The sequence below is a fragment of the Xenopus laevis genome, chromosome 9_10S, assembly GCF_017654675.1.
Source record: "Xenopus laevis strain J_2021 chromosome 9_10S, Xenopus_laevis_v10.1, whole genome shotgun sequence".
Taxonomy (NCBI): domain Eukaryota; kingdom Metazoa; phylum Chordata; class Amphibia; order Anura; family Pipidae; genus Xenopus; species Xenopus laevis.
The window spans coordinates 3,523,790-3,595,878 of NC_054388.1; the positions used below are offsets into that span (position 1 = coordinate 3,523,790).

Consider the following 72,089-nt stretch of genomic DNA (forward strand, 5'->3'; position numbering starts at 1 on the left):
ATTAGTTGTACAGGTTATCCGGAAGCCCTTTATCCAAATTATAGCATGGCCACCCCCCAGAGAGTCCATATTAAGGATATAATTCTAATTTTAGAACATTATTTCCTTTTTCTCTATGATAATTAAACAATACCTTGTACTTGTAATGGGCAAGACTTTTCACCAGGCTTCGACATGAAAAACCACCTAATTTCCCAATTTTTTGCTATTGCACGATTCGCAAAATGGGACGGATTTGCCCATTACTTATTACTTGACCAAAATGAGCTGCATGAATACATATTAGTAGTAAAATAATCCTACTGGGTTTATTTAATGCTGAATATTTTTATAAGCAGACTTAAGGTATGGAGATACAACTTAAGAAAAGATCCAAATTACATTATCTGAGTATTTTGGATAACAGGTTCTATAACCTGCCCTTTGCTCCATGTGTCTCCATATTAAGTCATATGGAGATTACTAATAATAATGGGAAATAGGTTTGTGGTCTTGATTTTAATATACCTTTCCATATTAAAAATACGTTCTGTAAAGGAAATCCATTTATTGACTAAGATGATAATCATAGAATCCTTTCTGAACATTCCAAGCATTCATGCTAGTCAGATACAGACTAGACAGGGTAATTGACTGTAGGAACGAGACTTTATAACAGTTTCTGTTAGACCTGAAAAGGCAAATGCAGCAATTCAGTGGGAAAAGCAAACTGAACATTAAACTTTAAAGAAAGAGGAATTTAGTAGCTGTAAAACAGGGAGGGTATAATGGCAGTTTCTAAGTGGCTATTGAGACCTTATCTGGAACAATAATATCCAGCTCTGGGGGCCTTTATGTAAAGAAAGACATTTAGGCTAATTGCACAATCAATAATTTGGGACACTTTGGTTACTGTTTTTTTCAGCATGCCATACTCCTCAAATACACCCCATGTGATGTCGATAAGAAATGCATGCACATTGTACATATCATAACTTCTCCAAACTCATTGGGGCCCTAACGCCAGGTGCCTGTTCTTGTTCTTCTAAGATATAGGTGGAAAGTCCCTGTTAGGCTATAAGGACATCTTGTCTACAGAACTTTCCCAATAAATCTTGGTCTAGATGAGGCACCAACTCTACTCACCAATGGATGCACCCCATATGAGCCTCCAATATACATAAGAACCAATCTACTTGTGTTTACTAGTACCCTTATTTTTGCAGTTGTTCCTCTAGAGCAGCCCATAGTTTCTTAAACCCTTTAGATTCCCTTTAAATTCAATGTCAAGACATCAACTTCTCGAGCACAAAAGAAAATATAAACACAAGAGAAAAGTATAAAAAAGAGAGAGACAGACTTTAGTATACACAGAAATAAGCTTATCATTTCACTGTTTAAAATATATGCTGGTGGCTGATAAAACAACTCTGACAAAAGGTTATACAAGGCCATGCACTACCAACTATATCTATTTCTTGCTATGACTGGTCATGCCAGTTCTACTCCATTACTTTATAAGCAAGCTGTGTAATTGTAATTCATAAATTCACTTTCTTGGATATAGAAGGCAAAGCAAAAAAGAATACACAGAAGAGAAATGTCCACCAAATGATCCACCAAATCCATGATGTGGTTTTAAAAGCAAAACTATTCAATTGTGTTGTACTGGTATTTGTTTGGAAAACAGGGCCAGACTCTTCAGTGTGCACTTGCAATCTTTCATTCAGTTGTCCGTATAGTGGAATTGTTATCAGAGGCCTATGTGGGTTTCTCTTATTGGATTCACACTCTGATCCATATCCTGCATTCAGACTTGCAGCCTACATATCAACACACCTGAACATGTTACAGGCAACCCAACCTGATGTCCTACCCACACCCCAAAACAAGAAAGTAACATCACTTTTGCAGAATCACCATACTGTCAAGATTAATCACATGTGTAGGACTGGTTGCGAGGAGCCTATTGTTGGGATCAGCTGGGATTCAAGCCAGGAACGTACAGGGTTATGGCCTCTCTCCTTAACCATTAGGCCAGGAGAACAGCTATTGAAGTCTCTCATCCTCATTTATTCTCAGGTTTTTCACTTTGCACTCCCAGCAGCATTATTGATCAGTCAACCTGAGCTGGTCAAGCCCTATTTAAACCCTTCCATGACCTCACTTCTGTGGCCTTTTATAGCTTGAACACTGTAGCTTGTCCCTAGTTCTTGCTCCTGTTCCTGCTCCAGTCCTGTTCTTGCGTTTATGCCACCTAATCTTGTTATTTCACCTGATCCGTCCCCCTTTTGTCAGTTCTGATCTATCCTGTTCCTGACTGGGCACAATACCTAGGCCTTGCTTTAAGGACTCACCACCCAGCTAATCCTTTAACCAGTTAACATCATGTTCAGTGATTCAAGTAAGGCAAAGGAATGAAATATGCTGAGACTTTTCTTGCTTAAAGATTCAGAGCACTAAAGCCAGCCACATACAAACACAAATATAATATTTGTATGATTTAAAGACACGTTGGCTCCAAATTATCATGCTGACAATTTTCATACCATTTTAGTTGATCAGACAGGTTCACAAATTTCTGTCAAATAACAATAATATCTGTACATGTATTGTCTATCTGATGATGTACATGGGCGACTTACAATGTATTTCTGGGACATGACTTTTGTATGAATGTTGTAATGTTGCAACTATATGGCCATAACATTGTCAGATTTTATTATTTCAAGGACTTTAATCCTTCAATTTCAATCTGAATGTTAGTTTTAGTCACTGCATAAAATTGCTCAGTATCTGAATGTTCGTCATAAGACAACTAAAATGACACGGAATGTTTTTGAGGGAAGGTCCATCTGTCAATGCTTTGTATGCTTGACACACAGCTCTTCTGATGTGACATTAGTTTCTGTGACAATAGCTGAGAGGTATTTCCACCAACAGTCTTCTCTGCCGGAGGGAATTGTTTGGATATTAACAATTATTTGGTAAATAATATTCACATGCTGTCAGAATAATAGATTCCCTCGCAAAAATGAATTAAAGTCTGGAATAAAATTCCCTGCAATTTTCTTGATATTTTTTTTTTAAATTAGTCTTTTTTTGGAGAAAAAGAGTCTCTCTATTCAGGAAGCTTGTATTCAGTGATTTGCAAACTGCCGTAGTTAAAGTGTTGTTCCCTGACTGCAACAGCTTCACATTCGTTTGAAAGGAAAATGATCTGACAATGGCAGAAAGTATTTCAAAGATGTCAACTTTGTAAAGTGGTTTCCCAGGGGGATCAGCAGCATGAGCACATCTACCTCATACGGGGAAATTGTAAAAATCGGAGGAATAACATTTAGATATGTGAGGCAGGGTCCAAAACCAAGACAATTTGGGGAGAGCTGACAGGTGGTGCAAATCAGGCGGAGAACACTTGTGAACATTGAAAAGAGTGGTCCCCTTAAGATCTACGCCAATTGTATTCCACATTATATATTACTGTATGTTAAAAAATTTAGCTTGATTCGCTACAACCACACAAGCAGCTTTAAACTGTCATTTAGCCTTCTGAAGTGAATGTGCATTATATATAAGGTATTGGTTTAATTTTTTTGTAGAAGACTATTTTAAAATAAACAAATGGTGGTACAGCCAAATTGAATATGTGGACAACGGACCTTTTTATATCGCTTCTCCTTCTTCATTTCTTATTATTATTTTTACAAACACCCAGATAGTGTACAGCCAGATCAAATACATGGACGATGGGCCTTAATAGATCTGTTGTCCTCCTTCATTTGTTGTTATATTTAGGAATTCCCAAATATTGTACCGCCGGATCAAATAAGTGGACACCAGGCCTTTCTAGATCTGTTGTCCTTGATTTATTTTTAGAAATTCCCAAATAGTGTACCACCAGATCAAATAAGTGGACACCAGGCCTTTCTAGATCTGTTGTCCTTGATTTATTTTTAGAAATTCCCAAATAGTGTACCACCAGATCAAATAAGTGGACACCAGGCCTTTCTAGATCTGTTGTCCTTGATTTATTTTTAGAAATTCCCAAATAGTGTACCACCAGATCAAATAAGTGGACACCAGGCCTTTCTAGATCTGTTGTCCTTGATTTATTTTTAGAAATTCCCAAATAGTGTACCACCAGATCAAATAAGTGGACACCAGGCCTTTCTAGATCTGTTGTCCTTGATTTATATTTAGAAATTCCCAAATAGTGTACCACCAGATCAAATAAGTGGACCAGGCCTTTCTAGATCTGTTGTACTTTTTCATTTGTTATTACTTTTAGGAATTCTCAAATAGTGTACTGCCAGATAAAATACATGGACACCAGGCCTTTCTAGATCTGTTATCCTTCTTGATTTATTATTTTTAGGAATTCCCAAATAGTGTACTGCCAGTTAAAATACATGGACACCAGGCCTTTCTAGATCTGTTATCCTTCTTGATTTATTATTTTTAGGAATACCCAAATAGTGTACTGCCAGTTAAAATACATAGACACCAGGCCTTTCTAGATCTGTTATCCTTCTTGATTTATTATTTTTAGGAATACCCAAATAGTGTACCGCTAGATGAAATAAGTGGACACCAGGCCTTTCAAGATCTGTTGTCCTTGATTTATTTTTAGAAATGCCCAAATATTGTACCGCCAGATCAAATAAGTGGACACCAGGCCTTTCTAGATCTGTTGTACTTTTTCATTTGTTATTACTTTTAGGAATTCTCAAATAGTGTACCTCCAGATCAAATATGTGGACACCAGGCCTTTATAGATCTGTTGTCCTTTTTCATTTATTACTTTTAGGAATTCCCAAATAGTGTACTGCCAGATAAAATACATGGACACCAGGCCTTTCTAGATCTGTTATCCTTCTTGATTTATTATTTTTAGGAATTCCCAAATAGTGTAGACAGCAGGCCTTTATCTGTTGTCCTTCTTCATTTATTTTTAGGAATTCCCAAATAGTGTACCGCAAGATGAAATAAGTGGACACCAGGCCTTTCAAGATCTGTTGTCCTTGATTTATTTTTAGAAATTCCCAAATACTGTACCGCCAGATCAAATAAGAGGACACCAGGCCTTTCTAGATCTGTTGTACTTTTTCATTTATTATTATTTTTAGGAATTCTCAAATAGTGTACCTCCAGATCAAATATGTGGACACCAGGCCTTTATAGATCTGTTGTCCTTTTTCATTTGTTATTCCTTTTAGAAATTCCCAAATAGTGTACTGCCAGATAAAATACATGGACACCGGGCCTTTATAGATCTGTTATCCTTCTTGATTTATTATTTTTAGGAATTCCCAAATAGTGTAGACAGCAGGCCTTTATCTGTTGTCCTTGATTTATTATTTTTAGGAATTCCCAAATAGTGTACCGCCAGATAAAATACATGGACACCAGGCCTTTGTAGATCTGTTGTCCTTCATTTGTTATTATTTTTAAGAATTCCCAAATAGTGTACCGCCAGATCAAATAAGTGGCCTTTCAAGATCTGTTGTCCTTGATTTATTTTAAGGAATTCCCAAATACTGTACCGCCAGATAAAATACATGGACACCAGGCCTTTATAGATCTGTTGTCCTTCTTCATTTGTTATTATTTTTAGGAATTCACAAATAGTGTACCTCCAGATCAAATATGTGGACACCAGGCCTTTATAGATCTGTTGTCCTTTTTCATGTTATTACTTTTAGGAATTCCCAAATAGTGTACTGCCAGATAAAATACGTGGACACCAGGCCTTTCTAGATCTGTTATCCTTCTTGATTTATTATTTTTAGGAATACCCAAATAGTGTACCGCTAGATGAAATAAGTGGATGCCAGGCCTTTCAAGATCTGTTGTCCTTGATTTATTTTTAGAAATTCCCAAATACTGTACCGCCAGATCAAATAAGTGGACACCAGGCCTTTCTAGATCTGTTGTACTTTTTCATTTGTTATTACTTTTAGGAATTCTCAAATAGTGTACCTCCAGATCAAATATGTGGACACCAGGCCTTTATAGATCTGTTGTCCTTTTTCATTTGTTATTACTTTTAGGAATTCCCAAATAGTGTACTGCCAGATAAAATACATGGACACCAGGCCTTTCTAGATCTGTTATCCATCTTGATTTATTATTTTTAGGAATTCCCAAATAGTGTAGACAGTAGGGATGGGCGAATTTTTTCGCCTCGTTTCGCCGAAAAAATGACGCCCATAGACTTGTATGGAGACGTGCGTCAACAAAAAAAGACGCGCGACAAAATAATTTCGCCGCGCGACAAATTTTTTTTGACGCCCATAGACTTTAATGGGCGTCTGCGACATTTCGCCGGCGGCAAATTTTTGGCAAAACGAAATGGGTCAAATTCGCCCATCCCTTGTAGACAGCAGGCCTTTATCTGTTGTCGTTCTTCATTTATTATTTTTAGTAATTCCCAAATAGTGTACCGCCAGATAAAATACATGGACACCAGGCCTTTGTAGATCTGTTGTCCTTCATTTGTTATTTTTTTTTAAGAATTCCCAAATAGTGTACCGCCAGATCAAATAAGTGGCCTTTCAAGATCTGTTGTCCTTGATTTATTTTAAGGAATTCCCAAATACTGTACCGCCAGATAAAATACATGGACACCAGGCCTTTATACATCTGTTGTCCTTCTTCATTTGTTATTATTTTTAGGAATTCACAAATAGTGTACCCTTGATAACATACACGGACACCAGGCTTTTATAGATCTGTTGTCCTTCTTCATTTATTATTTTTAGGAATACCCAAATAGTGTACCGCCAGATCAAATAAGTGGACACTGGACCTTTCAAGATCTGTTGTCCTTGATTTATTTTTAGGAATTCCCAAATACTGTACCGCCAGATAAAATACATGGACACCAGGCCTTTATAGATCTGTTGTCCTTGATTTATTATTTTTTGTAATTCCCAAATAGTGTACTGTCAGATAAAATAGGGGAACACCAGGGCTTTATAGATCTGTTGTCCTTCTTCATTTGTTATTATTTTTTGGAATTTCCAAATACTGTACCGCCAGATAAAATACATGGACACAGGGCCTTTACAGATCTGTTGTCCTTCATTTATTATTTTTTGGAATTCCCAAATAGTGTACTGCCAGATAAAATACGTGGACACCAGGCCTTTCTAGATCTGTTATCCTTCTTGATTTATTATTTTTAGGAATACCCAAATAGTGTACCGCTAGATGAAAGAAGTGGATGCCAGGCCTTTCAAGATCTGTTGTCCTTGATTTATTTTTAGAAATTCCCAAATACTGTACCGCCAGATCAAATAAGTGGACACCAGGCCTTTCTAGATCTGTTGTACTTTTTAATTTGTTATTACTTTTAGGAATTCTCAAATAGTGTACCTCCAGATCAAATATGTGGACACCAGGCCTTTATAGATCTGTTGTCCTTTTTCATTTGTTATTACTTTTAGGAATTCCCAAATAGTGTACTGCCAGATAAAATACATGGACACCAGGCCTTTCTAGATCTGTTATCCTTCTTCATTTATTATTTTTAGGAATTCCCAAATAGTGTACCGCAAGATGAAATAAGTGGATGCCAGGCCTTTCAAGATCTGTTGTCCTTGATTTATTTTTAGAAATTGCCAAATACTGTACTGCCAGATCAAATAAGTGGACACCAGGCCTTTCTAGATCTGTTGTACTTTTTCATTTGTTATTACTTTTAGGAATTCTCAAATAGTGTACCTCCAGATCAAATATGTGGACACCAGGCCTTTATAGATCTGTTTTCCTTTTTCATGTTATTACTTTTAGGAATTCCCAAATAGTGTACTGCCAGATAAAATACATGGACACCAGGCCTTTCTAGCTCTGTTATCCTTCTTGATTTATTATTTTTAGGAATTCCCAAATAGTGTAGACACTACAGCAGGCCTTTATCTGTTGTTGTTCTTCATTCATTATTTTTAGTAATTCCCAAATAGTGTACCGCCAGATAAAATACATGGACACCAGGCCTTTGTAGATCTGTTGTCCTTCATTTGTTATTTTTTTTAAGAATTCCCAAATAGTGTACCGCCAGATCAAATAAGTGGCCTTTCAAGATCTGTTGTCCTTGATTTATTTTAAGGAATTCCCAAATACTGTACCGCCAGATAAAATATATGGACACCAGGTCTTTATAGATCTGTTGTCCTTCTTCATTTGTTATTATTTTTAGGAATTCACAAATAGTGTACCCTTGATAACATACACGGACACCAGGCTTTTATAGATCTGTTGTCCTTCTTCATTTATTATTTTTAGGAATACCCAAATAGTGTACCGCCAGATCAAATAAGTGGACACTGGACCTTTCAAGATCTGTTGTCCTTGATTTATTTTTAGGAATTCCCAAATACTGTACCGCCAGATAAAATACATGGACACCAGGCCTTTATAGATCTGTTGTCCATGATTTATTATTTTTTGTAATTCCCAAATAGTGTACTGTCAGATAAAATAGGTGGACACCAGGGCTTTATAGATCTGTTGTCCTTCTTCATTTGTTATTATTTTTTGGAATTTCCAAATACTGTACCGCCAGATAAAATACATGGACACAGGGCCTTTACAGATCTGTTGTCCTTCATTTATTATTTTTTGGAATTCCCAAATAGTGTACTGCCAGATAAAATACGTGGACACCAGGCCTTTCTAGATCTGTTATCCTTCTTGATTTATTATTTTTAGGAATACCCAAATAGTGTACCGCTAGATGAAATAAGTGGATGCCAGGCCTTTCAAGATCTGTTGTCCTTGATTTATTTTTAGAAATTCCCAAATACTGTACCGCCAGATCAAATAAGTGGACACCAGGCCTTTCTAGATCTGTTGTACTTTTTAATTTGTTATTACTTTTAGGAATTCTCAAATAGTGTACCTCCAGATCAAATATGTGGACACCAGGCCTTTATAGATCTGTTGTCCTTTTTCATTTGTTATTACTTTTAGGAATTCCCAAATAGTGTACTGCCAGATAAAATACGTGGACACCAGGCCTTTCTAGATCTGTTATCCTTCTTCATTTATTATTTTTAGGAATTCCCAAATAGTGTAGACAGCAGGCCTTTATCTGTTGTCCTTCTTCATTTATTATTTTTAGGAATTCCCAAATAGTGTACCGCAAGATGAAATAAGTGGATGCCAGGCCTTTCAAGATCTGTTGTCCTTGATTTATTTTTAGAAATACCCAAATACTTTACTGCCAGATCAAATAAGTGGACACCAGGCCTTTCTAGATCTGTTGTACTTTTTCATTTGTTATTACTTTTAGGAATTCTCAAATAGTGTACCTCCAGATCAAATATGTTGACACCAGGTCTTTATAGATCTGTTGTCCTTTTTCATTTGTTATCACTTTTAGGAATTCCCAAATAGTGTACTGCCAGATAAAATACATGGACACCAGGCCTTTCTAGATCTGTTATCCTTCTTGATTTATTATTTTTAGGAATTCCCAAATAGTGTAGACAGCAGGCCTTTATCTGTTGTCCTTCTTCATTTATTATTTTTAGTAATTCCCAAATAGTGTACCGCCAGATAAAATACATGGACACCAGGCCTTTGTAGATGTTGTCCTTCATTTGTTATTTTTTTTTAAGAATTCCCAAATAGTGTATCGCCAGATCAAATAAGTGGCCTTTCAAGATCTGTTGTCCTTGATTTATTTTAAGGAATTCCCAAATACTGTACCGCCAGATAAAATACATGGACACCAGGCCTTTATAGATCTGTTGTCCTTCATTTATTCGTTTTTGGAATTCCCAAATAGTGTACTGCCAGATAAAATACGTGGACACCAGGCCTTTCTAGATGTTATCCGTCTTGATTTATTTTCAGGAATTCCCACATAGAGTAGACTCCAGGCCTTTCTAGATCTGTCATCCTTCTTGATTTATTAGTTTTAGGAATTCCTCACAGCGGTGCACAGCTAGGGTTGCCACCTTTTCTGGAAAGAAAATACCGGCCTTCCTATATATTTATCTTTTTTCCCTATTAATAACATTGGGATGAACCATCATTTTTACCGGCCAGGTGGCAACCCCAGCACCAGAAACATGGTCTGAGCCAGTCAGGAATGAGGCCACAACTCAGGATTGGGAACATATAGCGCCGACAAGATAAGCGGTGCTTTCCAATAGTGCAGACACCAGGCCTTTCTAGATCTGTTGTCCTTCTTCAATTATTATTTTTAGGAATTCCTCACAGCGGTGGACAGCTAGAGATGCCACCTTTTCTGGAAAAAAAATACCGGGCTTCCTATATATTTATCTTTTTTCCCTATTAATAACATTGGGATGAACCATCATTTCTACGGGCCAGGTGGCAACCCCAGCACCAGGAACATGGTCTGAGCCAGTCAGGAATGAGGCCACAACTCAGGATTGGGAAGAGTCAGTGGAAAAGAGGCCACTTTTAGTTCTGTGACATCTCTGCAGCCATTTTGGGAGTCTCCACCCTACATTAAGCCAACATTTAGCTTTCTTGAAGCACTTCATCGACTATTTTGACAAGGAAACGCGCCCATTCTATGATAAATTCGGGATTGTTAACATGGAACATGTTTTGAAAAGGTGTGGGGGGGAAATGAGTCGACGACAAAATGGAGACAGCTGCAGGTTAGGGGCTTCCACACCCCACAGAACGATGAATCACACTATTCGTGGACACCACGACCGAGGGAGCTAATTATATTCATAATTGTGACTGAAACCAGATTGAGAGGCCTGTTCAGTGTCCGAGAGGCCGCCTCAAACACTCCCGCTGCCTACAGGCTGCCCCTTGCCTCCCCTTCCCGCCCAGCCGCTCTTCCTCTCACACCAGCGCGCGCCTCGCCCAGCCCCCCCCCTGCCGCCTTGAGAGCTGACGTCATCTCCCCGTTGCCGAGGGAACGATGAGGTCACCCGGCTCCCCCCCCTCCAGCGAAGCCGCCAGTGCTTAGTACAGTTTAGTAGTGAAGGAGAAAGGTGGAAGGGAGGGGATAGAGGCGGGGCTTGAAGGAAGCGGAAGTGGCGGCTGGAACGGAAGTGGAACGGCTAGTGAATCTGCTGGAGAAGGAGGAGAACGGCGAGGGCAGCCGAGCTAACCCGGATTGAACCATTAAATCTATTGGCAGCTCGCGGATATTTGATGTAAGTGTGTGGCGCATAGCGGGGTGTGGGATTCATGGACGAGACACGTTCTGTGGGGTTTGCTCATTACAAGGGCGGGGCCTTCATTCCCTTCACCAGCGCCTGAGCCTTAACATCCGCCCGCTTTCCCAGCTTGGGCCCCGGGTGTTGTCTCTCAGCAGCTCCTTCACCTGTCCCGCCTCCCTGTCAGTCTAATGAGCCCTCCCTTGCGCGACTACAACTCCCAGCATGCCCTGTGGGGGGAATACACTACCAATTGCCTTCCTGTACATTATATTGCCCTCTCGTGTCACCAGGAACCTTTTCTCACAAGCTTCATTGTCTGTGTCATTGAATCTCTGCAACAGCGACACCTCGTGGCCTCCTCAGCCTGACACAATGTCCCCCAGTGCTACTTCCTGTGCCTTTATTACAGGCCCTTGATCTCATCACTAAACAAACATCTGTATCTAAATGCACGTGCTGCACCACTCGCTCCTTACAGCTCGCAATCTAAAATCGGTTTTTATTAACTTTTAATATGAATCAGGCAGGTTCTGGACTGGAATTCAAAATAAGCCTTGGCATGTCAGGTACACAGAGGCCCAAACAGCCCAATAAATAGTGACTGTCTATGGCAACTTACAGCAGCCCCTCTGGCATTTGCCTGAACCCACAGATTGTCAGTCCGGCCCTGGAATCAGGAAGCGGCAGCCTCATTGTTTGAGCAGGAAGTGGCCGCAGGCTGGAAATCGGGGGAGGGCAAATGTCAAATTTGGGGTAGGGGTAGAATTAAGGAAGGCCATACACTATTGGCAACCTTGCCAAACAAGCTGATCTTAAAGGAGACATACAGGATAAATGAAAAAAGCCTAATTGTGTAGGCAATTATAAGTAATATATGGTGTCGTTTTTACATGCTGCTAATAATGAATATTATCTTTAAAAATAGCCCCTTTATTGGAGCTCCCTATAGATGTTCTCTGGTCCCTGTTTCAAATGAGGGGTGGGCGTGTCTAGGAGGGGACAGCCAATCACAGCCCTGCAGTCACACAAGCACAGCCAGGCTTCAGTTCCCTATCAGGTCCTGCTAGCTGCTGATTGGTTCCTGTCCTACAGTGCAGTGAGCTGAGTGCACAGCCTGGGAATTCAGGGAGCAGCAAGTGGAACAGAAGGGAGGGATTATTAGGGGTTTTGCAGAAATATTCAATAAATCAGCCTGAAACATTACTTTTTTAAGCACAATTTGTCTATATCTAAATGAGTATAATGCACTGGTACATTCTTACTTTTTACATAAAATGTCTCCTTTAACCCGATATGCCCACTAACGGCAGGGCGATGTCGGGTGAATCCGAACGTTCCGCCCTGGGGCTGACCGATCACATTACAGTGCTACGAATGGGCGCCGACAGGTGGCAGGACCTCATCAACTAGCCGATGCGGTTCTGGATCGCTGAAAAAAAATAAAACTTAGGTCAATCTGGTCGATTTTTGGCCTTATATCGATCGGGAGGACCCGTCGGGTTGAAAGGACCGATATCAGCAGCTTTAATCTGCCCGTGAATGGCCACCTTTATGCAGGATCAGCAACACTGTGACATGATTGATTTGTAGCTTCTTCTACAGCGTGCATATTTTATTATTATTATTATTATTATTATATCTTGTATCCGACCAACGGTCAGACTTTCTTCCGACCTGCCACAAAGTTGCAGACAAGTGAGTGCGACCTAAATTGAATTCAATCCGACCTGCCACTAACCATTCCGATGAAATAAAGTAGTAAAAGAACAAATCAGACAAAGTTCTGAGGCAAAAAAAGAGACAGTCAGAATATACATATATAGTACATATTCTGTCTCTTTTTTTGCCTCGGATCTAGACTAGAGCCCCTAAAAGTGTTTGACTAGAATGGGAATAGTTCCCACGATTTCTTCTTTTTGATTGTACGAATAATATCTAATTCTAAGGGAGCTTATATACAATTTGAGGCATTTGTAATTGTTTTTAAACATATAACCTTTAGCCACTATATACTGAGTATTGCAGACACTTCGTTACCTTCAAAGCACAGACATGATTTTATTGAACGTATAGTTCATGCACATATTTAATATTTTATGCATTCATATAAAATATTTGGTACATATGATATTTCACTAAGTAACATGTTGAATTTACTATTGGCATTTGTCGGTCTTTTTAGTGGTGCTTGCGAAGCAAAGCATCACTACTGTTATCTTGCAAACTTATTTTTATTCTTCTTCCGTATGAAAGTTTGGCGCGTAACTAGTCCCGCACCGTTTGTCCTAGACCCATGAATGAGGTGTCAAATCGTGCGGCTTAATCGGGAATGGGGTGGTATGACTTTTCTAAGGGGTGGGTGGTTAATTGCCCCTTGCGGGGGCAATTAACCACCCCGAAAAGTCCCATAGATTAACATTGAGGCCAACTTTTGACGGATTCTAGCGCAGAGAGGGAATCTTGTAGAAACGTTAAATTTACCACATTTGAAGAGGTTTGCGACCTGTGTCAGATGATACCCCACACGAGGGTATAAGTTTTACCCCCGGGGCAGGAGAGGTCCCCAAATTTGCCCCATTGACTTATAATGGGGAATTTATCGAATAATTAGTTTGTCGCAGACCCATGAATGAGGTGTCAAACCGTTCAGCTTATTCGGGAATGGGGTGTTGGGACTTTTCTGTCCTATTTTGGGGACCCAAAAAAGTGAGCGGAGCCGCAAACAACCAATCAGATTTTCCCTATTGACTTCAATGAGAAAATGTAAACAGCTGTAATTCTCACAGTAATAAAGCCAGAGCTCCCAAACTTGGCACCGTGGGTCACTGGGTGACTGCAGCCAAAATTTACAAAAAGTGGGCGGAGTCTACAACAGCCAATCAAATTTCAGCCATTCAATTAAATAGGAACATTTTAAACTGCTGCCGCTCTTAGACGGTTAATGGCAGCCTCCTCAAAGTTGGCACAGTTGGTCACTGGGGGACTGGGATTAAAATTAAGAAAAGTGGGTGGAGCCAAAACCAACCAATCAGATTTCTTTGGTTTTAATGGGAAAAATTAAGAAGGCTGCCATTCTCTCAGTATTGATGTCAGGGACCTTGAATATCACAAATGTGGCCGCTGGGGGTTTCCACTTCAAGTTTAGAAAAAGTGGGCGGAGCCACCAACAACCAATCAAATTTCATTCATTGATTTTCAATAGAAAAAAATAGAAATGCTGCCATTTTTACACATTAAATGACAGCATTCCCAAACTTTGGAATGTTAGTCACTGAGTGACTGTGGTTCACAATTAGGAAAAAAAGGGGCGGGGCAACAACAGCCAATCAGATTTGGGCCTGAGTTTTGCCACGGCAAGCACCACTCACATTTTCTTCAGGAAATGTACCTCTCTAGTTTAGATATTACTTTTTATCATTGATCTTAAAAAAAATTTTTGAAGATACACAGCAGTCACTAATTGCTATTGATGTCACTTCCTTTTGTTGGGTATTTATGGGAATTTGGATTATGAGCATGGTTGCCATGAGGAAGGTCCCTGCGTGGACCGAAACGTCACATCGGCTATTCATGCATTATTTGAATACACTTTTGCTTTGATACACAGAAACCCTGGTGTTGCTGGTCTTTCTTGGAGTATATATATATATATATATATATATGTATATGTATATGTATATATATATATATTCTTTTATCTTCTCTGTAGCTCTTGCCCAGCACTTCATCAGTACATTTCTCCCGTTCCTTATTCAGCCAATGGCCAATATTGATCCCTGACCAGCTGCCTTTAAGCTGTGCCACCCGTCCATATTGGATGTATACAGGCCCTTTAAATAATAATAATCTGTAGCCTTAACTGCAAAGAAAAAGGCCCGGTGGTGCTGGTCGGCTGTATGAATATTTAATCAGGGCAAGTATTTTTAGAAGGAGAATTGAAACGTTCTGCATTAGATGCCTCCCCGTGAGTAAGCAGTTCTGTTAGGGGATGGTGCATTGCATTTTATCTACTGGCACAGTTAATGGCGACAAACCCTTTTTCTTTAATTCTATGTACGTTGTGGATTAGCGCAGTGGCTGCATATTTGCTTTGCATACCCCCCTCTCATTATAAAAATGTGCTTTGCTTTTTCTATGGATCCTTTGTGCTTGTCTATTGCCTCCTTGCACAGAGACGCTCGCCTGCTAATTGCATACATGACATTGTAGCAAATCCTTTCACAGCCAATAATACTAATTACCTTTGATCCAGGCTTGTAGTTCTGAGGCCGGCCAGTGGGTGGCGCTGTGCTGCATCTGTGTGACACACCAATGCCTCCGCTTATCAGATACTCTGGAAACTTGTCCCATCAAATCACCGTATTGCTTTTATTCCAGTTCAACAAATGTGCATTTGATCTATCAATGTCACTTTCTAATGATATTGGGATCCATTATCCACAAAGTTTCCAATTACGGAAAAGGCCGTCTCCAATAGACGCCATTATAATCAAATAATCCAAATTTTAAAAACTGATTTCCTTTTTCTGTGTAATCATAAAACAGTCGCTTGTACTTGATCCCAACTCAGATATAATTAATCCTTATTGGAAGCAAAACCAGCCTATTGGGTTTATTTCATGTTTATATGATTTTCTAGTATGAAGATCCAAATTATGGAAAGATCCATTATCCGGAAAACCCCAGGTCCCGAGCATTCTGGATAACAGGTCCAATACCTGTACTAGAAAATCATGTAAACATTAAACAGGCTGGTTTTGCTTCCAATAAGGATTAATTATATCTTAGCTGGGATCAATTACAAGCGACTGTTGTATTATTACTAAGAAAAAGGAAATACTTTTTAAAAATTCAGATTTTCTTTTAATGGAGTCTATGGGAGGCGGCCTTTCAGTAATTCCAAGCATTCTGAATAACGGTTTCCACATAACGGATCCCATACCTGTACTTGACCAACTAAGATTTATGTAATTTATTTGATTTGTTTAATGTTTAAATGATTTTCTAGCATTTTAAATTTAAATGATAAAATTTTAAATTTAAATGTAAATGATTTTAAATGTAAATGATTTTAAATTTTAAATTTAAATGATTTTCTAGATTTTCAAAGCAATACCAGCACGTTCCTATAAAAATCATAGGAACGTGTCGATATCAAGGAGGTGCTGCATGTAGAATATTTTCCTCTAAAAGCCCCGCAAACTTAAGTGGTAACAATTTTTATTTGTCTCCCCTCAATAGATTTCATCATGGACAAGAGTGAACTGGTACAGAAGGCCAAACTCTCGGAGCAGGCCGAGCGCTATGACGACATGGCCGCTTCCATGAAGGCTGTGACCGAGCTGGGGGCCGAGTTGTCTAACGAGGAAAGAAACCTTCTTTCTGTCGCCTACAAGAACGTGGTCGGCGCCCGGCGCTCCTCCTGGCGGGTGATTTCCAGCATCGAGCAGAAGACAGAAGGAAACGACAAGAGACAACAGATGGCGCGAGAGTACCGCGAGAAAGTGGAGACTGAGTTGCAAGATATCTGCAAGGATGTTCTGGTAATAAATTCTAATAGGCTTTTTCTTTCCTGGGTATAAGGCAAAGCAGCTAAAGCTTCTTAAAGGGTTGCTAAGGAGTATTGTTACATACATTTGGGCCCTCCTATACTCCCGGATGAGCAACAATAGGTTCTAGGCACCCTGGGTCAGATGTATCCAGGATGGCTACAAGTCAAGTCTTCTGTAGATACTGCTATGTATACTTCTTGCTCAATTATGGGGAAAATGAGCCACTTGCAAGAACAAAATTCTCCGACATTGAAGGGATTCGGTCGTTTTTATTTCTAAATGAAAACACTGCAAATAATTCACTGTACAATATAAAATGTCATTCCTGAACCAGCAAGTGTATTTTTTTTTAGTTGTAATATTAGTGTGTAGGTGCAGTAAAGAGTGACTGAAGTTTGAGTGCACAAGTAACATGACTGGGGGCTCCTGGGAAGCAGACAATATCTCTAGCCCCATGTCATTTCAAAATTACACATAAAAGATTCAGTTTGCTCTTAAAAATGGATTTGAGTGAAGCATTCTGCTGGAGCAGCGCTATTATCGGATGCGTTTTGAAAAAAACATGTTTTCCCATGACTGTATCTCTTTAAAAGCACTGGTTGCATATTTTTTTAGTGCATTTCTGTTATATGCTAATTGCATGTCATGATGCATGTATGCACCTAAAGGGTCCTGAAGCTAGGAATGCTGTGAGCCAGCTTGTACTGATAGCATAATGCGGTCAGCAGATTGAGGTCAAGAGCACACTCCCCTTTATAGAAATGGCCTTTAACAGTTTGGGTTATTAGAAATGAAACCTAGAGTATTGTGTTATTAAAAAAAAAAAAGATAGCTGCATTTGAAAGACGCACTTCGCAAATCCTCTGGTCTTCAGCCCTCCCTCGTGAATGGGGTCTGTGACTCCCGGCTGCCCATAAATGTGATGGTGGCTGCACTCCCTGTACATCACCATGGGATGCCCCATCCAGGACGGATCAGAAAAAAGTCCAAATGTTCTGTTTAAAGTAACCCCACATTCTAAATACAATTCAAATGACAAAAGCCTCTTTAAAGGGGCGGTTCAGCTTTAAGTTAACCTTTAGTATGTTATAGAATGGCCAGTTCTAAGCAACTTTTTAATTGGTCTTCATTATTTATTTATTTATTTTGCTTCCCTTTTTTCTTCTGGCTCTTTCCAGCTTTAAAAAAGTGGTCACTGACCCCTTCTAAAAACAAATGCTCTGTAAAGCTACACATATTATTGTTATTGCTACTTTTTATTACTCGTCTTTCTATTCAGGCCTCTCCTATTCATATACCAGTCTCTTATTCACATCACTGCATGGTTGCTAGGGGAATTTGGACCCTTGCAACCAGCATGCTGAAACTGCAAACTGGAGAGCTGCTGAAAAAACCCCACAAAATTGTCTCAGAATATCCCTCTCTACATCATACTAGCAGTTAACTCAAAGGTGAAGGGGCTTTTCATTCTCCGTTAAAGGGGTTCTTCACCTTTGAGTTAACTGTAAGTATCCATCCATATCCCTTTTAACCCTAATTATACCTACTGGTTGCGTGCAGTAATCTGATTGTCCTCCTGTAGGCTTATTGGCATTTACAGGGTTAAAGCCGTTCTATAGACAGCCTGTATGGTGCTTATCACTTTTAGAAAATGTTCAGGTACCTCTGGTTGCCATGGATACACCTATACATAAATAAAAAGATTTATAAAATAAATATGCATGGGTATTCAAATACATTTCGTTTTTAATTCTTAGATTTTCTAAAAAAAAAATTTAGGTTGAGCATGCTAGAGTTTCAAATGTATTTGTGAAAAACAGAAATGTGCCGATATATTCTTACAATGGGCTTTCTGTCTGTGTCCTTGTAGGATCTTCTGGACAGGTTCCTGGTACCAAACGCAACCCCACCAGAAAGCAAGGTCTTCTACTTGAAAATGAAAGGGGATTATTACCGATACCTTTCAGAAGTCGCTTCTGGGGACAGCAAGCAAGGTCTGTATAATTACAAAAGGTCTTTATAGGACCTCACTGCTAAATACCCTGTTGTAACAAGGAGAGTCTACTCCATTATTCTGCATATCGTTATTTTTGCCTGAAAGCAATTTATAGAACTGTCAAGATCAATATACTCTAACAGTGATCCCCAACCAGTAGCTCGTGAGTAACATGTTGCTCTCCAACACCTTAAATGCTGCTCTCAGTGGCCTCAAAGCAGGGGCTTATTTTTGAATTCCAGGCTTGGAGGCAAGTTTTAATTGTATAAAAACTAAGTATAGTTCCAAGTAGAGCCTCCTGTAGGCTACCAGTCCACATAGGGGCTACAAATAGCCAAACACAGTCCTTATTTGGCACCCAAGGGACTGTTTTTTATGCTTGTGTTGCTCCCCAACTATTTTTACATTTCAATGTGGCTCATGGGTAAAAAAGGTTGGGGACCCCTGCTCTATAAGAATGACTCGTTAAAGGAACAGTTCAGTGTAAAATAGTGATGTGTGGGTTGGGATTTCCCCGACCCTAACCCGCCCTCCCTTAGCCCGCTTCCGGGTTGCTTTTATAGACCCGCCCCGCCTGACGATGACGTGACAAAAGGGGCGGGGCAAGCAGGTGCAGCATCTATAAAAGACGGTCGGAAGCCGGCATTTGACGGTTGGAGGTCGGGGAGAGCAGGATAAGAGCTCAACCCGCCACCCGCGAAGAAGCACGCAAGGTCGGCCCGCACATCACTCGTGTAAAAATAAAAACTGGGTAAATAGATTGTATGTGCAAAATAAAAAATGTATCTAATTTAGTTGCCCAAAAATGTAATGTATAGAAACTGTAGTGAGTGGATATGTAACATAACAGAACAGAAAATGACTTACTGCTTTTCAGCTCTCTAACTCTGAGTTAGTCAATGACTATAAGGGGGCCCACAAGGGACATAACTGTTCAGTGAGTTTGCAATTGATCCTCAGCATTCAGCTCAGATTCAAAAGCAACAGTTATGTCCCATTCGGCCCCCTCTCAAGTCACTGATTGTTTACTGCCTGGTAACCAATCAGTGGAAAGCATGAGAGCTGAAAAGCAGGAAGTAATGTTCTGGCTATTATGTTACACATCCAGTCACTCCAGCCTTTATACATTACATTTTTGCTATTTGCCCAGTTTTTATTTTTACAATGAACTGTTCCTTTACGATTTCCTGCATTGTTGCTTGGAATGCATGTTGCTAATTTAAAGGGAAAGTTGAGTTAACTTTTAGTACCTCATGCAATGCGCATTGCGGTTAGCTTGTTTTGCTTGTCTTTAAATACAGGCCATTAATAACTGCTGACCGGTTGCTAAGTTAAATGGCTACCTATCAGCTGCAGAGACAGAGAGAAGCTTTTAGATTAGTTTAGCCGAGGCAAGAAGCAGATATCTTGAATTTATAAACTACTGTATATAAATATGAAAGCGATGAATACTGCTTAAGGCAAGTTAGAAGTTTGAGGTCTTCATGAAATTGCTGCACTGACTATTAATAGAGAAATTGTAATATTAGTAAATTGGGGATCATTTTGAGGACATTTAAGTATTTAATTTCCATTCTATAAATGCATAAGAGCTTTTGTGAAGTTGCTTTGAAATTAGAGCCTCAGCATATCTGGTCGTGTTTCATCTGCATTTAGAAATGCGTTATCGCGTTTTAAAACTTAAAATATTAACAAGCAAACGAAGAACGTCCTCAGTATATTTGGGGTTTTATTTTTTTAGAAACCGTAGCCAACTCTCAACAAGCCTACCAGGAAGCGTTTGAAATTAGTAAAAGCGAGATGCAGCCAACACATCCCATTCGACTTGGACTGGCTCTAAACTTCTCCGTGTTCTATTATGAAATTCTGAACTCTCCCGATAAAGCCTGCAGTCTAGCAAAATCAGTAAGTTGGTCTTTTCTCTGCTTTAAACTTTTTTTTTTGGCTATACCAGCACTGCTGTCTCTCTTGTAAGGGACTTGAGTGCATTTGTAATAGATTTAAGATGGCCGTCGATAGAATCGGCAGAAAAGAACGTAGGGGAGCTTCTGGGGCCTTATTCTGAGCCACACATTTGTTGCTAAGGGGTTATGGTAGTCCGTATTGATCCTAACCCGACCCCCCGCGAGCCCACACCTGACCCTAACCTGGCATGCACTCTTATTTATATACCCGCCCAAATGTGATGTCGCGGAAGGGGGCGGGCACAAGTTTATAAAAAGGAGTGCATCTGACGGAATTAGGGCACTAGGAGCTTTAAAGGAGAACTAAAGCCTAACTAAAGAAGTAGGTAGAAATGTTGTACATGATGTTTTGTGCTTCTGTACCAGTCCAAGGCAACCACAGCCCTTAAGCAGTAAAGATCTGTGTCTCCAAAGATGCCCCAGTAGCTCCCTATCTTCTTTCCTGCTGATTCACTGATTCACATGCTCTGTGCTGCTGTCACTTACTGAGCTTAGGGAGCCACTCACAATATACAGTACACATAGAATAGAAATGTCACAATATAAGGCTCATAGTTCAAGTTGATCCAGTGACTGGCCCCATTGCATTTTGGAGTCAGGAAGGAATTATTTCCCCTTAATTGGAGAGGCTTTTTTAGTGTTGGATACCTTAGTGTGTGAAAAAGGAATACACATCCTTTAAAGGTAGTATTTTTAAAGAATTTAACTGTGGCTCCCTCATACAGTAATTGGTCTTGAACAGACAATAGTCAAGCACGTTCTCTTTCCATGAAATTGGAAGGTTTGCTATGGATTTGTTTCATTTCAGGCATTTGATGAGGCAATAGCTGAACTGGACACACTGAATGAGGAGTCCTACAAAGACAGCACTCTAATCATGCAGCTACTAAGGGACAATCTTACAGTAAGTTTCCTTCCAAATGTATTTCTAGTATGTGTGCGAGAATACTGCATCAAACTGCCCCGTGTCTGTAAGCAGTGGCTTAAAGGGGAAGGAAACCTAGTCGGCGCAAAACCCCCCTCCCCCCTCCCGTTTGTTGCCCATCCTCCCCCCTGGCCTACCCGTACCGATGGGCAAATGCCCCTAACTTGTTACTTACCCTTCTGCGCAGGTCCAGTCCAGGGAGTTCACCGACGCCATCTTCTTCCACACGATCTTCTTCCTGCTGTGAACGGCGCATGCACAGTAGGATCATTTCGCCGGTAGGATCTACTGCGCATGCGCGTGACTTTTGGCGCATGCGCAGTAGATCCGTACCGGTGAAATTATCCTACTGCGCATGCGCCAAAACGCCGTTCACAGCAGGAAGAAGATCGCGTGGAAGAAGATGTCGTCTGTGAACTCCCTGGACTGGACCTGCGCAGAAGGGTAAGTAACAAGTTAGGGGCATTTGCCCAGCGGACGGGTAGGCCAGGGGGGAGGAGGGAGGGTGGGCAACAAACGGGAGGGGGGTGGGGGTTTGCGCCGACTAGGTTTCCTTCCCCTTTAAAGTGCGTCACTGGGTGTGACATCTCACCATCAGACCGAGTCAGCAGCTGTTGGCTCATATATGGAACCTGTTTTGGCCAGATGTCTATTGGCCAGCTTAGAAAATCCTATTGGATCAGAGCCTTATTGTTTTCTCACATTTCTTTCCAGCTGCCCATTATGATCCATTGTTCAGAACGAGTCCATTGCTGTAGATTTTTTCTGGAGCTTGCATTCCCTATGCATAATGTCTTGCACTCTAATGCTGGTTTATACTTCTACCAGCAGGGGGCAGGCTGCCAGAAAAGATAAATACAGCGACCATACACACAGTACATAACAACACACTGGCAATAATTGTTATTTAGGGCAGAGACACACTCCCAGATTCGGGGAGCGACAAATCTGGTCTTCTTCAGGGCGACTAATCTCCCCGAACGCACCGGGTAGAATGTAAATCGCCGGCGGGATGGCAAACGGTGCACTTTGTTTTCCGAAGTTGCCTCACAAGGAAACGAAGCGTTCGAGTGCCATACTGCCGGTGATTTAGATTCTAGCCAATGGGAGGCAGTCCGGCGGGATTAGTTGCCCCGAAGAAAAGACGATTTATCGCTGGGCGACTAAATCTCCCCAAATCTGAACGTGTGTCTCTGCCCTGAGACTTTTCACCAGATTTGCTCTTGCATCTACCTGTCACTCATACTCTACCTGTTTCTTTGCAGCTATGGACCTCAGAAACCCAAGGAGAAGAGGCTGATAATGTAGAGGGCGACAACTAACAACTGCCACCCATATGTTTTTCCTTTTTTTCTTCTGTTCAGTCACTCTGTTTTGTAAACACATATATCCCTTTTTTGTGCAACAAGTTAAAAGAATAGTACATCGACTTTCACAACCTCAGTAGCAGAACAGTATGTGCATTAGGAAACCAGACTGGTGTATTTACTCAAAGCAGGAGTAATACATTCTAAGTCTAAAAACAAATGGCATTCTATTTCTTTTTATATAAATATACCTGATTTAATTATGTAATTGTGTCCTTTTTTTTTTTTTTCTTTTTTCCTCCCTCTTATTTTCTTTTTAACTGAACACTGTGATTTACGGTTACGGAGTTTCGTTATCAAAGTCAGTTTCCAATTGGCAATCGCTTTTGCGCAACGCCACAACAAAAGTCGACGTACAATTCTGTTCTAACTGTTCGACAGAATGTTTGTGACCCTCGGGATGAAATGGGTTCATACCATAGTGTATTGCAGTTGTTTCAGTGCTAGGTATGTTTTGATCGACATGGTACATATTGAACCTAGTTTGTAAGCCTGAACTCGTCGTTTTGGGTTTTCTTTTTTTTTTATATATATATATATATAATTAGTCACAATTTTTGAAAATTGATGTAATGCTCACTTAGCCACTATAACTCTCTGAAAATAAAAGTGAGGGGGGGAAAAACAAACCATTTTATTACGCACATCAGGGGCTCAAACAGATGACATACAATATACAGTGTACAATATTATATTGGTAATTAGCATTGCTGATATGTATACGGATGACATTAATGGTTTCTTTACAAGATATATAAAGATATGTATGGTCTTCCCATAATATCGTTTGTTGTGTAATATTTTAGAAATTTAGACTCCTCCTTTCTTTTCCTTTTTTTTTTTTTTTTAATTTGGGCACAGTATTTTAACAGTTTACATTTTTAAGTGATCACACATTGTTCTGCTTGCCTTTACTTTCCCTTATTTTTGAACTTCTTGCACCACCAAAGTCAGTTCAGCTGTTTCCTATCCAAGATCTCTCCAATATTTTTTTTTTCCTGTTTAGGATTAATATTGGTGATTAGTTTACTTTTCCTCCCCCCCCCCCCCCCCCGTGACTTGATGACACATATATCAGTGCTGTACTGTATTTGATTTGTAATCATTCATTCCTCTCAAATACATTCCACTCGGCTGTACGATTTTCTAGATGTCTGTCCATCTGTCCGCTTTGAAGCAAAAATTCCCATGCACTGATTCTCGATCCTCCTTAGCCGAACAAGAAAAAAAAAACGAATTTAAAAAAAAAAAAATGTGCATTTAATACTAGCGCTTGATAAATGCAGTAGTGAATGTGGAACTGAGCCTGTCTGTATATCTGGTAGCTCTTTTCGCTTTGTTTTTACTGACCAGTATTCTGCCTAAAAGTTTGCTTCTGTGTTGGTTTTATTACCTAGCACACACGTGGTTGTGAAATTTAGTCTAGCAACAAAAATTTAAAAAGGCAAAAAAAAATAATTTGAAAACCCTGGTTATTGATGTACTCCAATTTGTGTCATGTATTTTAAACAGCTCTAGTTTCACTCTACACGGAATAATCAGGAACTTGTAAGAATTCAAGAGCGAAATAAATAAACAATGTTATCAGTCGTCTGGCTTGTTATTCACCCAAACCACTTTGCTCATTAATATATATATTTTATTTCCCACGCCTGTTTCGCTCGTAGTTCAATTGGTCGGCTTGGGACAGCCATGATTGGCCAAATGGAAATAATGGAAAGTGTCCTCTATGGTGCAATGCCCAGTCTTTGCCCACGAGAAGGAATCCTCTTCCACACAGGCTCACTTAGGAGACCTCCTCGGTTGTACACAAAAAGGGGAAATCATTGGCAGTACCAGGTTTCACTAAAAGGTTTAGACAATGTACTATAGGTTGGGGGGGTTCTCTTCTCTCACCACCCTCATCGTCAGGCCCTTGTCCCTCCAATGTCCACTTGTAGTTTATCTTACCACAGAAATCTGGCAAGAAATCCCATTGGTCGGTCCTCCAATTAATATCAGTTCTTTGCCCTGCAGTATTTTTGGGATATTTACAACTTGTTTTTATGATCAGCAATGGTGACTCCGCCCCTGGCTTTTAGCCGCCACCTCCTCCAATCCCTAATACCTATGGAAGTAAAATACATTGAATCCAGGATTCAGCCAAATTACTGCAGTTTTTGTTTTTTTTGCACTGTTCTGGTCAATCCATTTCCGGAGAATAATGTGACTTTAAAGGGACATTAACACCAAAATAATGGAAGCAATTTAAAGGAATATATTGTACTGTTGCCCTGCACTGGTAAAACAGGTGTGTTTTGCTATGGAAACACTACTATAGTTTATATAAACGAGCTGCTGTGTAGCCATGGGGGCAGCCATTCAAGCACAGGATACACCATAGATAACATATGTACTACTATAGTTTATATAAACAAGCTGCTGCCATGGGGGCAGCCATTCAAGCACAGGATACACAGTAGATAACAGATAAGTACTACTATAGGTTATATAAACGAGCTGCTGTGTAGCCATGGGGGCAGCCATTCAAGCACAGGATACACCATAGATAACATGTACTACTATAGTTTATATAAACAAGCTGCTGCCATGGGGGCAGCCATTCAAGCAAAGGATACATAGTAGATAACAGATAAGTACTACTATAGTTTATATAAATGAGCTGCTGTGCAGCCATTCAAGCTGGGAAAAGGCACAGGATACACAGCAGATAACAGATAAGCTCTGTAGTATACAATGGGAACAGAACTGATCTGTTATCTACTGTGTATCCTGTGCCTTTTCTCCTATTTCCCCAGCTTGAATGGCTGCCCCATGGCTACACAGAAGCTTGTTTATATAAACTATAGTAGTACTTATCTGTTATCTACTGTGTATCCTGTGCTTGAATGGCTGCCCCCATGACTACACAGCAGCTTGTTTATATAAACTATAGTAGTACTTATCTGTTATCTACTGTGTATCCTGTGCTTCAATGGCTGCCCCCATGGCTACACGGCAGCTTGTTTATATAAACTATAGTAGTACTTATCTGTTATCTACTGTGTATCCTGTGCTTGAATGGCTGCCCCCATGGCTACACAGCAGCTTGTTTATATAAACTATAGTAGAGATTTTGAAGCAAACACACCAGTTGTACCAGTGCAGCACAACAGTACATTATATTTTCATTAATAAAAGATTTTCATTTCTTGGTGTTACTGTTCCTTCAAAGCTCTGGACGACTGAATGCGACTGTTAATACAAACTTTATTTTTTCTCCAATTTGATTATGCAGATTTGTTTGGTTTCAGGATTCGTCCAAATCAGGGCCCTCCTCAATATACTTTTGGGTCTCGGCAGCCCCCGGTTTGTCTGCTGTTGCTGCTCGTAATTAACTTTAGCAGAAAAATAGCCAGAGGGGCCAGGACCTATGGGGACTCAGCTGGAATGATTCTCTTATTCCTGAAATATAGGGGAGGCCCTATAAATTCTTTGGCTGCTGGGCCTATAATCTCTTTTTTATACTACAGGGGACAGATCTGCTGTGACTGAAGAACAATCTGTGGAAAATAAACCTAATAATAAAGAAGATGATTATATATCATATCACATAAGATTATGATAAAGTTGAGGTGATTTGGATTGAATTTCTCCATAGTAACTGTGTGGCAGATTTAGGAAAGACACAGAATTGTGACATGATTTGTTTCAAAGGGAAAATCTATAAAATAAATGTCCCCTTTATTTATTATTAGATCTAAAAAAAAAAATAAACAGTTCCACAAACGGGGGATAAAGATGAGTTTGGGGTTAAGCAGGTTATTGACATTGTCAGCCTTCTGAGGGCCGCCATTTTAGTTGTGTTTTTCCACTTCCGGCTTCCAGCCCCCTCCTGGCAGTCTATATAAACAGCAGGCCCCGCCCACAGCGCCTCAGTGCCCTTTACGGCCTTATCGTTCTGTAGGTTCGGCTCCTGCGTAAGTGAACCGCTTGGGGCTGGAGAAGGGCGGCCTAGGAGTGAGCGCAAGCCGCGGAGTTATCAGGCTGAGGGCGGTATGTGTGACAGGAAATGGCTTCTCGCATGAGCGACGCCATTTTGAGTTAATATGGCGCCACCTCCCGAGTGTGTTTTGTGTTTCTTTGGCCTTTTGTGGTAAAAAAAAGAATGAATTACAATTCCTCTGCCATTTTTGTCGGTATTTCCTTAATTTGAAGGTTCCCTAATACGGCAGGTCCCACTTAGAAGCCTGGGGCCCCACACACTGAATTTTGGGTCCCATAAAGACCTCCAGACACTGCCCATGTCTCCCCAACCTTAGGTCTGCCCCAGGCCTATAAAAGTGACATAAACTGATACATTTAAAGTTACATTGTGTGTGACAGGTTTTTTGCTTAAGTTTATTTTACAATCTACTATTTGCATCATCGTTTCAATTGGTCTTTATTTTTGAAATCCGGTTTCCCAGGGGGTCGCTGACCCCTGCAGCCAAGCACCCCCCTATTTCTCAGTAAGGCTTAGGGTTGCCACCTGGCCGGTAAAAGTGATGGTTGATCCCAGTGTTATTGATAGGGAAAAAAGATTAATATATAGAAAGGCCGGTATTTTTATAAAGAAAAGGTGGCAACCCTACTGATATTTTACCGGCCCGACCAATAAAAATGATGCTTGATGTCAATGTCATTAATAGGAAAAAATGGCAAGAAAGTAGGAAGGCCGGTATTTTTTCCCCAGAAAAGGTGTCAACCTTAATGAGGCTACGACTACTCGTTCATGTTACTTTCATGGTGTTTCTGTTCAGTGTCTCTCCTGTTTTATTTTCCAGCCTTCCATTTGAACCACTGGCTGGTTGCTAGGGTAAACTGGCCCCCCTAGCAACCGGGTAGCTCCTGGATCTGGAAGCAGTGGGAAAACACAGCGTAACAATTCTAATGCACAAAATAAGGAGGTGTAGATGGCGGAGCTCACCCTCACGTTGTAGCCAGGGATGCACAGATGCGGGTCGGGATTCGGCCTAGGGTTGCCACCTGTATTCTGTTTTGACCTGAACAGTTACGTTTTTCTAAGGCCTGTTTTCTAAATTAGCATTTCAGAGCTTTATGCATCACTGATTTCTGGATAATAGATCCCATATCTGTAATTAAAGGATTGGGCTTCCTCATCAGGCAGAATATAGAGAAGCGATAGGGTTGCCACAAGTGTGGATTTGAACTGCTCATCAAAACTTTCTGTCTAGTTTACAACATTGAGAAAGCTGGATGGAAAGCCAGCCGGCTGTGTCTAAAGGCGGCCATACACAGGAAGACGAGCTCAACCAGCAGATCTCTCCCCCATATGCCCACACTGAGGTGGGCGATATCGCGCTGATCCAGGCGCATTTCAGACTTTAATGCCGCCTGAGGCTGCTTTCTAAATGTGCCCCCCCCTGCCTGGCATGCTTACCTTAATATCGCTGACAGGGATCGAAGGGGGGCGCATCGCTAGGGCAGAGAGCAAAATTGCGCTCTCTGCGCTAGAAAAGCCAAATTTCCGGTTTAAAAACCGGAAATTCGGCTCTTAAAGTTACAGGAGCGGCTTTTTGCTGCCCCTGGTAACTTCTGGGCAGCTGCCGACTGAGGCAAGGGACTCACCGATCGCTGATCGGATTGTTGGCCCTAGGGTCCAATGATCGGATCAGAATGGAGGCAATACAGGTGGTTGGATCGCGGGACTGCTTTGATCGACAAATGCGGCCGCGATCTAAAGGGATTTTTACCCCGCTAGATTGACATTTGGCCGACTTTCGGCCAGATATATAGATCGGGGAAGCTGTCAGATGGCCCCACACACAGGCCAATAAGCTGCTGACTCGGTCTGTCGTCAGCTTTTATCTACCTGCGTATGGGAGCCTTTAGTAATGCAGTAACCCCACCCTAGTGTCATAACTCCACCTACTTATGTCACCACTGCTCCACCCCCTTTGTTCGGGTTTAGGCGCCAGCAAAAGTGGCAACCCTAATTTGGCCTTTTTAAGCCGGATTCGGCCGAATCCTTCTGCCCAGCCAAACGGAATCCTAATTTGCATATGCAAATTAGGGTCGGTGAGGGAACTCGCATGACTTTTTGTCACAAAACAAAGAAGTAAAAAATGATTTACCCTTTCCACCCCTAATCTGCATATGCAAATTAGGATTTGGTTTGGTATTTGGCTGCATCATCATATATATCATATATATATATCATCATAATAGTGTATAGGCTGAACTATAAACTACCCATTTAAATGAGCTGTTCACCTTTAAACATAACGCAGAGGGTGATATTCTAAAACAATTTGAAATCGGTTTTCTTTTTTTTTTTATTTAGCTTATTGTTCCGCAGCTCTCCAGTTCGCCATTTCAGCAGTTATTTAGTCTCTAGGGTCTGGTTTACCCTAGCAACCAGGCAACCGTTGAGGCTGGAATATGAATAGGAAAGGGTCTGAATAGAAATAAGTAAAAAAAAAAAAAAAAAAAAGTAACAGTTAAATTGTAACCTCACAGAGCAATAGTTTTTTGTAGCTGATGGGGTCCATTTGAAAGCTTGAAAAGAGTCAAGAAAAGTTCTGGCCATTCTATAACATACTAAACGTTAACTTAAAGGTGAACCGCCCCCTAAAGTTAACTTTTAGTATGTTATTAAATGGCCAATTCTAAGAAACTTTTCAATTGGTCTTCATTTTTTTTTATATAGTTTTTTGAATGATTTGCCTTTTTCTTCTGACTCTTTCCAGCTTTCAAATGCTCTTTTAACGCTGCAGATGTATTGTCATTGCTACTTTTTATTCCTCATCTTTCTCTTCAGGCCAGTGCACAGTTGCTAGGGTAATTAAGACCCTAGCAACCAGATGGCTGAAATGGCAAACTGGAGAGCCGCTGAATAAAAAGCTAAATAACTGAAAAAACACAAATAATAAAAAATGAAAACCAATTGTAAATTGTCTCAGAATATCCCTCTGTACATCATACAATTAAAAGGGGAAAAAAACCCTTTAAGACAATATGCAGCTTCCTGTGTGGCCTTGGCACCGGTGATGAGTGTCCAGTCCCATCTAATAATAATAATACTGTTTATTATGAGTAAATGCAGAAATATTATGTACCCACAATGATAAACCCAAGGGCCCGTGCTATTATGTGGGAAGTCACACTGCTGTACCTTTATCCTTGCGGCTGTAGAATCCAACACACTGGCAAACATGAATGCAACCGGAGCCGGATATCCGCTGGCCTCTCTTTATATAGGGGACCTCCATCCCGATGTCACAGAAGCGATGCTGTATGAAAAGTTTTCTCCAGCGGGACCCATCATGTCTATAAGAGTATGTCGAGATATTGCTACTCGCCGGTCCCTTAGCTACGCCTACATCAATTTCCAGCAGCCGGCTGACGGTAGGTGTATGGCCTAATCACTATTATGACTATTATAAACCTATTTTTGAGCAGCTCATTATCAGGGGCTTCTCAGTGGATGGGTAATTTGTTTTTTCACCTCCTTCAGTTCTTTAGGACCAAGAAGTACAAAAGTGAAACTGTGCCCATATTCTTGTTTATTGACAGAAATAACAAAAAACACAGATATTTCTTAATGGTTCACCTTTAAGTTAACTTTTAGTATGTTGTAGAATGGCCAATTCTAAACAACTTTTTCATTGGTCTTCATTCTTTATTTTTTATCTTTTTTTAATTATTTGCCTTTTTCACCAGCTTTCAAATGGGGGTCACTGACCCCATCTAAAAACAAATACTCTGTAGGGCTACACATTTATGTTATTGCTCTTTCTATCCAGGCCTCTTCTATTAATAATCCTATCTCTTATTCAAAGCAATGCATAGTTGCTAGGGTAATGTAGACCCTAGCAACCAGATTGCAGAACTTGCAAACTGCAGTACTATGGAATAAAAACTATATAATGCTCAGTAAGTTTACACATTTATGTTATTGCTACTTTTTATTATCGTTCTATTCAGGCCTCTCCTATTGATAATCCTGTCTCGTATTCAAATTAATGCGTGGTTGCTAGGGTAATGTGGACCCTAGCAACCAGATTGCAGAAATTGCAAACTGCAGTACTGTGGAATAAAAATAGATTTAAAGGAATTGTTCAGTGTAAAAATAAGAACTGGGTAAATAGATAGGCTGTGCAAAATAAAAAATGTTTCTAATATAGTTAGTTAGCTGAAAATGTAATGTATAAAGGCTGGAGAGATTTGATGTATAACATGTCAGTCACAACACTACTTCCTGCTTTTCAGCTCTCTTGGCTTACACTGACTGGTTACCCTGGCTACCAGGCAGTAACCAATCAGAGACTTGAGGGGGGGGGCCACATGGGTCATATCTGTTGCTTTTGAATCTGAGCTGAATGCTGAGGATCAATTACAAACTCATTGAACAGTTATGTCCCATGTTGCCCCCCTTATAGTCACTGACTAACTCAGAGTTAGAGAGCTGAAAAGCAGGAAGTTCTGGCTGTTTTATTAGACATCCAGTCACTCCAGCCTTTATATATTACATTTTTGCCTAACTAACTATATTAGAAAAAATTTTTTATTTTGCACGGCCTATCTATTTACCCAGTTTTTATTTTCACACTGAACTATTCCTTTAACTTGAAAACCGCGAATAATAAAAAATGAAAACCAATGGAAAATTGTGTCAGAATATCAATCTCTACATCATACCGAAATTGAATACAAAGATGAACTACCCCTTTAATTAAAACTATAGGCAAAAATGACATTTGCCCAAACAAACACGCTGACTTCTAACCTGACCCACACCCACCACATCCCCCTACCCAGAGCCACTACCCAACCCAGGACCCGTGAAACTGGAAGTGACATCATCTCAAACAGGAAGTGAAAGGTACAACACCAGGGAGGGTGGGAGGTACCAGTCCTGCACATTAGCTGACTACTTGCACGGTCAGGGAATTTCTACCCACATACCGACCGCTTTGCGGGTATTCATACCCGACCCGGTGTAGGACTCTTAACACAAGTCCTTTTTATTCAGCTCATACTCTATACCAGTGATCCCCAACCAGTAGCTCGTGAGTAACATGTTGCTCTCCAACCCCTTGGATGTTGCTCCCAGTGGTCTCAAAGCAGGAGTTTATTTTTGAATTCCATTCTTGGAGGCAAGTTTTGGTTGTATAAAAACCAGGTGCCCTGCCAAACAGAGCCTCGATGTAGGTTGACAATCCACATAGGGGCTACCAAATGGCCAATCACAGCCCTTATTTGGCACCCCAAGAACATTTTTCATGCTTGTGTTGCTCCCCAACTCATTTTACTTCTGAATGTTGCTCACGGGTTCAAAAAGTTGGGGATCCCTGCTCTATACTGTTACTGTCCCTTTAATGACCACAAGGTGGTGCTGGGTTTTTGTCTACTGGAATCAGCTGGAGCAGGATTTATGGCAGTTTCAGCTTTTAATATCAGTTGTTATTTTAATGTTGTGCAGTAGAAATATTGGAAATCATACAATAACATTTATCTTCTTAAAGGAGAAAACCCTAAAAATGAATGTGGCTAAAAATGTCCTATTTTCTATAGTGAACTTATTGCAGGAGGCTAAAGTTTGAGCTTGTCAATAGCAGCAATGATCCAGGACTTCAAACTTGTCACAGGGGGTCACCATCTTGGAAAGTGTCTGTGACACTCACATGCTCAGTGGGCTCTGATTGGCTGTTGAGAAGCTAAGTTTAGGGCTCGTCACTAATTATCCAGCAGAAAATGAGCTTCCCTGGCTGTAATATAAGCTGATGCTACAGGTTTGCTGAATATTCAATTCTGATGCTAATTGCTCTGGTTTCTGTGCTGCCATGTAGTAATTATGTGTATTAATTACTAATCAGCCTTATATTGTGACATTTCTATTCTATGTGTACTGTATATTGTGAGTGGCTCCCTAAGCTCAGTAAGTGACAGCAGCACAGAGCATGTGAATCAGCAGAAAAGAAGATGGGGAGCTACTGGGGCATCTTTGGAGACACAGATCTTTACTGCTAAAGGGCTGTGGTTGCCTTGGGCTGGTACAGAAGCACAAAACATCATGTACAACATTTCTAGCTACTTCTTTAGTTAGGCTTTAGTTCTCCTTTAACATTTATAACGCGCAAACCTATTCAGCAGGGTTGGCATCATTTACGTGTATATTTATGCTGACGCTGGTCTTTGGGTCCTTTTTTTTATCTTCCAGCTGAACGGGCCTTGGATACAATGAACTTTGAAGTTATTAAAGGCAGGCCGATCCGAATCATGTGGTCCCAAAGAGATCCAGGCCTACGAAAATCGGGTGTAGGGAACGTATTTATTAAAAATTTAGACGAGTCCATCGATAACAAAGCCTTGTATGACACTTTCTCAGCATTCGGAAATATTTTATCTTGTAAGGTGAGTGACATGGATTTGGGCAAATCCTTTTAGTGTTAAATAATATACTCTCTGCCCTTCTGTAGTTTCCTTTCGTTAATTTAAAGTGTGTGATTCTGGGCAACCTCTGAGGTGTTTTTATAAGGTTGTAGGGTGTAATAATAATTCTGAAGCTACATCAATACATTTGGTTTTTGTTTCCAAATCAATTTCAGGTGGTTTGTGATGAACATGGATCTAGAGGTTACGGTTTTGTACATTTTGAGACCCATGAAGCTGCCAATCGAGCAATTCAGACGATGAATGGGATGTTGCTCAATGATCGCAAAGTGTGAGTTGACAGCAAAATGTAATCTTAAAGGGATGGTTTACCTTTAAATGAACTTTTAAGTATGATGTAGAGCGTGATATCCTGAGACAATTTGAAATTGTTTTTCATTTTTTATTGTTTGTGGATTTTGTTATTTAGCTTTTTATTTAGCAGCTCTCCAGTTTGTAATTGACCCTAGCAACCATGCATTGATTAGAATAAGTGATGGGAATATGAATAGGAGAGGCCTGAATAGAAAGATGAAAGATATCTGGTTGCTAAGGACCAAATTCCCCTAGCAACCATGCACTGATTTGAATAAGAGACTGGAATATGAATAGGAGAGGCCTGAATAGAAAGATGAGTAAAGAAAAAGTAGCAAATAAGTAACCTTAGAGCATTTGTTTTTTTAGATGAGGTCAGTGACTCACATTTGAAAGCTGATAAGAGTCAGAAGAAGAAGGCAAATAATTCAAAAACTATATAAAAAAAAGAGAAATAAAGACCAATTGAAAAATAGCTTAAAATTAGCCATTCTATAACATACTGAAAGTTAGCCACCCCTTTAATGTATCTGATCTGAGAGCTGCACCCATATATTTTTTTCATGAAATGTTTCCCCCCCCCCCCACCTTCAGGTTTGTGGGCCATTTTAAATCACGGAGGGAAAGAGAATTAGAATATGGGGCAAAAGTTATGGAATTTACCAACGTGTACATAAAGAACTTCGGGGAGGATATGGATGATAAAAGACTGAGAGAAATATTTTCTGCCTTTGGTATGTATTTATGATCCTTCTGATTTAAAAGAATGCCTTTTACATGGTGCTGAAAATGCGTATTTGTCTGTAAATGGGGGGGGGGGCTTGTCTTAGGTTTAAAGGAATTGTTCAGAGTAAAAATAAAAACGGGGTAAATAGGCTGTGCAAAATAAAAATGTTTCTAATAGAGTTAGTTAGCCAAAAATGTAATGTATAAAGACTGGAGTGACTGGATGTGTAACATAATAACCAGAACACTACTTCCTGCTTTTCAGCTCTCTTGGTTTTCACTGATTGGTTACCAGGCAGTAACCAATCAGTGACTTGAGGGGGGCATATGGGTCATAACTGTTGCTTTTGAATCTGAGCTGAATGCTGAGGATCAATTGCAAACTCACTGAACAGTTATGTCCAATGTAGGCACCCTTATAGTCACTGACTAAGAGTTAGAGAGCTGAAAAGCAGGAAGTAGTGTTCTGGCTATTATGTTACACATCCAGTCACTCCAGTCTTTATACATTACATTTTTGGCTAACTAACTATATTAGATACATTTTTTATTTTGCACAACCTATCTATTTACCCAGTTTTTATTTTTACACTTAACTGTTCCTTTAACAAAAGAAGGTACCCTGTATTTCACTTTATGTTTATGGGTCAAAGTTTGGCACTTTGCTCTGTATATCTGCGCCCAGGCCAATACGGGGTCTCTCGGTGCAAACACAGAGCAGAGGCCAACAAATCTGCCAGTACCATGGTTCATTACTAATCTGCCCATGGCCAAAATAATCCCCTCAATTGCTATGAGATTGAGCCCTGTTCTGAAGACATCTTGTCTTTTAACAACTGACCTAGAACTTTCCATTTTTTTTTTTGTAGGAAATACATTAAGCGTTAAAGTAATGATGGATGACAGCGGTCGTTCCCGGGGTTTTGGTTTTGTTAATTATGGAAATCATGAAGAAGCACAAAAAGTAAGATATATTACTAACTATTAATACTGAATAGTATTCTTGTGCACAGTGCCATTATAATTTGCTGCCTCACTGAGGGAAAAACAAAACAATGACTTAGAATGCTCTAATCAGGCATCCAGCATTGCTCTCTAGATCTTACAGAACGTAGCGTTTAGCTACTTAATTATTTGGGGTTGTTTACTACACATTGAAATGCACCTTCTATGCACATTTCAGTGCTTATTTACTTAGCTTAACTCCTATGAGGTGCTGAAATGAAAGCATTACTACCTGATCAAGGGGTCATATCCACCTGCTATATGCTGGCTTAGGGGTTAAAATACTCCTATACTCCTCCTGGGAGGTGTCTGGGACCCAGAAAAAAGATATACATGGATTCCAGTAAGCTTGATTTCATTGCCTTGTGGTTTCCTAATGATTAGTGTATGTGATTGAACCTATTTGACGTGTTAGCTGGTGGCAGCAGAAGTTTAGGAAACTGTTCTAAATGTATCAGATGAGACATGTTTAAGGCTTTTGATTCTCTTTGTGAAAGTAAATCCCAATGTTGTTTCCTTTTACATTACATGAGAAATTTGTATTGTAAAACTGGTTAACAGGCGGTTTCTGAGATGAACGGTAAAGAAGTAAACGGTCGAATGATTTACGTAGGCAGAGCTCAGAAGAGGATAGAACGGCAGAGTGAGTTAAAACGAAAGTTCGAGCAAATCAAGCAAGAAAGAATCAACCGCTATCAGGTAAGATACCCACAGCTTGCTAACTATTATGTGAATGTCTGCTTTCTTAAAAGGGTTGTTCACCTTTGAATTAACTGTTTGCAATTGGTTTTTATTATTTGTGGTTTTTGAGTTATTTAGCTTTTTATTAGCAATTTTAGCAATCTGGTTGCTAGGATCCTAATTACCCTAACAACCATGCATTGATTTGAATAAGAGACTGGAATATGAATAGGAGAAACCCTGAATACAATGATGAGCAATAAAAAGTAGCAATAACAATACTTGTGTAGCCTTAAGCACATTTGTTTTTAGATGGGGTCAGTGACCCCCATTTGAAAGCTAGAAAGCAGAGGGAATTTATTGAACAAGCTATAAAAAAATAAATAATGAAGACCGATTGAAAAGTTGCTTAGAATTGTCCATTCAATAACATACTAAAATATCTGATGATATCAGTGTGTTACTACTATTTGTCAGACATTTTATTCTCACGATTGCCGCCTGTCAATTCATGGCCAGAACATCGTCTGATTTCACTTTTTTCTACTTTATTTAATCTGAATGGTTAGTGGTGGATAGGAAGATTGCTGCGGACGGTCGTTTATCGGACGTAAGGATAAATCTGCATGTTTATGGCCAGCTTGAGGGTAAGGCCAGATGAGGAGATTCGGGGAGATTTTGTCGCCTGGCGACTTATCGCCACGTCTTTTGCGCGACTATCTCCCCGAACTGCCTCAGGGGTTTTTCCCCATAGGCTAGAATGAAAAGTTGCCTGCGCTAATGCACACGCGGCGATGCGTTTTCAATAGTCGCCCAAAGTTGCCTCACTGATTTTGCGCTGTAGCCTATGGGGAAAAGACGCTGAGGCAGTTCGGGGAGATAGTCGCGCAAAAGACGTGGCAATAAGTCGCCAGGCGACAAAATCTCCCTGAATCTCCTCGTCTGGCCTTACCCTTAGGGAACTTTTAGATGCTTTAAGCATCACCTTTTTTGGCTTAGGATTTTGGCCTTTGTCAAAAATATACAACTTAGTTTCCAGTTACTTTAATCAGCCGAAAGTTTAGTGGATGTGTTCATAAAGGTATCAAGTAAAAAAATGCCATTTGCTTTATTGCAGGGTGTTAATTTATATGTAAAAAACCTGGATGATGGTATTGATGATGACAGGCTCAGAAAGGAGTTTTTGCCATATGGTACCATTACCAGTGCAAAGGTAACATTCATTTCATGATACTTTGGCCTGTCTCTTTATATTTGGTATCCTATATGAACTGCACTGTTATCACAATATTTGTTGGGCTATATATTCCTTCTTTGAAAAACTTAAAGGGGATCTCCACTGTATAGATTTTCTTAAAGGTTGTGCCTTTTAATACTATGCAATATCCTGTTTTTAACTTTCCTCTACCATGTGTTTGCTAAAGTTTGCTGCTGTCCTACTTATATAATTCCCTTATGTATTAAATAGGTAAGAATTTGTTTTGTCTTTAGCAAATCTTAATAATTGATTCACATTTGTTTGTTTTAACCTTAGGTAATGACTGAAGGAGGCCATAGTAAAGGCTTTGGCTTTGTGTGCTTCTCCTCCCCAGAAGAAGCCACTAAAGCAGTTACAGAAATGAATGGGAGGATAGTCAGTACAAAGCCTCTGTACGTTGCACTTGCACAAAGAAAAGAAGAACGGAAGGCAATTCTAACCAATCAGTACATGCAGAGGCTAGCCACTATGAGGGCGATGCCTGGTCCTCTCCTTGGGTCCTTCCAGCAACCTGCAAATTATTTCTTGTCTGCCATGCCGCAGGTAGGTTAACCGGTTTGCCAGATTATAGAGAAATATTCAGGTTACCCAAGCCCCCCACATTACATTGTGTGCAGTTTTTGTAGTGCTTGCTTGCAGCCTTAGAGGAACAGTATGTTCCAACTCACTGATTCCTCTTGGGCAGATACGGTCTTCCCTCTTAAAGGAGAAGGAAAGGCTAAAATTAAGTAAACTTTATCAGAAAGGTCTATATAAATACACCAGTAAACCCTCAAAGTAATGCTGCTCTGAGTCCTCTGTCAAAAGAAACAGCACATTTCTTTCCTTCTATTGTGTACTCATGGGCTTCTGTATCAGACTTACTGTTTTCATCTTAAACCTTCAGGGCTTGGGCTTGAGCATGCTCAGTTTGCTCCTCTCTCCCCTCCCTTTTCCCTCTCCCTCCTCACTATAATCTGAGCCCAGAGTATGAGTGAGCATGGAGAGACTCAGGCAGGAAGTGATGTCACACCAAGCTAATATGGCAGCTGCTATCCTAAACAAACAGAGAGAGCTTCTAGAGCTGTTTACTTATGTAAAGCATTCTGCAAAATAAATATAGTAGTATGCTATTATATACTATAGGCAATAAACTACTTCAGTAGCTTTACTTCTCTTTAAAGAGGTGTCAAGTTTAACCCCAGATGTCTCCATTGACAGTGCAGGCCCAGGACAAAGGAATTTACAGTAAAATCCTCTTCTTAACACTTAGTAGTTCTTGATAGTTCTCATCTGTGTTGGCTCTATAAATGTCACTGCTCAACTTTGTAACATTTTCTTCTGAATCAGTATGTATAAAATCAAACTGCTATTAACCATTTTACTGTATGATTTAATATGTTTTAATGAAAGCCTCCAAACAGAACATTTTATAGTCCAAATCCTGTTGCTCCTGTTCGTCCAGCTCCTCAGTGGGCTTCTCACCAGTCCAGGCCTCCACGTGAGTATAGCTCAGTCACAATTTTTACTGTTGTGTTCAGCACAAATGCTGACATGTAGCACAGCTATAACATACATTTACTATTTAGTACATTCCTTAGTGTTGGGCTACATTCTCTCTATCTTCTCATCCATGCTTCTTTGTGTGATAAGAGTACCAACCGCCAACCCCATTGATGAGGGCAGTGCAGCCAAGAAGGATGTCTTCAAATATTAGTACAATGAAGCAGGCATCAACACAAGTACCCAGGGTGGCTCAGCATAGTCAAAGAGTAGGTATGTAGCAAAGGATCTTAAATCATTAGGGAATGAATAACAAGTCAAAAGAACTACAATAGCAAACATTTTATATATGTTAGGAGAATGTGTAGTATCTTTCTTTTCCTTTGTATGGTTCAGACACACCACAAAAATGTTAACTGTTGGTTCACCTTTAAAGGAAACCTAGTCAGCGCTAACCCCCCACCCCCCCTCCCGTTTGTTGCCCACCCTCCCTCCTCCCCCCCTGGCCTACCCGTCCCGCTGGGCAAATGCCCCTAACTTGTTACTTACCCTTCTGCGCAGGTCCAGTCCAGGGAGTTCACAGACGACATCTTCTTCCACGCGATCTTCTTCCTGCTGTGAACGGCGTTTTGGCGCATGCGCAGTAGGATCATTTCGCCGGTACAGATCTACTGCGCATGCGCCAAAAGTCACACGCATGCGCAGTAGATCGTACCGGCGACATGATCCTACTGCGCATGCGCCGTTCAAAGCAGGAGAAGATCGTGTAGAAGAAGAGGTCGTCTGTGAACTCCCTGGACTGGACCTGCGCAGAAGGGTAAGTAACAAGTTAGGGGCATTTGCCCAGCGGGACGGGTAGGCCAGGGGGGAGGAGGGAGGGTGGGCAACAAACGGGAGGGGGGGTGGGGGGTTAGCGCTGACTAGGTTTCCTTCCCCTTTAAGGTAACTTTTAATATGTTATAGAATGACCATTTCTTAGCAACTTTTCAATTGGTTTTCATTATTTTTTTTTTAATTTTTATAGTTCTATATAAGTTGCTGACCCCTTTTAAAAAAAACAAATGCTCTAAAAAAAAAATGTTTTATTACTCATCTTTCTATTCAGACCCACTCCTATTCATATGCCAGTCTCTTATTCAAATCAACGCATGGTTGCTAGGGTCATTTGGACCCCAGCTACCAGATTGCTTAAATGCAAATTGAAGAGCCGCTTCAATGCCTCAAAAACCTTAAATAATAAAACATGAAAACCAATTGCAAATTGTCTCAGAATATCACTCGCTACACCATACTAAGTTATCTCAAAGGTGAACAAACCCTTCAAATAAAATAAACTCTCTTTATAGTTTATTAGTTTTATGTACTGTTTTGTTATGGTTGAGTGAATCGCATGCAACGGGAGACTGAGACCATGTATTGTCATGGAGCTGGAAAACCAGCAAAAAGAATATATCCTAAATGTTTTTCCACCGGATTTTGTGCCTTTAGACACATTAACATACAAATTGATTGTCTACTGTTGGAACCCCATCATTTTAGTCAAAACATTCTGCACAACAAGCACCAAAACCATATTTGGTCATTTTCAACAAAATTTGCTGAGTATTCTACAACTTCACCATGAGGAACCATTTTCACTGTATAAATGATTTTTTTCCTCTGCATTGTACAGGTATTAAATGACTGTTTTTTCTTTGTTTTTATTTTTTGCAGCAAACATTGGCACTCAGACAGCTGGAGCTCGGGCTCAAGTTAACCCCTCCATGATGCGCACAATGCCACATTACAAGTATTCCTGTGGCGTGAGGAACGTGCAGCCCATAGTGAGCTCCACTCACCTGCAACAGGCACAGTATTGAATGTGTTTCATTTCTTCCTCACTGAATGTGTGTGGTTTTTTTTCCAAAAATAATTTTTTGGTTTAGGATGGAAAGATACCATTTTGCCATGGGGTTTTTAAGGCAAAGCAGTTCAGCAATTGTGGATGCCATCATGAGTGGTTGGACAGCCCAAGACCTTGGCAGTGAGAGTGCTGATAGTTGTAGTTTAACAGCTGCTGATGGGTCCTTGCTTCCCTGCACTAGCATGGTTATCTAATTGGTTTCAGTTTAAAGGGATTCTGTCATGATTTTTATGATGTAGTTTTTATTTTTAAATTAAACAGTTTACACTGCAAATAATTTACTCTTCAATTAGGGTTGCCACCTATTTTAAAAAAATTTACCGGCCAGTGATGGGGGGCGGTAACGCCGTGACGAAAAAAGGGGCGGGTCACGGATAAATGGGCGGGATGTGACGTAAAAGGGGGCAGAGCCATATGCAGCGTGATGCGAAAGGGGCGGGGCCCCATCGCAAGAGGGGCAGAAGACGAAGGAAGGGTAAGTTTTATGCAAGAGGGCCAAGGGCTTTTGTTATAGGTAATACAAATTACTGGCAGCTACATTGCCGGTAAATTTGTAGCCCCGGCCCTGGCAGGTATTTTACCGGCTAGGCCGGTAAAATACCGGCCGGTTGGCAACCCTATCTACAGTAGAAAATGTAATTCCCAAACCGGCAAGTGTATTTTTTTTAGTTGCAATGTTGGTGTGTAGGTGCGTCTCGTGTCATTTTGCCTGGTCATGTGCTTTCAGAAAAAGCCAGCACTTTAGGATGGAACTGCTTTCTGACAGCCTCTTGTTTCTTCTACTAAAGTTTACTATTGAGTGCTGTTCTTAGATCTTCTAGGGAGCTGTTATCTTAGGGAGCTGCTATCTGGTTACCTTCCCATTGTTCTGTTGTTAGGCTGCTGGGGGGGGGTGATATCATTTCAACTTGCAGTACAGCAGTAAAGAGTGACTGAAGTTTATCAGAGCACAAGTCACATGACTGGGGGCAGCTGGAAAACTGACAATATGTCTAGTAGCCCCATGTCGGATTTCAAAATTAAATCTAAAAAAAAAATCTGTTTGCTCTTTTGAGAAACGGACTTCAGTGCAGAATTCTGCTGGAGCAGCACTATTAACTGATGTGTTTTGAAATTTTTTTTTTCCCCATGACAGTATCCCTTTAATAATGATGGGGATCAGAAGGGACAGTCACCACCAGGAGTCCTAGTTGTTTGCATTCTCCTCCAAGCACATTGGTATATAAAGCCAATATAATCATACCTGGGCAGCACATTATGGGCTTTCCTAAATGTTGTTTTGAATCATTTTGTAGTGCAGTGCTGAGTCAGGGCTCGTTGAAATCTGCAATAAAATCTCATAGGTCTGAAAATAAAATATGGTCTCCGCCCACTTGGCAATCCAATTGTGTTAATGATTAATCTAACTGTTGTCTTGATTCAGTTTCAGTATATCTGCAGAATAGTTTTTGTTCTAGTAGGGGAACTGCATAACAACTTATATTTTGTGCTAAATATTGTGTAACTACAGTTATCCTAGCACTCAATAAGCCAGGGGGGGCTAGAGCATAGGTCTAGTTTTATGTTTTCACTTAAAGGAAATTTAATCCACTGTAATCCTCCAGACCTTTCCGGCTCACTCCTACCAGTGCTTACAATTGCCCAAAGTCCCATTTCTCAGAGAGGGATTATATCCATTGTGTCTGGAAGTGTTTGCTGCAAAAAAAAACTTGTATTATTTATTTTCAAGTGGCAGAAGGCAGGCTCCAGTAATATTTTTTATACTACACGATTAGGGTTAAAATATTTTCTTGACTAAGGCAGTATAAAGATTTGGTTATCTAAGGCTTCTGAAAGCAAATACCCATTGTTGCCTAGTTTCATACGTTGTATTTACCCTTCTACTTACACACACACACACAATCTGACACTTCCATAATGAGTGTGATTTCTCTGATCATTGCTAATGCATAGTTTCCAGGTATTCTTATTTCAGATGATTTGTTCCTAGGTGATGGAACCCGCAGTTCTCATGCAGGGCCAAGAACCACTAACAGCATCCCTGCTCGCAGGTGCCCCACCGCAGGAACAGAAACAAATGCTCGGTGGGTATTATTATCTACCAAGACTTATGTCTTTAGTAATAGAGTATTCCTTATATGTTGGTGGGGCCATGAAAATGCAGGAATGGCAGACCCCAGTATCCGTTGATTAGCTGGACATCTCCCATACATGTTATAAAGTAACAAATTGTTATTTTCCTTTAACAGGGGAGCGTATTTACCCGGTAATACATGAAATGCATCCGACGTTAGCCGGGAAGATAACGGGAATGCTGCTAGAAATTGATAACTCTGAGCTACTGCATATGCTGGAGTCTCCGGAATCTCTGCATTCAAAAGTATGTTGTGTTGTTTGTCCATTTGTTGGGGAAAGTGGGAGAGGATGAATTATTTGTATCTTTTGATAGGGGTCTAACCCCAGAAGTAAGAGTATAAATGCAGTTCCGAGGGTGGTGGTGGTGGGGGTCTCATGAACCAGAAGCATGAGTTTATAAAGTGACATATTCTTCAGTTGGCCTTACTTATATATTTAACACTTAGGTTGACTTTTTTTAAATCATGAATCAATGTGTGACCTGTCTTACATTTTCCCGTGATAGGTGGAAGAGGCAGTGGCAGTCCTGCAAGCCCACCAAGCCAAGGAAAATGCTCAAAAAAGTGCCCAACCATCTTTGATCTGATCCTCTTAATTAAATCTAGACAGGGACCCCTTGTGTAGTGAAATGCGCTGCACACTGTAAGTTTTGTATAGTTTGCACAGGACATGCACACTTCATCTGTATGTGTTCACGGGGTTGATTCATTTTTTTTTGTGTCATTGAAGTAATATTGTAATATAAAAAGTAAATTGAATACACCTTGGAGGGTACATTTTGGTAATTACAGAAATTAATTTGGGTTGTTTGTGTTTTTCTTTGTGCATTAAAAAAAATTGCAAACAAAAAGCATTTTTATTTGATTATTGAGCTCTAGTATACTGTAAATAGAGCTGCCACTTACTATTTCTTAGGTTGCCACATCACTCTATGATACACAAGTGCTACATTGCATGGTATATTCCACAGCACTCTACACAGGTTATGCATCAGTCCTTGACCTGGAGAAGCATACAATTTAAGATCCCATTCTATGATCAATATTATAAGGAGCCAATTAACCTGTTAACTGCTATTGGAGTGTGGAGGGAACAGGAGTACTCGGAGGAGATATCCACATTACCATGGGGAGAACATAAAAATCCTGGATTCATACTGGAGAGATTAGACTTCTCCATTCTAAAATAAAAAAAAGGGTAAGTCTGAGCTCCTTGGTGCTGGTTTCAAGTTTCATTCCTCCTGGCCATTAAGCAAGTAACGCTGCATGCCCATTGTTAGTGCAAGATCCAATGGCCGTGTCATGCCCTTCATTGTGCTTCGTCGAACGACCCATAGTTTTAAGAAAACAGTTTTATTCATTGTGAAATGGAGTTGACCATTCAATACTAAAAGCCTGCCATTGTGGATCCGCAATGCTCGGATCTTAGTCAAAGATGGGACTATAGGTTTCAGATACAAGTCTACAAGCAAATGTTACGAAAAGCTATCCTAAAGTAACAACTGTAAGATGCTGTAAAGCCTAGTGACTGATCGTCTTTGTTAACAACCAAAGGAGTGTCGAAAGGAGAAGAAGTGTTTCCTCAATTTCCATAGTTGAAAGAAAACAGGATGGCGTTTTGCATCTTAAGCAGTTCCACTAAACCACGTAACTTCCCACAACCGCTGGCGTGATGCCATGTTACAGGAAACAGTTACCACCGTGGTCTGTGCCATGTTGCAGTTGTAGTACCACTCATCTCAAGCTTTTGTTACACAACTGGCTGTTTGATATTTCATGATGTATCGGAGATATTTAAGATAAACCCACACTGTTAAAATAGAGTTCCTATGGAATGCCCTCTGTTGTGTACTAGAAAGAATATTGCCTTGGACACCAATGCTCATTGGCCTACTTCTTCATACTCCTTTATGTCCCTGTGGCCAACTTTGAATCCAGAACCGCTTGTTAGCCTGCAAATTTGGATTTATGGCTCTATCTCTTGTGATCTGGGAAATTTTATATTTGTGCAAGATATTGGAACATGAGGGTGTAGGACTTGGAGAATAACCAAAAGAAGAACCAGAGAGGTTATGGTGAGGAGGGCTTAAACTATCCAGAAGACCTCCCCATTAGAAGTTTGTGAGTTTTATTTTCATTGAACATGAAATCGAAGAGAATTGCATTTTTTTTTTATAGTTACTAGACATAGGCTCATGGCGAGCAGATCTCAGCAAATTGAATTAAATGAATCAACAATGGGAAAAAAAACACAATAACTGTACAGCCTCTTTAAGGGCTCTTACAGACGAGCGTTTGAAGCTGCGATCCCCTGCGTTCCGTTTTTATGCGTTCAGCCGCAGGGGAGCGCAGGAGTAGACACATTCAGTTTTTTTCACTGGGGCTGTACTCACGTAGGCGCCGAACACAGGTTGAGACGCAACATGCTGCATTTTTCCTGCGTTCGGCGCCTACATGCGCCTGTGTGAATACAGCCCCATTGAAAAAAACTGAAAGTGTCTACTCTTGCGCTCCCCAGCGGCTGAAAGCATAAAAACGGATCGCAGCTTCAAACACTGGTTAGTAAGAGCCCTTAAATCAGTATTTTTGTGTAGCTTGGGCTACTGGAAGATACTTCTTCCAGGACCAACATTATACTGGGGGGCCCACCGCCTGGGCCCCCCAGCCGCAACACCCCTCCTGGCTCCCCATCCAAGTTGCAACCCTCCCTTGACCCTGCAGCGCTTACCTATATTCTTCACTGCAGCGAATGGGCCTGGGAGAGTGGTCGGTGCAGCAACAGAGAGGTCACAGAGAGAGGTAAGGAGAGCAGCATTAGGTAGCGTGTCTGGGCTGGCAGGTTTTTTCCCGATGCCCCGCTGGCCCAGTCCGACCCTGCCCAGGATTCTGGTTTCTTGCAGACTGTATCCGGGTTTCCACGTGAGGTGAATACGTTTTGTATATAAAATACACAATAACCAGCAGTTTTGCAGCTCGCACAAAACATTTCATCAATGACTATGGAGACCCCCAAGTTGTAATGGATTTCTCTAGAGTGCTGCTTTCAATATATAATAATTGTTCAAGTTTGCACTTTTTTACTCTCGAGGCTGAAAGCTGTTCTCTACTTGCTAACAAAATCTGATTATGGTTGAAAGCCTTATCTCCCTCTAATGGCCAGGAGACCAAGATCTTAAGAACTTACATTCTATATTCTAAATGTTAAAATATGTTGCTATAATGTCTAACCGAGACAGAAGGCTTTTGACTTGCCCTCCATTAAAGAAGAATTAAACAGGAGCTTGAAAGTTCTTCTCGTATCTCTAACCAGCGGTAAATGTTAAGGCATTATTAAACTTTCCCTCGTCTGTATCGTCGGGGGCTCAAGAGTCACCCCTCAAACACAGCACTTAGAAAGTGGAATTGTAATACCTTTGGCTTCCTACTGTAAGTCACATACTCCCTGAAGCTAAGCTTTTTACTAATGGCACTCAAGCTTGAAGCTTGATTTTCTCCGAGGGAGGGGCGGCTGCATTTTTTAGGTGTTGCCCTGGGAGTCAGAAATTCTTACAAGTTGCAATGTCTCACTCTGATCATGTTTCACAACCCTTGCACATGTCTCTATCTGTGCTTCCGCCTCTGCTTTCCAGCTTCCGTCTGCTAGAGATGCAACTTCTGCCATCTGCTCTGCTCTTCTGGGAAGGAATGGTGAGGTGAGACTGCCAGGGGCCAGCAGTTTCGGGCACACCAACCCGGACAGGAGCCTCCATGCTGTGCCTTGTACCCTGCTCGCTGGATTGTGACTGTTGCAAGAAAGCATGGAGACTGTGCAGCTAAGGAACAACCCCAGGAGGTAAGACCACTACTGCTTACTGGTATATTATCTTTTCTACTAGCCCATAGAACTAGCAATCTAGGTTTTTGGCAGGGGCGTTCATTTAATCTCAAAAACCCAGGGCACATATCACATGTTGTTAATCTAAGCAGTCTATTAAACCTCTTCAAATAGACATTTGTACTTGATGCCAAAACCAACCTGTATGCCATAAGCAGAACTGCAGAAAGAAACAGAACTGTTGCTGCGAAGTCATTGGAAGTTCTCGCTTCTCACATCTCAGTTTCATTGTGCTACATAACAGCGACGGGGCTTTTTAATGACTGCTTCTTGGAACAGCGTACAAAACCCCCGTTACCCACTGCAGGTCATTTCCCGTTCCCTTGAGCAAGAAGGGCCATGGGTAACTGTAACTTAAAGACTTGATTGGTACCGGGCAGCACAGGCAATTGATCCTAAACAGTTAAAGCAAACGAGATTGTATTGAGGAGGGCGTATATGGTGTGGTTTGGGAGGGGGATGACAGTCCTCTCCAGGGGTATGTCTAACTTTATATCAGAGGACCTATTTGAATTATATTTAAAGGAGAACTAAAGCCTCACTAAAGAAGTAAGTAGAAATATTGTACATGATGTTTTGTGCTTCTGTACCAGCCCAAGGCAACCACAGCCCTTTAGCAGTAAAGATCTGTGTCTCCAAAGATGCCCCAGTAGCTCCCCATCTTTTTTTCTGCTGATTCACTGCACATGCTCTGTGCTGCTGTCACTTACTGAGCTTAGGGAGCCACTCACAATATACAGTACACATAGAATAGAAATGTCACAATATGAGGCTGATTAGTAATTAATACACATAATTACTACATGGCAGCACAGAAACCAGTGCAATTAGCATCAGAATTTAATAATCAGCAAACCTGTAGCATCAGCTTATATTACAGCCAGGGAAGCTCATTTTCTGCTGGATAATTAGTGACGAGCCCTAAGCTTAGCTTCTCAACAGCCAATCAGAGCCCACTGAGCATGTGAGTGTCACAGACACTTTCCAAGATGGTGACCCCCTTGTGACAAATTTTAAGTAATGGATCATTGATGTTATTGAGAATTCTGAAACTTTAGGCTGGTGCAATAATTTTGGCCATATTCATTTTTAGGTTTAGTTCTCCTTTAAGGTCATTGTTTAGAACTACTACTACTATTGTAAACATTAGTCGTTTTCTGAAAGAAACACCTTTAGTCTGTAGGGTGCTGTATGTTAATCAGAGGAAGCTGATGAATAGGATGTTCTCTAGTATTTAAACAGGAAATTTTAAAAATAATTGTATCTCCTGCACATCCCCAGTGTTTTTGAACCAATGTGGGTTAGTTTGGGCAGCAGGTCGCCCCCTAAAATCCTGTCACCCTATTCCCAGGCCATGGTAGTAGTGATGTGCGGGGAAACCCGCGGGATAGAGCAAAATATCTACGGGTCACACTAGCACTTTTGGCTCGCGCATCGAAACCTATAGACTTGCGCCCGCCCCTTTTGTGACATAACTGTGGGGCAGGCACAGGTCTATAAATAGAGTGGCAGCAGCAGGCCGGGTGTGGATTGGGATGGGGCGGAGAAATTCTCAACTGCACATCACTACTTGGTAGCCTTTCCACAAATCCAGCCTGGGAGAAGTGCCAAAATCTGCCCCTACCTGACTCCTTCTCTTCACTTGAACTCATACCATCAGCCAGAAAGACATACGACAACATCTTTGGACAAAAGAGCTTCTAATACCTAACTGGACTCTGCTTCTCGAAGGGATCAAAATTCTTTCTTCCCCAATCAATACACACCAGGGCTCATTTAGATATCGGTCAGATTAGATGGAAAATCAGCTGAAGATCAATGTTTTTGATGAGTTCCATGCTGATGGCACCGCAGAACATCCACCAGGTAGATCTGGCACTTCTAGTGGGACGCCAACTCTTCCAACGACCCAGCCAAATGTTGGGTTCATTATACATGCTGTCCTTCCACAAGCCCATATGTCCATACCCAGCAAAAGGAGATTTTGACTTTCACTCCATGCCATGCTAGTAATGTACATAGCTTCTCATTCCAAAGTAAGGAGGCCATTGTTGCAGTGAATGGTCTCTAGGGAGTAGAGAGACTACTAGAACCCAGATTTTAGATCTAGAAGGGCATTTACCACCTAATCTGAGCCCTTTGAGGGCAGGCCTTGCTGTAAAGCTTAGCGTAGACATTTTTCGGAGTGCCCAGGTGCATGTAGGCTTCAGCGCTAAGGAGACACTGTTTACTCAGCCTTGTTACACAACAGAATATCTGAAGCATGAATTCTATTGAATATATCTCCCCTCCTTCGTGTGCCGGTGATTATAGACAAAACAATGTCACGCCTGATAGACACTGCCTCCACTTCCTGCAGCTCATTTACCAACTCCTTTACTATTGTAAAATATATACTGATAAATATTCCCCTCTGTTGTACAATATAACAAGGCATTCCATGACCATATAAAGGCCAAAGGGTACATTATTTTTTATAATACACAAGTTTCAGAGAGTCACAAGTTACATCATTAAGCATTAGGGTTGCCGCATTTTGCGCTGCTCAACTCCGAGCGAGGGGGCAGTGAAGTTGATTAACGGGTGGTGGGGCGTCTGGGGCAGTATCAATCTCAGGGAATCAGGGGCTTAACTATAGAGGAAGCAGACCCTGTGGCTGCAGGGGGGCCCAGGAGGTATAGGGTCTCCATGAGGCCCTAATTGATGTACAATTTCAATAAATATTGGTAAAGTAGGTCTATCTCATTTTGGGTTCCTGAAAAATAATTTGCTATGAGGCCAAGTAATATCTAGTTACAAAACTGCAGGGAATCCTGCACATTTTCCTAATTTGGAAAACCGGACAGGCAGTTCTAACCTGGACATCCCCATTTTTGGAAGGGGTGTTTGGGTCAAATAATTTACGGGATATTTATGGTTCTCGTGCATTACAAGGAAATCGTGCTCTTGTGTATTCCATGGATACGGTTAAGGATTGATGTTCATTACATTGTAGAAAATATTTGCAGGTTTTTTTGTTTTGTTTTTTTAAGAGAGAGAGGTTGATTCAACTCAACTCTTTATTTTTCCCTTTAGACATCTGAAGAAGCTGAGTGAAGAAAGTCTCAATAAGCAGCCGGAAGAAGTTTTCGATGTCCTCGAAAAACTTGGGGAAGGGTAAGTCCAGACGAAAGAGATTCAATTAAAATTAAACCATTATCGCCAGCAGCAACTGAACAAATTTATCCTGGAGCACAATCTATATAGAGAGAGAGAGAGAGAGACTCTTCAATCTCAGCTGGTCTAACTTTGCGCAGAAAGCAAATAAACTTGACTTGGTTCACACTGCAAAATCTGAAGGTACCACAAATCACTGACAATTTGCCTTGAGAACTATGGAACCATTAATCTCGTCATATAGAGACCTATGAAAGCTGCCTCTGCCCCTCCATACCAAGATTGCAATTCATTGGCCTGCGAAAGGGGCCCCTCCTGACAGCCTGCTCAACTGATATCTGGCCAAGTATCTATGGGCAGGTGATCCAGTACTACTGCCAACTCCGGGGAACAGGAGGGCCCAGACTGTAGGGTCTGCTTCCTTTATAGCTAATAAAACCCCCCTCCTTCTCCACCCCTCTCTTACCTGCGGCGAGGAAGGGGGAAGCAAAATGGGTTGGAGTGGGCGGATTTGGGTTGAGAGTAGGTGGAGTCAGTGCAGGGAGTGAGTGGGGTGAAGGCGGGACATGGGCAGGACAAGATGGAAAGTGGGCGGGAGGATGGGGGTTGGGAGTGTGCCCTCTGTAGATTTTATTGCAGGGGGTCCGGAGCCCTTTAGTTATGCCACTGGTCAACTCTTAATACAGATATGGGATCCATTATCCAGAAAGCTTTGAATAACTGAAAACCGTCTATTTTAATCACATTTTTAAAAATGATTTCCCTTTTCTGTGTAATAATAAAACAGTTGCTTGTACTTGATCCAAACTAAGATATAAGTAATCCTTGTTGGAAGTAAAACTCAAGACTTTCCAAATTATGGAAAGGTCTGTTATCCGGAAGACCCCAGGTCCCGAACATTCTGAATAACAGGTCCCATATCTGTATTTATTAAGCCCTTGGCACCCTTTATCCCCCTGGCTGCTTTGTCCTGAGCAATTTTTGCAGCGCAATACTTTTTATATCTGACTTGAAATCTTCTCCGTTTCCAGAGCTTGGCCTCTTGTTTCCACCTTCCTCTTTCTTCTTCGAGTGCTTCCTTCCTGATTCTTCTTAATTCCTTCATAGCAGCGGTTCTATCACTCTGCATCTTTTTCACAAGACCGTTACAGCTGTTTCAGTGCCGCACCCCAGAACCTTGCTGAAAGGGGGGGTACACTGTTAGTAAAGTTCTGCTCTGTCGCCATTGATACACAATGCCCAGATGCACAGGGTACCAGTAGTTGGTTTTTCGGGATGGCCATGTTCATTTTTTCCATATCATCATTTTAAACTTGATGAATTTCTGTAGCTTTCCTTTGAGTCGGATATTTCTTTGACAACATAAACAGCAGCCGTCTGTATCATGTAAACCAGTCTTTACCATGTCATTAAGACGTGAGTCCAAAGGGTTTTATTTACGAATGCAAACTAATCCATGCATCTACTCCTGGATGGAATATCTATTATCTTTCTATCTATCATCTTACTGTCGATCATCTTTAACTGCTAACTTTGCTCCCCAAGGGAACTATACCCTTTCTTCCCAGATAAAGGATTAGAATTGACCCATAGACTATGGGAATATATTTTTTTCCCATCCTAATTTTAGGATCTGCTCCTTCCTGGCAGACATATTTTATCAGTAGTTTAAACTACAGTTAAACCTCGGGTCCCATGTATTCATGACTTGGAATAGGAACCCCCTACTCAATGAAAGCAAAGGGCAGTTTTAAATGTAAATAATATTCTTTCTATAAAGAGTGCAGTGATTTCAAAAGTGGTGATTAAGTAGGCGTACTACCAGCACAAAACGGGCACAATCTGCCATGTTTTTACACTTCGCACCCTTCCTTGTACTCTAGATAAATTGCCCCAAGTACCCCCCTTATCGATCAAACGTGCAAGTTAGGGAGCGCCGGTGGGTACGGGCAGTAAGGACAAGGTTTCCTTGTACCCGCTGATGATGCGGCTTTCACTTATCGCCAGATTCTTTATTTGCCGAGAGGTACAGAATGCATCCAGACCCGCCCAAAAATACTCTTATAAAAACATTTGCACCTACATTATTCTTTGCACTTCTGTCCATGGTATAAGTTAATGCCAGTCGGCCCTGCTTCTTTTCTTTGCTATACCACTCCCTAAAGCTGGGGATCTGGGGCTGGTGCACCCGGACCACATTCACTATGGCAGGGGACCTTTTTACCCATAAAGAGGATCACCGTACCAGAGGCCACCACTTTAGACTAGAAGAAAAGAACTTTTATTTGAAGCAACGAAGGGGGTTCTTCACAGTCAGGACAGTGAGGTTGTGGAATGCACTGCCGGGTGATGTTGTGATGCTGATTCAGTTAATGCCTTTAAGAATGGCTTGGATGATTTTTTGGACAGACATAATATCAAAGGCTATTGTGATACTAAACTCTATAGTTAATATAGGTATGGGTATATAGAATTTATGTGACAGTAGGGAGGGGTGTATGTATGGCGCTGGGTTTTCATTTGGAGGGGTTGAACTTGATGGACTTTTTTCAACCCAATTTAACTATGTAACTACTCGGTGAGTCATTTACATTTTATTCTGGAGCACCTTGTTCTCTTCTAATTACCAAAATATAAGTAAATGTCCCCTATGGTGTTGCGGGTCTTATTAAAAAGAAGTAATGATTTTTGCACCACCAGCACTCAAACTCATGACTTCAAACTCCCACAGGCACAGGGTCAATTTAATCTAGAGCCGGTTACCTGTAAGTTTTTAGAGAATGGGAGAAAAACAAAGCAAACATAGGTAACCCAAACAAACACGGGGAGAACATTCTCACGTACAAACTCCACAATGTTGGGATGTTTCTCATTAGGAAACTCTGCACAACAGAACGGAAGATGAATGGAACAATGAGCCGAGGTACAGCTTTTGACCTGTGCCAGAAAGTAGAAAGCACGGCTGCTCCCTCCATTGTCATCACCAAAATCGCACAACTTTACATTGGGGTGGCTATAAGTTGCTCTGCTAGGACAAATACAGGTATTCAGAAGACTTTAAAAAGAGAGCATCTGCTCATCACTCCCACATCTCTTCTGTCTGGGGTACTGGCTGAACAATATTCACTCATTCAGCCAACAGTCCAAATAACTGAGGCCACCTTAAAGATCAAAGAGGGAATTGTCACTGAGGGGCCCTATCAGCGGCAAGGCCTAAAACACACAAAAAGTGAACGGCATAGTCTTCCTGCAAAGAACAAGGTTGTGAGATATAAATAAGAAAGAGCAAATATTAACAGAGGTGTGTACACATGACTTATTCCCTCATATTCACCACAGGGAGTGGCATTATTTATTTTGAATTTAGTTTAGTGTATACTTTTTTTGATCTCCAAAATGTGAATAATAGCCATATATAGCATAAAATATTCATGTTTAAATGATTAGAGGTGGAATCATTGACAGACTGGCCCAGCAGGGCCCCAAGTGTGGGTGGGCAATTCTGTTCACCCAACTATGTAGCAATTCATCTTTCATCTATACATGCTTGTCTCTTGTAAACCCACTGGAGACATCATCCATGAGGTTTTGGGGTAATGGAACAAATTTGAATGAATTGACACCCATATCCTCCCATATCAATGTTTGTCTCCTACGACAGGTCCTATGGCAGCGTATATAAAGCAAGCCACAAAGAAACAAGCCAAATCGTTGCCATTAAGCAGATTCCAGTTGAGTCTGATCTGCAAGAGATTATCAAGGAAATCTCCATCATGCAGCAGTGTGATAGGTAAGTTACGCTCCGTGATGTGTTCATGGATCACTTTTTTGAGCACCTGCTTTCTTAAACACATTGATGTTGTGTCCTCCTTTCTCTGACCTTGGCACTCGTTTTCATGCTTCATAAGGAAATGGAAATGCTGGAGAAATATACAGATTTAAGATACAGAAGTGGTATAGAACTTGAGCAAGAGATACCCCTCTATTGGAAGGAGAAATGCTAAGATGAAGGCCATATCATGAAAATAGACCATATCATGAAAAGTAGACCATATCACTCATGTCTGAAGTAGAGTCCACATCTCACCAAGTACTAACATAACATTTAATGGCTTAACCATGCCTTTATCGGGAGTCCATTCCTTTGTTGAAGACTTCCCTTGCCGAATTTAACTTATGTGACACTCCCTTTAGGTGCTGGGGTGATCTTTTCCGTAACCAACCAATATGGAGTAGGCAGGTCCAGAATAAACTAGAGGCATAGCTAGCATCAAGCTACAGGTGCGTAGTTGTGTTTATTTAGCTGCAGTAGCTCTGTGAGAGCCCCAATGTCAAAACATTTGAGTCTGTGTAGAAGACAACCCCTTTTCCCACCCATTTGGTCGGTACTAGCCAACCAATATGGAGTAGGCAGGTCCAGAATAAACTAGAGGCAAACTTGGCTTGGCCCTAAGGTTAAACCAATATGGGGTAGGCAGGTCCAGAATAAACTAGAGGCAAACTTGGCTTGGCCCCAAGGTTAAACCAATATGGAGTAGGCAGGTCCAGAATAAACTAGAGGCAAACTTGGCTTGGCCCCAAGGTCAAAACGTTTGAGTTTGTGTAGAAGACAACCCCTGGGAAACGGTTCCCACCCATTTGGTCTGTACTAGCTGACATTGTTTGTGATGTTACCAACTAAGCCCCATATAGAATATCTATAGATTTAATGAGGCAGGAGCTAGGAGGTAGTAGGACCTTTAGGAAAGGATATCCTTTAGCTTCATTAGAACAGAAACCTCAAACCCATGCCCTGAGCTGGATAGACTGTAGGGATAAAGTAGACGCCTAGTAGTAAAGTAAACACCTAGACTTTCCTGCATCTTGGGCTATGATGTTACAGCCACGCTTGGACACATTTTGTTAAATAAATGCTCTGTAGCACTAATGGTAAAGCTGAATTATTTATGATTTTTTTTCCCTCTCAGCCCGCATGTTGTTAAGTACTACGGGAGTTATTTTAAAAACACGGACCTTTGGATCGTAATGGAGTTCTGTGGAGGTGGATCCGTCTCTGACATCATCCGACTCCGCAAACAGACGGCAAGTTGCTCTTCAGGCTTCACTTCTTAAGAGACAGCGCCTGCTCAGATTATCTATGGGGATAACTTATGAAAGGCGCACCGTTTCCATCAATTCTTGTAACTTACTACTAAGAAAAATGTTGTTTCCTATGGATAGAATGCTCTTAGAGACTCTACATTTAATATGTCCACTTGTGGTTCGGGAAGGTTTAGGGCAGATGTTTTTGGACTTCTTGGGTTCAGGCCTTCCTTTCTATTCCAATGTTCATTCTTGGGGTATGGTTTTCCTTTAATGAAACCGCTGCTTTTCCGAACAGAAAATGATGGCTGCTGGAGCCTGGAAATGCTTCCCTTTTGTAGAACTAATGGGGTTAAGAAGTCAAATGTAAAGTTATTTTTCCACTTCCCGATAGCGTGGGAACATCAGGGAGCCAGATTCCTCAATGTTAATGGGTTTTTTTTTTTCTGGTGGGAGCTGCCTAGCAGTGAAATGCGCTGATGTCTTTCTCAGACATGTTTCCAAACTGTTAAAACCATATGAATGAAAGTACCTTATCCCCAAAAATGGAAACCTACCACCAAAACAGTGCTGTTACTTTTACTTGCATAAGTATTTGTCTACTAGTCACTATTACCATCCTATTTCCATAAAAATAGGCATATAAAAGTTGGGATTTTGGGTGAAATGTAAATAAAATTAGCTTATTTGATTGCTTTTAATTTAGAAAAGTTCAATAAAGGTAAAATAGATCCCACGGTAGTGTTAATTCTCTGTTTGTTATAGTTTTAGATCTGTAATAAATAGATCACTAGTTGCAGTTGCCCATATTCAAACTTAAGGAGAACAGTAACCCAGAATAAGACCTAATGCTACTTTTGATGTAATTGGGGGGTTGTCTTATATGGATGGTCTTTAGGAAGCTCCTAATGGAGTTGTTCCAGGTCCCTAAATCTATATCTGGCTGGACACACTTTGTCCCTGTTATTACATTACTTGTCTATATCTCCAAGTTGACCAGGAAACATCTGGAGTTGATCTTGAGTCCATCATCAGGAACAGGGCTAGGGGAACATATTGATGATGATACTAACGTCTTCATACCTCTCAACGTTTCCAGGTTGTGGGTAACTAATATTTTTCAACAACCCTGAGCCCAACAACCTGAACAGAAGAAGGATCTTTCTCACTAAATAAAATGTTCTTCAACGTTGCTCCTTTGTTATGTCGATGATCTAATAATCCTTCCCCCTTCCCTCTTTATCTAATAGTTAAATGAAGATGAAATTGCAACTATTTTGCAGTCGACCCTCAAGGGACTGGAGTATCTTCACTTCATGAGAAAGATCCACAGAGACATCAAGGCTGGGAATATATTGCTGAGTTGTGAAGGCACCGCCAAGCTTGCAGACTTTGGAGTGGCCGGGCAGCTCACAGTAAGGGACAGTCCCATCCCTACAATAAGGATCACTGACGGAATTCTCTTCTACTTACTGTATACTCACTTCAGAGTCATTGGCTGAAAGCCAACCACATTAAATAATTCACTTGTAGCAGAGCAGAGAACGTGCCGTCTTATTTCTGTAATACAATGGGAATCTGTGTAGGAGGTTACATTATGTTACAAAAATACTTTAAGGGGTACCATAATTAAAATGTGACCCCCATTATAGCTACAGTATAGTTTGGTTCTTCTTACGTGAGAAGCTAATTGCAGAAGACCTTTCACTTGTAGCAGATGTGCAGTAAGAAAGGGGTTGGTCGGAGCAGAATACCAAGGTGTTTGGTCCCATCCCATCATCTGTTTACTAGCCAGTGGAAGATTTTGGGGGGCATTCAGTTCTATAATGTTCTTGCTTCTCCTGATTAATGGCATGTTGATATCCAGCTGTGGTTTGTCCTATTCTAGGATACAATGGCAAAGCGGAACACAGTCATTGGAACGCCATTTTGGATGGCCCCAGAAGTCATCCAGGAAATCGGATATAATTGTGTGGCTGACATTTGGTCCCTCGGTATCACCGCCATTGAAATGGCGGAAGGAAAGCCCCCGTACGCAGAAATTCATCCAATGAGGGTAAGCCATAGACTCCTCCTCAACGTCTGTGCTTCAAATGTATAGATACTCCCCATCACCAACTGTAGTGGTGCAGTTGATGGAGACTGGAGTGACTTAGTGGTGGGAATTGGGGATGAGCGGAGACAAGGACTCAAGAGAGAAGAAAATGTATGGGGTAAAAAGGATTTGGAAACTTTCAGTCTCCATCAACTTCTGTGGTTTGCAATGGTGATAACAGTCCACATTTTTTCATCCAAAAAAGGTTGAGCCAAGATTCTCAAAAGGTTTTGCAATGGACCACAATGCAGGGAATGGTTGAATTGTCTCTGTAGCCTATAGATCAGGGATCCCCAACCTTTTCAACCCGTGAGCAACATTCAGAAGTAAAAGGAGTTGGGGAGCAACACATGCATGAAAAATGTTCTTTGGCTGCCAAATAAGTGCTGTGATTGGCCATTTAGTAGTCCCTATGTTGATTGGCAACCTACATTGAGACTCTGTTTGGCAGTACACCTGGTTTTTATGCAACTAAAACTTGCCTCCAAGCCTGGAATTCAAAAATACGCACCTGCTTTAAGGCCACTGGGAGCAACATCCAATGGGTTGGAGAGCAACATGTTACTCATGAGCTACTGGTTGGGGATCACTGCTATAGATATATAAATCCTGTATTCCCATATTTCCTTTAAATTCCACTAGAGGGAGACATCAGATTACCGTTAGACTGGAGAATCCCAGCGCTTTTATTTATACAGGTATGGGATCTGTTATCCAGAAGGCTTGGGACCTGGGGTTTTCTGGATAATGGATCCATAACTTGGATCTTCATACCTTAAGTCTACTAAAAAATCATGTAATCCCTATAGGCTGGTTCTAATTGCCTCCAATAAGGATTTGTTGGGATCAAGTACAAGCTACTGTTTTATTATTACACAGAAAAAGGAAATCGGTTTTACAAATTGGCATTATTTGATAGGGTCTAAGGGAGACGTCCCTTTCCGTAATTCAGAGCTTTCTGGATAACGGGTTTCTGGATAACGGATCCCATACCTGTATATATCCCTTCCCTAACTTATTCAATAGGCCTTTGCTAACATGGACAATTTTACATTATTTGATAGCAGATCATTTGAGGCCTGGATTTATAAAACAGCACAGGTTGGAGACAGGTCAGCGGCTGCTGGATGGAGGTGTATACCAGAGACAGGTGCCATTCATAAAAGAGGATTCTGGGAGTTGTAGTTCAACAGCATCTACAGGGATAGTGGCAGGCCTTAGTCTTGAATTGAAGAAGTGCTGGGGTAATTGTAGTTCAGCAAGGCCAATGATTGACTGCAGATACCACTCTAAAAACCTAAATCCAAACTGTAGCAGATATTATATTATATAAAATTCATGCCTCATACCTACTTATCTCCTTTAACAGGAATACTCATGAAATATATATTGCGGCAATGCAGATTCTGCAGCCAGAGACCCTTCTGCTTTCAGCCTTTTAGCTCTGGTTTCCAATAAAAAAAAAGTTAAATCAAGCTTTTCATTGATTGCATTGGAGCTAATTATACTGCGTCCAATGAGCAAGTCACGCGGCCCCCTTCTTCTTGGAAATGCACCCGCAGCGCCCAGAAAACTGGTTCATTGCGATCAGCTCAGATATCATTGATGACGACATTGTAAGAAAGGGATCACTATACTGCCCCAGACATGACATTGACTCCCAAATGAAGGAAAATAAAGTACAAATAGCTATTAGAGCTGTCGACTCTTTCAGCCCCCCACCTATTTAAAGGAGAACTAAAGCCTAACTAAAGATGTAGCTAGAAATGTTGTACATGATGTTTTGTGCTTCTGTACCAGCCCAAGGCAACCACAGCCCTTTAGCAGTAAAGATCTGTGTCTCCAAAGATGCCCCAGTAGCTCCCCATCTTCTTTTCTGCTGATTCACTGCACATGCTCTGTGCTGCTGTCACTTACTGAGCTTAGGGAGCCACTCACAATATACAGTACACATAGAATAGAAATGTCACAATATAAGGCTGATTAGTAATTAATACACATAATTACTACATGGCAGCACAGAAACCAGTGCAATTAGCATCAGAATTGAATAATCAGCAAACCTGTAGCATCAGCTTATATTACAGCCAGGGAAGCTCATTAGTACATTAAGTACATTATCCCTTATAATACATGAGTTATAATCAGAGTTCCCTGTATAACTCAGCCTGCAGCCTTGTGTCTTTATATGGTCACAGAACAACCCCTCAGTGACTTCTAATATCCTTATCATTTACAGTAGGGGGTACATTATCCCTTATAATACATGAGTGATACTCAGAGTTCCCTGTATAACTCAGCCTGTAGCCTTGTGCCTTTATATGGTCACAGAACAACCCCTCAGTGACTTCTAATATCCTTATCATTTACAGTAGGGGGTACATTATACCTTATAATACATGAGTGATAATCAGAGTTCCCTGTATAACTCAGCCTGCAGCCTTGTGCCTTTATATGGTCACAGAACAACCCCTCAGTGACTTCTAATATCCTTATCATTTACAGTAGGGGGTACATAATCCCTTATAATACATGAGTGATACTCAGAGTTCCCTGTATAACTCAGCCTGCAGCCTTGTGCCTTTATATGGTCACAGAACAACCCCTCAGTGACTTCTAATATCCTTATCATTTACAGTAGGGGGTACATTATCCCTTATAATACATGAGTGATATTTTGTGTATTTTACAGGCAATATTCATGATACCTTCCAACCCACCCCCTACATTTAGAAAACCCGAACTCTGGTCGAAGGATTTTGTGGATTTTATTAACCTGTGTCTTGTGAAGAATCCTGAACTGAGGTCCAGTGCCACAGAGCTACTGCAGGTAACAGAGACTAAAGTCTGGATTTTTTTTTGTGTATCACTCGCAAACTCTGCTTTGCCAGGGTCACCGACCCCAGTAACCAGCAATCAGATTAATAAGCCTGAGGCTGGATATTTGAAATCTGTGGCCTCTTAGCGAGGCAAATGGGGTTTGTCTCTAAAACCAGAGATTTAAAAATGTGCCTGAGGAGAACTAGGACACGGTGAGATGGGAATTCTCAGCACTGGAAATATTCTGCTGAATAATTCATTGGCCTAAGAGGTGGCCGCAGCCAAGTACAACACAGGCCAAGTGTAAAAGAATTAAAAGTAAGTGGGATGTGATGTTATGGTAAAGCTATTCCATTAAAGGTGGGTTAAGCTGCTTCACTATGTGCCCAAATGTTGTAGTTATAGTCATCAAACATGTTTCCACACCGATTGACTAACACGTTCTACTGTGCCTGCCTACTCCTTTGGAATTCCGGTGTTTCTATGGACAAACCTCCTTGAGACATATGCATTGCCGTGGTGGTGATATGTATGTGGTCTATGTTTGCTCCAGATCTGGTAACCCAAAGCTTCCAAACAACAGACCGTAACTGCTTCCAGCATTGCATACAACTTGAATGCCTGGGTGCACACAATGGCTGAAATCTGTTGTTCTCTTGTGCCTTAGCACCCATTCATCAAAGCAGCCAAAGGGGAGTCAATTCTGCGCCATCTACTAAATGCAGCCCAGGATGAGAAGTTGAAGAGGACGGAGCTGAAACAAAGAGAAGTGGAGCCTGAAGAGAAAGAGAATGTGGTTAGTTTTTCTTTTCTTAAACTAAAAAAAAAAACAGTTGGACATAACTAATTTGGTGGTGGAGATTGCAACCATGTGCCAACCCCTGCACAACAATTGCTCCTCCACCGACCTGAATGGTAACCACCTGGAATCAGGCAACCATCTCCAAGCTGGAAGTCACTTGGGTGCTCCATGTGCCATTGCCCTAAAGCAGCGGTTCTCATATTTAATAGGTTCAGGCCCCTGTGGCCCTTAGCTCATAGCATCGTTACAAATATAGGAAATCGTTAGTGAATAACCATAGTTTAAAGAACATATAGGGCAGCAAACATGAATTCATTACAACTCTCACCCCTACTAACCTTCTAGTTGGGCTTACAGGTGTACTGAGGAGAACATATAGGAATTCTTCACAAATGTCACCCTAACTGGCCTTCAAGCTGAGGCCTCCAAGGCCCTCCGTTTTTAAACCACTGTCCTAAAGGGATGTAGAACTGTCTAGTCCTTGGATAGAGTATATGGTGGCACTAACTCCATACCTGTATTTAAACATGTGATCGGCTTTGATCATTCAGAATGAGGATGAGGTGGACGTCGGTACCATGGTTCAAGCAGGTGGGAAAGATCTGAACACCATGAAAGAGTTAGGTACGATGAGTGAAGGAGCAGACGGCACCATGGTGGAAAAGGATAAACTGGAGACCCAGATGGGCACCATGCTGATAAACGATGAAGATGAGGAGGAGGAAACGGGTACAATGAAACGTAAGTGGTTTTTCTCCATTCCTGAGCTGGGATTTTCTTTCAGTGCTGTACAATAGATGGATGTGTACACGGAATATACCAGTTGCTTAGATATTACAAGATGTCCTTCTAGCTTCAGCAGTATGTTTTCTTATGGGTTTTAGCAGTAGATGGATACTAAAGCCTTAAATAAAAGCAAGTGAAGGTCAAATTGAAGGTCATTAATTGTCCAAATTAACTGCCTTTACTTGAGTTTGCACATTATGTCTAGCACCAATATTCCACTATTGCAGCACAATTCATTACGCCTCCCTCAGCCTTGGGAATAGCTTCTCTCTGCTTCCAAATTTCAGCTTATATCAAGCAACTCCGTTAACAACAGCAGAAGCCCTTTTCCTCCTATTTCCATTTCTTTAATCTGCCTTCCATGCTGTATTGATTTTGGAAGCCCCCCCCCCCCGTCCTTTTACAGACTTGTACCTTTTTTGTTCCGTGGATGAGATTTCATGTGGAAGTCAGTGCCATTCTTAGTACCGGTTGACTACACCGTAACCCAATCCCACTGTGACCGTTCCCTTGTTTATATCAAGTTCCCCACTCCAAGATTCCGAAAGAGAATCCTCCCCGAGGAACGCAGGCATCTTACTGCATCTCACAGCACAGCTATGCACTTAATCTCTTTCACAGCTCAGTCAAGGGCATTAAAGACTCATTCCATGACTGGGCATTCGGGGAAAGGCAGATGCAGCACTGCAAAAAGCAATGATAAGAATAATATTCATTATTCACTTTCACCTTGACAGAATGTACTGAGCCCGCACAGCAAGCCAAACCCTCATTCCTGGAATATTTTGAGCAAAAGGAAAACCAGTTTGGCACCCCAGAAAAGACAAGTCCAACGTCTACAGACCCCTCAGAATGGAAAATACCGCTCAATGGAGACTATAGCTTTGTAAGTGCCAACAAGTACATAAACATTTGTGCAAATTTATCCCTTTCAGGCCTGGTAAAGTGGTGTCTGAGGAAAGCTCTTTGCCCTAATAGCTGGAGCAATTGAAAGGCAGCCTAACCACGTGGGGCCCCCCGTATACCATTGTCAATAGGGCCATGAGGCAAAGTAAGAACCAGTGAGGGGCCGGTTACAAGGGCTGGTAAAATAGTGACGTTTAAGAAAATTTGCGGATTTTAACCTAGAAATTCAGCTCTGCTAGTGCAGAGAACAATATTGCCCTCTGATGGTAATGTTTTAAATGGGGCCACAGGATCGCCCCTGCTCAACGATGACCCGCAACCAGGATTAGACTGGACCAGTGGAACACTGGGAGACTCAGCCCAAGAGGGCCAGAGGGAGAAGGTACAAGGTGGGGTAGGAGGTATGCAGGAGGGCAGATTGGGGTTGTTTCTAACAGGGTTTGCTTGAGGAACCTTTGTAATTTGGAACTAAGTTTCTACAAAAGTAACCTTTTGCGACATAAGGTGACATTGTTTAGGTGGCCGTAAGGTGGCCTTTATTATTCAGCATTAAAGGAGAATTCAACCCCCCCCCATATAATAAAACCCACTACCCCTACCCTACATAGTCCCTGCTCCGCCCGCACAGGTGATAACTCCATTAATTGCCCCATATCCAGTAATTATACCTTGCTGCTGAGTAAGCACAGAGGAGACGATTAATGGATGCCCATTGAATTTAATGGGCGTCCAATGTTGCCGTTGTTGAAGATGTCGTCGGTGTCAATCATGAAGCTGGCGAATTATCCAAATTTGCGTTTTGTGATTTTTTTTCCCATTTTGCGAATTTCGTGGTGAAGCGAAATGGGAGAAATTTGGCCATCACTAAATATAACTCCAATCAACCATAGATTATTCAGTGAACAAAGGACAGAGGGTGCTGGGGGTTGTACTTGGCAGAAGCTAGGGGCCAAGGGCATTTGAGTAGCATGCTGGGATGTGCAGTTCAACTGGAAGGATGTGGGATGGACATTTCTTGCTCTAAGAGAGAGAAAGTCAAAGTGTCCTGATGTTCTGGTATCTGATGATCCTTCAGCAAAATCAATGCGAGGCCATCTAACACATTTAGCTAAAACAGAATGATTCAATAGAGTTTGCACTTTGGAAGGGAATGATCAGAGGAGAGATGGGATCAATGGGAATCTTTTTAGGTAATCAGAAACGAATTTTATTTCCCAAGTGAATACCCACCCACCCAACAACGACACTTCCCTGTGACTATTCAATCCATGGACACATTATCCCTTCTGTTCTTCTCTTAATGACCTCATCATTCACTTCCACGTTAATCATATTGTTTTTATGCCTTTATCATGTCAAAGTTTTAAACCCCCTCTTTACCCCAAGCCTCTGTCGTGTAACTCTGCCCCCCTCAACCCATTATTTTGCAGCTGAAAGACTGGAGTGTAGCCGAGGTGCAGCTGAAACTGAATTCTCTGGATCCCATGATGGAGCGGGAAATTGAGGAGATCCATCATAAGTACCAAGCAAAGCGCCAGCCAATTCTGGAAGCCATTGAATCCAAGAAACGTCGGCAGCAGAATTTCTGAAAGTTCTGACCATATATGGACCTCTGATACACAGATACACACACATATACTCACATGCCCCATCATCTTAACTCAGGTTATATTCTCATTTTCTGGGACTTGCCATTCCATGGATTAGTACTTAATTTTTCTTTTTTTATAAAGAGTTGGTACGTTTCCCATTTTTTTTAAGCAATATATTATTTAAAGAGACCGGTACGTTCTGATACAGAAAGTTATATTTTTTTAAAAAAAAAGATGTATTTTTGCTGTAAAAGGCTAGGATTAAATCTATTCATTATGGCAACAGACCAAACAGCCGAAGAGTTTTTACACCGATGTAAATAATTGTTTTGATGTAATGATATTTTTGGAGTAAACATTGTAAAATATGTATTTCCTTTCTTAAATAAAAAATAGAATAACCAATATGAGAAGTAGAGGGGGCCCTGCCCAACAGAGGTGCAATCTAGAATACTAGAATAACACAAGCAGAAGTTGAAAGATTGCAAGCTGCATGATGGGAATGCTTAGGTAGGTAAAGGATATATTCATTGAAAGACATTTGAATGAGTATCAGAGACACACATGGATATTCAGGTAGATTAGTCGCCCAACCACAAATTGCCTCTTCTTCGGGCAACCAATCCCCTGCAATGCCTTCCCGTCGGCTAGAATCGAAATCACTGGCAGGATGGTATTCGGATGCGCTTAGTTTTCCGCAATCGCTCGTAATTTCCTTTGTGCGGAAAACGAAGCGATCCGAGTGCCATCCTGCCGGCGATTTAAATTCTAGCTGACGTGAAGACAGTTTGGGGAGATTAGTCCCCCGAAGAAGAGTCGATTTGTCGACAGGCGACTAAATCTCCCCGAATCTCCACGTGTATCTCTGAGTTTACTGAAAGAACCACACAACCTTCACCAATTTTCATAGTGGAAATTAAGCTGGGAAGCCTAGGCCAAACGTCTGTGGGGTTCCCAGGCATTGGTCCATTATACTGAACACATGGATGCTTCCTCTACTCTGGTTCTTTAGTTTTCAGTTTGTATAAACTGGTAGAGGTGTCAAGAGTGTCATAAATAACCGTAATCCCCTGAAAAAATAATGGTAGAGTTTCTTTTTGCTTGAAATTCCTCATGTGTCCACCTGGGACATTTGGGAGCTTTGGGCTTCAAACCCTGGAGATCAGTATCCAAATAAATGCTACTTGATGCTATGGCCTGCCCAAGCAAGTTGGTGGCTTCTTAGTTCCAGACCATTTATGTAGACAGGACACTGCCCAAGTGCAGTAACCCATATCAACCAATAAGATCTTTGCTGGTGACCCCTAAATGCTACCTGGCTACTGCATGTAATCAGACCTGTAGGACACTTTCCACCTTATTTATAACCCTAAAAGTGTGAGCTCCAGAAGTATCATGGGACTATTATACCACTAGGCATGTTGGTTCCCAAGGGCACCAAGCTGATAATTATCCACCTCATAACAAACGCATAAGAACAGGAGCACTTATGGTCTTGTAGGGTTTCCTTAATAGAGGGCACTCCATTTGAAACAGGGCCTTCTCCATTCATCACCTTGGGTTGAAAGCTTTTAGTGATCGGCCTTACTCCCTTTGGAGTATCTATTACCTTAATTGAAACATTGCTAAACCACACTTTGTACCCAACAGAAAAAAACACAATTTACATAGGAATAATACAATTATTCTAGAGATCTAACTTTACAACCCATGACTATTCCCCAGACTATAAAGGCAAAGTGTTTCTCTTTCAACTGGAAATGTGTCAAGAATTCCGTTGCTAAAACTCAAAGCAGGGGGTTAATGTACTCGGCAATGGTAATGTTAATGTACTGAGAACCACGTCTTTATCTGTCTGCAAGGAACATTACGCTGAATAATGAATTATCTGAGCCTTAATTAGAATGATTCTATAAGTTAGAGGTCAATGGTTGGTTGCTTTGGTTCTGGTGCAGAGCTAACAAGAAACAAGAATCCCAAGCCCCTTGCTGGTTGGTTTTGGTTATTTGAAGTGGATGAGCTTCGGAGGCCATATGATTAGTTTCCAACCAAGCATAAAAATATTACTCTGCATGAAGCAAGACTGATACTGAATATTTTTGAGCCTGAAATAACTATACACTTCCCCAATCACAAAGCTGACAGTTTGCTTACATGTTGTGAATATCAGTAAGGTAATGAGACCACTTGCCCTTAGCTGTTTCACCGATGTGTTGTTCTAGAGAATAAAAAGCACTGTGCCTTTATTTATTTATTTTAGGCTGTGGAGACTAATGTGGAACACTGTTCATTTGACCTTGAGGGGTATAGAAATGGAAAATGCTTGTTGATGAGAAGCTAGGCTCTGGTGCCCAGGAAATACCTGGCAGGGATTCAGGTGATCAAATGAGAAGACAAATCCTTAACAAGTGCCCTGCTGACACCCATCAGAGAAAGGCAACAGAGGTAGCAACATTTGGACAAAGGTCATATTAGATATGGAATTTTGTATATCAGTAGGTCAGCTGTACTGTGTTATGTGCAATGTTTGAAAGGAGAGGCTACAAATGTTGCTGTGGACACCAAAATCTCCTGAATTTTAAAGCCGTTCATTCCTTTGCACCTCTCTTGTGTCCCCATACGTTCCTAGACAACTCCTTGATTCCTTTCAGGGCAACCGCTTGGTCGCACCACCAGTGTCGGACTGGGACACCAGGGGGCCACTCATAAACCTTTGACCAGGGGCCCACCAATTCATCTTAGACCAGGGGCCCACTCTTAGTACTATTTTTCTTCCTCTCCTCACTCAACCTCTATTCTCCTAGTCTCTTTTCTTTACATACTATAATCTATTTAGCCTCTTTGTTCTCATAGAAATAGCAGCATGAGGGCCCACTGACACATGGGCTCACCAGGACTTTTCCTGGTATCCCGGCGGGCCAGTCCGACACTGCGCACCACTCACTACCACCGCTGATTCCCAACCTTAAACCTTTCTCTCCTTCTGCTCCATACACTTGGAAGGCCATCTCTGAATTTCTCCAGAGAGAATCTTCCCTTGTTCTTTTCAGAAATAAAGGTGGCCATACATGGAGAGATCTGCTCGTTTGGCGATGTCGCCAAACGAGCGGATCTCCCTCCGATATGCCCACCTTGAGGGGGGCAATATCGGGCTGATCCGATCGTGGGCCATAGGGCCCAACGATCGGATCCTAACGATGCCTAACGGGCGGTCGTATCGCGGGACCGCATCAACGGATAGAGGCGGCCGCGATCCGACGGGATTTTTTGTCCTATCCGATTGAGATCTGGCCGACTTTCAGCCAGATCTCGATCGTTGAAGCCCGTCGGGGGGCCCCATACACGGGCCAATAAGCTGCCGACACGGTCTGTCGGCAGCTTTTATCGGCCCGTGTATGGCCACCTTAAGACTCCCTCTTGGAGCACTCGTATACCATGTGACCGAGTTCTTCTGAAGGTAGGAAGACTGGCATGTACCTAAATGTGGCATAGCAGATTTGTGATGTTAAATGTCATGTGATCATTATTAGCTCAACGATGACCTTTGAGAAACGAAGAATGAAAATTGTTGGCCACTGAAGGTCACTATTGCATAAGAGGCTTTCAAAGACGTTAACAACCCAGTCATATGATACACATATACCATGTAGCTAAATATTGATCCTTGCTCAGAATAACCTCCATCTGCAGGTTTCACTGTTCTTTTAGGGAATTAAAATACTAATACATAAACTATCATTTCTCAGGCTCTAAACACCAGTGGATTATGGGCGAGTTTATTCAGGCAAGATGTAACATTATGCATCCATAAAAGTGTTTGTTTCATATACAGCACATTTGATCATGATTGTAATGCACTGGTTACATTATGATCCCACTTCTTCTTTGGGTGACAACTCTTTCTATTCTTTGGCATAAGATAGTGAATGGCAGGTACCGTTTAAGGGGGGTCACTGTCAGGCAAGCTGAGGAAAAAGCTGCTTGTGTTGAGCAATCAGTCCACAATCATTGTCCATTAAACATCTTTATAAAAATAGTATTCACTTTTCTTTTCATTATCACATGCAAATCTACATGTTTTGTCCAATTTCTGGAAATTTGAGATCATGGCCGTACAGAATTAATTTGATTTGGGTGCCAAAATATATGAAAACCCAGTATCAAGGCTTATCCTACAACAGAGTTGAAGTAGAGTAGAAATGGGTTTTTTTTGGTAGGGTGGAGCAATAAAAATTATAACTCACCAAGATCATTATCTCTGGCTTTGGAAGTAAAATCAGAATATTAAACATTTTTAGAAGTCTTCTGAAACTATGAGGCCAGCCTCCATTCTATGGCACATTGGCGTTCTTAGTAAGGCTCTAGTAGTTCTTCATACCTCTTCTTCTAAAGAGCCATACTCCTGAAAAGGCTTATGGTCCAATACTGCAATAAGTAGTCCAAAAGACTTTCCTTTGTAGATAAGACTTTGCATTCAGATAGTGCTAGTCCTGACTTTTCCCTAAGATTATATTAAAATGCATCGAACATATATCAGTATTGTTGTACTTTCGGTAGTGAAGCTTCAGATGGGTGAGGCCCAAGTGTTTGAAGTAAACTATGATATGGATTATGTTAACTTTATATAGTCAATTATTTAATCATATTACTGTAAGCGCATTTGCTTTATGTTAAATATGCATGACATGACTAGTCTCCAAGTCCTCAAAGCTCTACAGACTGTTCTGAGTGTTTATCTTCAGCAACGTTGCTGTCTTTTCTGGGTATGCTATCGCTGTTCCTCACCGCATTCTCAAGAGCTTTCTGTCTGCGATAGAAGTGGGAGAACTTGTTGAATATGATTGTTATAGGCAGAGCCACCACTAATATCCCACCCAAGATACAACCAGAAGCCGCCAGTTTTCCCGCAACTGTAGCTGGCACAACATCGCCATAGCCCACCGTGGTCATGCTCACAGTGCCCCACCACCAGCATGAAGGGATTGTGTCAAAGCCAGTGTCTTCATCTTTTTCCGCAGTATATGCCATTCCGGAAAACACACAGACCCCAACTGCCAGGTAAAGAAGGAGTATTCCAACTTCCCTGTAGCTGTGCTGAAAGAGAAAACAAATATATTTGCCCATGAGCCGTCTGCTTTTTTTTCTGTGTATATGTCAGAACGAACAGCGGTTGTGCCCCAAAGACCTAGGTCACTCATGTGTAATAGTATTTATGCCTATTAAAGTGTCTGACTTTTGGTGAGGGTATTTATTAGGGTCAGAGGTGGGCAGAAAAGGCATGTGCCTAGGGTGCAAAGGTAAGGGGGTGCCAGACACAACCCCTATCTGTTGTCTACCTTCCCCTAGTTTGATTTGGAGCCCTTCCACAACTCTGCAGTATCTGAAGAGGTTTTAGCTTTGGGAAGGAGGTCATGAGTGAGCGGGGGGGGGGGAAGTGTTGAGCGAGGGGGTGAGGATTGTGAAGGCGAAAGAAGGCCTGAGGTACGTCTCTACATGACCTGGCACTGGTATTTATGTTTTCTTGCTTTATCCCATTTGGACAGTTCCTTAGAGTCTCATAAAGTTACCCCCAGTCCTTTGACATTGTTTAGTACAGCTGAGTAGCTCTGGGAAGTAAACATTTCTACTCTATCTGCTAAACTAATTCTCACAAGACACAGATGTTACTCTGCAGTACAGTCCATAACCTGCCATTGCCCCAGAACTTGCATCATGAATTGCAAATCAACTAAACGGGGGGGAAAAAAAAAAGATCACTGTCGCCATCATTCTGAAATGAATTTCTAAGATGGACATCCCCTTCCGCATAACTCTTTACCTTTTCTTCCTATGTACTTTGGAAAGCATGTACCTTAAGTGTAGCTCCAAGTGAACGCAATCCAGTGGAGTGTCTGGCCAACTTCAGAACCCGGAAGATCCTCATCAAGCGAAATACTTGGACAACTTTCCCCACATCTCCCAGCTCATAATCGCTGCCAACGGTCAAGTCTACCAAAAGGGTTAGATAAAACGGCAACGCCGAGACAATGTCAATGAGGTTTAATGGATGCCTGAAGAATTTCTTCAGGTTGGGTGTCAGAATCAGCCGTGAGGACACCTCAAACGTGAACCAGGAGATGCAGAAGTATTCCAGCTTGTGTAAAATGGGGTCATCTACAGGGGCCATATCCTCGTCCACTTGCTGGTATTCGGGCATGCTGTTGATGCACATGGTAGAAATAGAAATGAGAACGACACAAATTGAGATGAAACTAAATAATTTGCTAGGAATGGAGTAGCCAGGGTTTTCCATGGTGAGCCACAGGCGTTTGCGCAAGTTCCCACACCTTAAGTTATCAAAATACATGAGATCCTGGTTAACGTCAGAAATCTCATCCACAGAGGTCTCAATGCTGCTGGCTTCACTATCATCGTCCCAGTTGCGTCGCCTCCTTTCCAACTTGCGTTCGTGGTAACGGTAACTGCAACAGGAATCCAGGAAAAACTCACTGATTCCCCAGTATTCAATCTCTTGGGAGAAAGAGAAAGCGCACAGGTCGTTCATCATGTGGAGTTTCCCAGTCTCGTAGAAGTACAGAACGTAGGGGAAAAGGCCCGGGTTCCTGTCGAAATAAAACTCTTTGGACACCAAGTCATAGTCGTCGCAGATCTGGAGAATGGACTCTTCTGTCTCGCAGGAAAGCAACCGCCCCAGCCTCGTGTCTGGAAACTGAGACAAGGTGATGGGGCTGATGCGTTTTTTCATTCCACCTACGTTTATGTTAATGGCGTGATCTCTAAAATTGCCAATCCAAAACGGCTTGCTTTTGTGTACCATGGTCTTCGGATGTACCCTTGTGCTTCTGTAACAGAAAACCGTAGAAATGTAATTTCTTATAATCAGAATAGTGCATTATAATCAAAAATAGTGAACATTTTTATTTTTTGGGGGATTCGGAAGTCAAAAAATGAAGCCTGCCTAGCAGTCTAAAACTGCTAATATCTCTAACAAAATGAAAATTGCAAATTTGCTCAGGCAAATGTCAAATGTGAGGTGAAGTCTACTATACTCCCCTTTGGTATTCCTATTAGCCATAATGACCCAGACATGCCAGCAAGATCACTAATGAATTTGGATAATGAGCATTGCTTTATCACCAGGCATGCCAGTAAAATCACTGCAGTAAGTAGATTCAAATCACTTCAAGAACCCCAGGCATGTCAGTATGATCCCTGCAGAAAATGCATAATATGTGCTTTATTAACCCCAGACATGCCAGCAAGATCACTGAAGAACATGGATAGTGAGCATTGCTTTAACCCCAGGCATGCCAGTAAAATCAATGCAGTAAATGCATTCAGATAACCACATGAACCCCAGCTATGCTGTTGCAGAAAATGAATTCAAAACATTGCCCTGCAGTAGAATGACAGTTGGGGGGCAGTGGACTAGGGCCCTTTAAAATTCAGGAGCTAAAGCGGCTTCCTTAGTCATCTTGCCCTTAAAACAGTCGTATCTTACTATATAATATATATCATAGGGACCAAAGATAATTGCTTGAGAATGTAAGGTACAAATACATCACTATGGGCTGTGATTGGCTATTTGGTAGCCCCTATGTGGATTGGTAGCCGACAGGAGGCTGCCAATAAACCAGTTTTTTTTTTTTTTGAAAAAGAAGCACCTACTTTGAGGCCACTGGAAGCAACATTGAAGGGGTTGGTGAGCAACATGTTGCTCGTGAGCCACTGGTTTGGGACCACTGGTCTAACACATGGAGAGCTCCTTGACCCACTCATTATCCACATGATATGCCCCAACATGGTGACCCCCCACTAGAGGGGGGCCAGGGTGGCTTAGGGGGCTTTCTTGCAACAAATAATTTTTTTTCTCCCTTTTGGAGTGTGGGCTCTCTTAGCGGGTGAAATAATTACGGGATAGGTGTCTTTTAATTTATGGTGAGCCAAATTATAGAAAAAACAACCTTTTAAGGAAAGCATTCTGGATAATAGATCTAATTCCTCTACAATGAAAGCAAACAAAAACATGATTGAAATCCTGGTGTATATTCATTAAAACATCATAAAACCATATAATATTGTCTTTGACCCTAACACTGGAGGAAGAAAG

At 41.2% G+C, this 72,089-nt stretch overlaps 4 protein-coding genes across 9 annotated transcripts in view; 3 read left to right on the forward strand and 1 right to left on the reverse strand.

Moving 5' to 3' along the window:
- The first annotated feature begins 11,062 nt into the window (after positions 1-11,062).
- ywhab.S (tyrosine 3-monooxygenase/tryptophan 5-monooxygenase activation protein beta S homeolog) lies at positions 11,063-23,150 on the forward strand. The gene is given in 6 exon segments (NM_001087295.1): positions 11,063-11,135; positions 16,383-16,684; positions 18,564-18,687; positions 20,431-20,594; positions 21,462-21,557; positions 22,844-23,150. Coding segments are annotated over 5 exon segments (735 nt in total). The 5' UTR covers positions 11,063-11,135; positions 16,383-16,390; the 3' UTR covers positions 22,901-23,150.
- A 3,672-nt stretch (positions 23,151-26,822) lies between these two features.
- On the forward strand, positions 26,823-43,717 carry pabpc1l.S (poly(A) binding protein, cytoplasmic 1-like S homeolog). 6 transcript variants are annotated; one of them, XM_041577692.1, is made up of 15 exons: positions 26,823-26,980; positions 30,122-30,334; positions 33,150-33,343; positions 33,538-33,653; positions 34,271-34,410; positions 35,272-35,366; positions 35,969-36,106; positions 37,206-37,301; positions 37,623-37,889; positions 38,739-38,826; positions 38,979-39,101; positions 40,542-40,651; positions 42,722-42,815; positions 42,981-43,111; positions 43,373-43,717. In XM_041577692.1, the coding sequence occupies exons 2-15, from the start codon at positions 30,142-30,144 to the stop codon at positions 43,451-43,453; spliced, it is 1,866 nt and encodes a 621-aa protein (XP_041433626.1). In that variant the 5' UTR covers positions 26,823-26,980; positions 30,122-30,141; the 3' UTR covers positions 43,454-43,717.
- Positions 43,718-46,474: 2,757 nt separating this feature from the next.
- On the forward strand, positions 46,475-66,225 carry stk4.S (serine/threonine kinase 4 S homeolog). The gene is given in 11 exon segments (NM_001089968.1): positions 46,475-46,698; positions 49,816-49,896; positions 53,558-53,686; positions 54,864-54,978; positions 56,229-56,393; positions 56,867-57,034; positions 59,766-59,903; positions 60,561-60,689; positions 61,247-61,436; positions 62,219-62,367; positions 63,818-66,225. Coding segments are annotated over 11 exon segments (1,458 nt in total). The 5' UTR covers positions 46,475-46,663; the 3' UTR covers positions 63,977-66,225.
- A 1,514-nt stretch (positions 66,226-67,739) lies between these two features.
- Positions 67,740-72,089, reverse strand: part of kcns1.S (potassium voltage-gated channel, modifier subfamily S, member 1 S homeolog) — a 4,939-nt gene continuing 589 nt past the window's right edge. Inside the window, exons 2-3 of the mRNA XM_041578834.1 lie at positions 69,831-70,821; positions 67,740-69,073 (exon numbers count right to left, since the gene is read on the reverse strand). Of these exons, the coding sequence (XP_041434768.1) occupies positions 68,684-69,073; positions 69,831-70,796 (1,356 nt within the window). The 5' untranslated portion in view covers positions 70,797-70,821 and the 3' untranslated portion in view covers positions 67,740-68,683. The remainder of the gene's footprint in view (positions 69,074-69,830; positions 70,822-72,089) is intronic.

Excerpts from the sequence above, each read along its gene's own strand:
- pabpc1l.S (XM_041577691.1), top strand. The coding sequence starts at position 30,142 with ATGAATGCAACCGGAGCCGGATATCCGCTGGCCTCTCTTTATATAGGG. Across the intron at positions 33,654-34,270 it reads TTGCTCAATGATCGCAAAGT|GTTTGTGGGCCATTTTAAAT; the intron begins GTGAGTTGACAG and ends CCCCACCTTCAG. Across the intron at positions 38,827-38,978 it reads TCACCAGTCCAGGCCTCCAC|AGTACCAACCGCCAACCCCA; the intron begins GTGAGTATAGCT and ends TTGTGTGATAAG.